The following is a 72089-nucleotide window of genomic DNA, read 5'->3' as shown; positions in this document are numbered from 1 at the left end:
GCCGGTTTTCCTGCTATTAAATTAGAGAGCCTCTAAAGGTGCAGTCGCTGCCTGCCAATCTGGGAAATTCTCACAAATGTCAGCAGGCTATCTGAAATTTATGCCACAGGCAGTTAAGCAGCTGAATGATAAATCCATGTAAGCAGAAAAAGGGGACAGCGACGATCAAGGCTCAGACTGCTAGTGGGTATTGGGAGTATTAATGAATGAATTAATTAATTAAGAGACCACTATTCAGCTATTAATTCTGCACAACGTATTAGAATGACATGTATTTTTGAATTTTGAGTTTTAGGCTAAGTACTGTCCATTTAAGTTAAAAACATATACATTTTATTGGATTTCCGTGAGTTTCAACATATGTTTTGAAATGAGGGACAGTAATAAATTATAGAGGTGAGCACAAATGAACCCTATCCAACCTACAGAACTGATGGAACAGTACACTTTACCTGTGCACTAAGTCACTTAAGAGATGCATGTGTCTTACACATTTATAAGAGGATGTGTTCCTGATTATGCATCTGCCAAGGAATTAACAGCTAAAATATTTGTAATTTATATCTAAATATGGAAATAAGACAAGTCATTGTTTTTAAAGTTTTTATCTTTTCTGTAGGGGTTTTAACTGACTGATACAAATAATGATTTCTTACATTAAAAAAGTCCAGATAAACAAATCTTTACGACCCTTAATTTCTAAAAAAAAACTACTGAACAGATTTAGACCAAATAAAAGAAAAACAATCTGCAGACCAAGATCTAGCTTCCTGCCAAGTTTGGTGTAATTCCATTCAACAGTTTTTGCTGTACCCCTGCCTAAAGAAGTCTATGGAAAAGGCATGTGGATTTTATGTTTTGGGACGCCCCTTTTTTCTCGGTCCCCCCTAACGGCTCAACCTGAAACCATGCTCAAAGTAGGCATAAAAGAGCACTTTTTTGGGACGTTTAATGGAAACTTGTCAAGTGGTGCAAAAGTTTAGCATCACAAAACCGAATTTCCTACAGAAACTCTAACTTTACTAACTACCGAGTGGCAAACCAACTTTTAGATAGGTGAATTTGTCAGTGAAAACCTTAACGTTTTGAACAAAAAAAACAGCAATTCTAAAGTTATAGTTAGCAGAACTAACTTTAACTTGCACCCCCCCCTCCATGCATTGCTTATGACCCCACATCTTACATCTCGCATGACAATTTCTATGACATCATTTATGACATCTCTCATAACATCCACCTGCCTTATTAGTCCCTGGGAACCCCATTCACCAGGGCCTTTTTTAATGAAAGGGGAGGGGGGGTCACTTGGCCCCCCTCACAAATTTGTAATTAGGCCAGGTAGCCCCATATACCAGAGCTTTTTTTCTAATTAAAGGGGGGGCATGCGCCCCCCCAGAGCCTGATTAGGTTCTGTGGACCCCATCCCACATGGCCCTTTTATCATTTAGGAGGCAAGCCGCATGGTAACCCTCCCCGATACCTATTAGACCCTGTAGACCCCATCCTCCTGTTTTATTTTTTTATTGAAGGGGAGAGCGGCCATGCGGGCCCCCGCTCTTTGAGCCTTGTTATGCTCTGGGGACCCCATCCACCAAGGCAACAATGAAAATTAAAGGGGACAGGCCACGCAGCCTCCACCCAAGGATTGTTATACCCTGGGGACCCCATCCCCCAGGGCTAGTACTAAACATTAAGGAGAGGGAGCTGCGTGCCCCCCAGAGCTTTAAAAAGGCCTTGGGAGCCTCATCTCCGAGGGCTGTGTATTTTTTAAAGGCTCGGTGAGGTGGACCACAAGGCCTCCCTCTTCATTTTGTTAAATTTTGGCCCTTGGGTGAGCTCCCCGGGGCCTTTTGAGGCTCAGTGAGGGAGACCGTGTGGCCCCTCTCCCCACATAAACACATTTCAGCACCAGAGGTGGGCTTCCAGAAACTTCAGGAGGCTCGTGGAAAGGGGCCAAGCAGCCCCTCCTCCCCAAATAAACAAATGTTGGCCCTGGGTGGGCTACCCGGGCCTCTTTAGACTCGGGCATGGGGCTACATAGCCCCCCCCATTATGAATACAGCTCCAGCGGTGGGCTCCAGACGCAATTTTGTTTTTTTCGATCCTGAAGGACTCTTGCAGGATTGCTACATTTTTGCCAAATGTTTTACCTTTTTAGACCTACAGGGTTTCCCTGGGTCTCCCCATGGAATCTAGGGGGTCAGAGTATCTCTACCATACCCCCTTATATATTTTTTTACCTTGTTTAGGATAGAGGACTAAGCCCGCGCGTCCTGTAATGCCTTCCAGCAACATTTTACTTGTGGTGCTGGCAGCAATTCAGAACGTTCGTTCCCGCCGAAGTCTGACTCCCGAAGGAGCAAGCTCCCTGGGCCAATCCGAAAACTCTATTCTTAAAATGGTGCGCCCACAAGAGTCTCTCGAGACATTGACAGACCCAACCATCAAGATATACAAATATTTTTCAACCTCAATTTTCTAAAAATTACTGAACCGATTTACACCAAATCACAAAATAGCACAATCTGTGGACCATTATCTAACTTCCTGCCAATTTGGTGTAATTCAGTTCAGCAGTTGGTGCTGGAGACTTGGCTAAAGAAGTCTATGGAAAATGCATGGGGATTTAAGTTTTTGGACCTTCCTTTTTCTTGGCCCCTGCTTGACGGATTACCCCAAAACATTTATGCACAAACTAGGCAAAAGAAGCACCTTTTTTGAAAGTTTTGTAGAGATTCAACAAACGGTGCCAAGTTATTAGCAACACAAAGACACTTTTCTCATGAAATAGCCGGTCTAACTATAACTACCAGGTGTGTAGATATATATATATTTATATATATGTTTCAGTTTTCCTTCGCACCTCCTTCCCACTCCTGGAGCTCGGTGAAGGATCACAGCACCACAACCGGTAGGTAATCCAAGAAAATAGTGCTTTATTTAGACAAAAGTGCAAACATGAACGGTAGAGGATGGTCTAGCGTTTTGTCTCCCAGACTTATACTGGACCATAAAGTCCTAGAGCCCAGAGTGTCTCTTTTAAAGTGCTACATATGAAGTTACATATGAAGACAGACTAGACAAAAATCAATCCTGATTTTAAAAAAAGTTTTGCTAAATACAATAATCCATCTTTCTTAATTTGAGACAACATTGTAAATTAATTTAATTTAAAGTGCGGGGTATTTTCAGAAAAGGTGTATGGGAGAGCCTCATGGGGTCTTAGTGTGCGTTACTCTCAGTATATGCCATAGTGTCTTTCTCATAGAGCATGTGATTTTTTGATTGCACTAGACATATGTTTTCTGTGATTTAAAACGATATGCATTTAGTTGACAGTCTCTGTTTCTATTAACCAGTTTACTGTAAAGTACTTTGTAACTTTTGTTTCAAATACCCGACAATCATTAAATGGTGTTATGTTTCAATAATGTTCTTGCATGTTTAAAGTGACTAGTGCATTCATAATCTTGATCTAATTCAAGAGCTAAGTAACTGTAAAGTACATAGTAAATCATCGAGAATTCAATGAGTCAAATTTCAGTTCATAATTCAGGAGTACATTACATTGTATAAAAGTCAATCCATATGTCTAAAATCATCAGTAAAAGCTGTAATCATTTCATAATGTTCATGCTAAGATGGCAATGTTACATTTGTTTCATCTCCCATTTTTTTCAGTTTTTAAAAGAAAATAGTTCTAGCAGGATACATTGATATCTTGTAGTGTATTCAGGATATCCATGTCATCTTGATTGCTTTGATTTTTGCCATATTTTCACTCATCATTTTTTCTACATTACAGATGGATATGTAGTTCGGCATCCAAATTATGGCCTAACGGATTCTCGGTGCCAATGGCTAAGATTAATCTGGACTCCACTCTGCGTAGTTTGAGGGTTCTGTCTCCACCTCTTTCTTTTTGTTTCATGATCTTGATTCCAGAATATTTCAATTGTTTACAATCACTTGAGTGGAATTTGTGAAAGTGCTTAGCCATAGGATAGGTGAAGTCTTTGGTTTTAATGGCTCTCAAGTGTTGTAGTATTCTTAGCTTGAGTTTATTGATGGTACTTCACACGTATAATGTTCTGCATGGGCATTCTAGTTGATACACAAGAAATTTTGATTCACATGTGATGTGATCATCAATTTTTTCAATTTGGCCATTTTGGAGTAAGTATGTAGTCATATTTTTACCATGATCACATGCTCTACACTTGGAGCATTTCCAGAATCCCGGAGTATTGAGCCAGGATGGTATGACTTCTTTTCTTGATTCAAAGTGGCTCTGTGTGAGTATGTCTCCCAGAGAGGCAGTCTTCCTGTACGTGATGTTGGGTTGGGGTGACAATACCCTTTGAACTGTTTCATCTAGCATTAATATACTCCAGTTCTTTTGAATGGTCTTTTTTAGTTCTTTGCTTTGGTTATTGAAGTCAATTATTAATCTGGTTGTCTTTTCATCTTTTTTACATCTCTCTGGATTTTCTTTGTTTGATTGTAAGAGATCTGCTCTTGTTGTTTGGGTGACTCTAATTCTTGCAGTTGTAATCACTTCATGGGGACATCCTTCTTCTAGGAAGCGCATGCTCATTTCTTTTAATTGCAAATTCAGGTCTGATATCTCAGAGCAATTCCTTTTTGCTCGCAACATTTCACCATAAGGGATGCTCCATTTAAGATTGTGTGGGTGCCCACTATTCGCATGCAGGATGCTCTTGCATGAAGTGGGTTGCCTGTGCATTTTAGTGTATATTTTTTGACCTTGAATAAACACTTCCAAATCCAAGAAAATGATGTTTGTTGAGCTTACTGTGGATGTGAAAGTTAAGTTGTATTTGTTTGTGTTGAGCGAATTTAAGAAGTTCTGGAGGTTTGTATGGTCGCCTTCGCAGATAACGAAAAGGTTGTCAATAAATCTCGACCAGAGGTTGATGTTACCAGATTTTTCATTTTTCAGTACTTTTGTCTACCATACAGCCATCAGTAGATTGGCGTAGGTCGGTGCGAATGGCGTCCCCATAGCAGTTCCCTGCTTTTGCAGAAAGAGATCACCTTTAAAAAGAAAGATGTTATCTGTTAAGCAGTATGTGAGCATTTCTATTAGCATGTCTGAATGTTCAAGATAGCTTATATATCTTGTCTGTAGAAACTGTCTCGCTGCTGCTATCCCATCTGAGTGGAGGATTGAGGTGTAAAGTGATGAGACATCGATTGAGGCCATGATGTAACCCTCTTTCCATGAAATCTCCTTGATTTTATTAAAAAAGTCCATTTCATCTCTCAGATACGATGGAAGTGCTGTTACATAGTTCATGAGGAAGATGTCAATGAAGCAAGACTTTGATTCCAGCAGAGATCTGATGGAACTCACTATTGGTCTTCCTGGTGGATTTTGAGTTGATTTATGTACTTTCGGGAGAAAGTAGATTGTTGCGGTGATCTGATGATCAGTTTTTAGATAGAGGAATTCTTCCAGGTCGATAAGATTCTTATCTTTTCATGTAACTAGTTTTTGATGATATTCTGTCATCCAGGTCTCCATTGGATTTGTTTTCAATTTTTCATAGTGGTCTTTATTGTCTAGTTGTCTTTCAGCTTCTTTTATATAGCTCTCACGATTTTGAATGACGATATTACGCCTTTATCCGAGGCTTTTATTATTATGACATGATCTTCTCTCAGTTCTTTTAATGTTTTATAGTCCCCTGATGTTAAATTCCATGATTTCTTTATAGTTTTGTTTTTCTTTTTGGTGGTGTTGCCAAAGTTGTTGAATTACATTTTATTGATTTCTTCCACCTTGATCTCATGGAATAGGTCAATTGTATTGCCTGGTGGGAGTTGTGGGCAAAAGGGTGATTGTATTGTCATGTGATCAAGGCTCCGCTGAGCCGAAACGTCTGTGACTCTTTCTGCGCAATAAACTTGTAAAGTACCTCGAGGTCCGTGTCCGGTGTCTACTTACTGGCAGAGGAAGCTGCGTGAGCTTGTGAGGAAACGGAGTTAGGATATATATATATATATATATATATATATATATATATATATATATATATATATATATATATATATATATGTCTTTAAAAGCAGTTCTCGTCCACGGACCACCAACGCAGCAGCAAAACAAACAGTCAGCCTCCAAGAATTATTATTCAATCTTCCTTTTTATTGTTCCATTTTCTTTAGTGAATGCCACATATTTATGTGGCACAAATCCAAGCAAAGTAATGATAACTGCTAATTTGAGGGTTTATGGGTGGGTAGGGGTATAAAATGGTGAGGGTATTTTGGGGGTTTAGGTCTGGTTACCGATATAGGGCGGTAAGGGTAATTTTAGGGTTTAGTAGGGATATAGGGTGGTAAGGGAATTTTAAGGGTTTAGTGGTGGGTAAGAATATATGGTGGTACAGGTATTTTTAGGGTTTAGGGGAGGGTCGGAATAAAGGGCATTAAAGGTAATTATAATGTTTGGTGTGTTAAGAGTAATTATAAAGGGGGCATTGTAAAAAGACAAAAGAATAAAACTTACGTAAAAAAGGAGGGGTAATTTATAAATGAATTTACATACATATATATATATATATATATTCCACCAAGGTTTGCCTGCAAGGAGGAGAAGAGCCCACAAGCAAGGTACAGAATTCGGCTTTTAGTCAGTGTTGGGAGCAGCATGCGAAATGGATGCAAATCCAGCAACAGCTTTCAAAAGTCAGCCTGACGCGTTTCGTTTTTAAAACTTCTTCAGAGGCTTTGACTCGGACTCCAAGGCAAACAGTTTGTGGGCATCTACACAGCAATTTATCCTCCGCCTCAATGGGCGTTGCCAAACACATGGTCTCATGGTAATTGTAGTGTCCTTTCCCCTTCAGTGAGTTGCCAGCCTCTGGGCCCAATTATTCTTAAGTTCAATAAAACCACAGTGGGGTGGCTGCTTTGTACCTCAATAGCGCAGTTGTCCATTATCATCCAACAACAGCCCCCCTTCTCCCATTCGGTGGCGTTGTAAATCGTCTCCGTGGTGGGCTAACAAAGCCCCAGGGCTCTCTCCGTGGCTCAGACATGCCGCTCAAATTCCACCAAGTTTTGCCTGCAAGGAGGAGAAGAGCCCACAAGCAAGGTACAGAATTCGGCTTTTATTCAGTGTTGGGAGCAGCTTGCGAAATGGATGCAAATATATATATATGCATGTATGGTATCTATATATCATACAAAACAATACAATTTATAAAGTGCAGGGCTGCCTCTAAAATGGCGTCTGAGTGCTAACAGAGTTTGCACTCAGACACCACAATCTGAAGCATGCTGCCTACTTGTCAAGCAGGTATGTTTTCAAACGTTTTTGAAAAACAGGTTCAAAGGGTGCAAGACGAAAGGTTAAAGGGAGAGAATTCTATAACTTACCGATTAAGTGGGAAAAGAATCAGCTCGCTCTTCTTGCCTTACGGATTCTTGCAATAATTTTCGTCTAGTGGAAGGAAGTGCTCTCACCTGGTTTTTCTTTTTGAAACGTTTTTATTAGGATATCTTTCAGTTTACAAGATTGCTTTCATGTGACTCACACAAAACTCGCAATCATGTTACATAATCACTTGTAATGCAGAGACAATGGTGAAGTGAGTAAGTGGTGAACATGCGTGTGGATTGTACTGCCGTTTCAAAGTGCTCTCACCTGATGATAGTGAAGCAGTCTTTTTCTCAGATAGCTGTGACCTTTATGCTCATAGGCTCTGAAGGAAAGTATTAGAACTTCAAACTTGATGCTGCTAGCAATGGAGAGCCAGTGAAGACTGAACAGGGTGGCCATGACAGAAGCACATGTAGTAACTTTCGGATCAGTTGGGCTGCAGCATTCTGAATATTCTGCAAGAGTATAGATAGGATGGTAATCCTAAATACAGGCTGTTCGCATTACCAGAGCATAGATGACAGATTTACAACTTTCCTCTGGAATCAGGTTGAATCATCTTCCTAACTGATTTCAACATATGAAATCAGCTGACAGACAATGATATGATCCGAGGCTCAAAGGATAGGTGCATCCAAATTTGATCCTAAGGTTTCTTACTATCACTGCGGGGAAGGGGGAGAAGACAAGCTCTGAGGACCACCAATTGAGTACATCAGGATGATGGTTAGTGCCAAACAAAAGAATATTTGTTTAATCAGAGTTTAACTTAAGACAGCTCCCATTCATCCATTCACTTATGGCCCTCAGGCATCTCTGGCACACTGTCAATGCACACACCTCTTTCTCCAAAAATGAGAGAATCACCTACATATAATTTGTGTAAGAGATGTGCCCATGCCTCCACTAGCTTGGCCAAGCGAGCTAAGTAAATATTAAAAAGCACTGGGATCAGGGCAGAGCCCTGAGGTACCCACAATCAAGTGGTTTGGCTGCAGATGTGAAGGGAGGTAAGAAAACCCTTTGTGAGAGATCCTGCAAATAAGACTTCAGGCAAGCCCAAGTTGAATCTTGGATACCCACATCCCATAATCTATCCAAGAGAATAGAGTGGGAGACAGTGTTGAAGGCCGATATATATATCATCTTGACTGAAATCAATTGTTGTCAGCACTTGGGTTAGGCTTCACTTTTGTGATATATTGCACACAAACAGGTTTTGAGACAAGATATTTTCTCTTGGAGGATAAGTAGTGCAGTTTAGTTGCCACATGCGTCATTGAATTTTTGCTCTGCCCTTAAGACCCATTTCTCAACTGTGTGTATCTTGATCTGTACATAAATATGCATCATGGTGATTTGATGCCAGGGTTCGTTTGTGTGATTATGTGCCACTTTTGAGTCATGGGCTGTGAACTACGCATCTGAGCTGTGGTTTTGAAGACAATGTGTCCTTTGAGCCGGATTGAATCTGCATCTGTTCAAGGGTGCGTAAGTCTGAATGTTGCACCCTGGAACGTTTTCCAGGATGCACATATTGAAATTTCATGTAATTTGCCAACTAGATTCTTGCTAGGTTTTACCAGATGTCTAAATGTGAGCAATAGCACAGTGTACAAAATTTGTAATTCTGCAAAAAGTATGTGTGCGATTAGTGCAAGAGCAATTATCGCCCGGATTAAAATCTTGTGTAAGGTACAAACATCAGTTATTTATTTATTGGCAGTTTTATATTGCACAAACTCGATCCAAAGGTATTGGGGCACTTTACATGAGCACCAGTTAGGTTACACAAGGATACATTCATTTTTTGGTAGGTGTAGTAGGAATAAGTAAACATAAGGCTACTCTGCATGCAAGGCCTAGTTACCCCCCTCTGGTAATGGCGGCACACCACAATTTGTACTAGCGTACATGCACTGGCTACAAGTGGCAAGCGCACACTTATTGATCACCTGTGAACTAAGCCCGGCCCACAGGCTGCAGCTGCAACGTTCAACTACTGTGGCCAGATGGCCCACTATATCCCTCATAACCTTTGATTGAAACAAAACCAAGAAAGCAAAACATGGGGATCGGCAAGTGCTCTCAAAGAGCTAATCTCTCAACTGTCTCTCTGGCTGTCTTTCAGACAAGAGGGCATATTTACTAGTAAAGTGGTGAAGTGTGTTGTTAAGCCAAGAAGACTAACAACATGCTTCGCAACTTTAGGAACACTGGGCTGCACCATATTTACTAGAATCTGGTGCAGCCCTGTGTTCCCCCTGCGCTGGCGCTAAATTATAGCTGTATAGCGCCAACGCAGGTACTCTTGCACTATAGTGAAAGGGTGCCTGTGTTGAGGGAAAGATTGTTTACGTGCAGGAAGGTCCCCCTTCCTGTACATAAACAATCTTCAAATGCCATTTTGCAACTTTAGTGTGTGCTGCTTGATGCAGCACACATAACTACAAACCTGCATTTTTTTGTTTTAAATGAGTGTGTATGAGCAGGAAGGGGGACATTCCTGTACGTAAACAATCATTGGTGTTTTGCTGTTTCCATGTGTGCGGCCAAAATCGCTTACCACACAGGTAGATCTGAAAGTGTTTGCACACCCAGTGGATAGCCAGGACCTCCCTCTCAATTTGTGCGTATCTCATCTCCATCATTGAGAGCGCACGTCTGGCATATGCAATGGGTACCCAGTCCCCTGATGCATTCTGTTACAGTATAACTGCCCCACTGGACTGGCATTCACAGTGAGCTCTGTCTTCCTCCCGGGGCTGAGGTAGGGCATCATTGCTCCCTGAAGCAGTGCCTTCTTGACCTCCTTAAATGCATGAGACGTCACACAGGTCCACTCCCTGGGAGTCCTGAGATGATGTTGATATCATTATGTGCTGCTACCATGGGCAATACACGTCACCTTCCTAGGCTAATGCTTTTACATTTCCCCCCCTTGTCCCCCCTTTCCCACAGGTCTACTGAAATCCCCAGGACAAATCTACTAGGGTTTTCCTACTGCCCCTGGTAATCCATGTCAGTGAACTGAATACCAGGGGGTAGTGCACTTAATCACTCTTCTTTTTACCGGTCCTGACGAAGTGCCAATTGACCCATTAGGGGCAAGCCCAGGCACGAAACATGTTGACCATTCACACGTAGATTGCCCCCTAGGATCATTATTTTCCACACAGGGGTATACACTTAATATTTAATTAGGCTAGAGCTACCTAGTTTATTAAAACTTGATTTAAGAGGACTGCTCCATACCTATTTTAATTATTTCACCCCCTTGTGCACTACCCAGCCCCCACACCTGCACGCACCCAATAGCTTCCTCTTAAAAAGATCCCAGGCAAAGAGCCCATCTTTCGGGAGCCCATCAGGCATTTCAGCACCGGCCTCACGAGGGTCAATCACCCGATGATGAAGCATGACACCTTTCGGGGTGTGTTAGGGCATCACGAAGAAAGACCTGTCTTTCCCACATGTTCTTACAGGAACTGCACATTCCCTCTAGATCTCAGCCTTACCCGGGAGCCTGTGTGCAGGACCTCATAACCCGACTCTCTGTCCCTCCCTTTTGAAATATAGTCCTGAGATGATCGCCAGCTGGGGAATGAACCTCCCACAATAGTTGGCCATCCCCACAAAACTGCTTACCTCCATCGGGGTCTGGGAAATGGCCTTTGCTCTGATAGCCTCGACTTTCTGAGGATCTACCTGTAACCCATCCTTGGAGAACCTCTATTCAAAGAATTCTACTTCATTGACATAGAAAGAGCAGTTGTTTTTGTGCCGGGTCAGTTTCTTGGTCTGCTTTCAGTTCTACAGGGTCCTTAGTGTTTTTTGTAGTGTTAGGGCTTGTTACTACTTTTGGGATTTTAGCTCGACTTCCCTTTTGCTTGTTCCTACCACGCTTCCTTTTGGTTACGGGAAGTGGAATCATTGTGTTTGTGGTGGTCTTCTTAATCGTGGGAGTGTTGGGTGTCGCTTCTCTTCGCTCCTCAAGGGTAGTCTCTATTTGAGATCCTGTGCTGATGTCTATAGGATTGGATACCCTCCTCCCAGCCCGAGGTTCTGGTAGATCTACTAACAGTAAGGGAATACCAATGTCGCTTGTAGATTCAGTACTAATGGCATGATGGGATGGGGTTGTAGCCGACTGAATGTGTCCTAAAGAACTACGTTTTTTCTGCACCTCAGATGATAAGTGCTGCTCTGTAAGTATGATTTCGCGTTCTAAAACTGAGGCAGCCCTTATCATGAATTGTTCTAAGGTCCCTTGGACGGACCCACCCCCCAGTGAGGTCCCACTTGTTTTTGGTCTAGTGTTCATAATTTACTTATATTTCAACAACTTAGTTAAACTAAAGAAAGTGAACAATAGAACATAACAATGTAATATAACAAACTTTCTCAGACCTTAAATGTATAGATCAAATACAACAAAGGCAAAAGGGGGGTGGCCCAGCCCAGCCTCGTCCTGCCCCGGACGGCCCCAGACGGCCCGCCCTTTGCCCGGGCTTGGCCCGGCTAGTCCCGCACGTGTCCCACGACGCAGAGGAAGCTACGATGTTTTTAGCGCCTCCGGGCGCGGAAGTGGGCGTGGGTGGGCGTAGAGAAGTCACCAGATATTCTGGGCTTAGTAGTCCCCCCTGCTCTGCGGCCGCTTGGTGGAACTGGCGGCGGCGGGGGGGACAGCAATCAATGTCACCAGGCGCTTACAGCGCGAAGACAGGCTGCTTCTCGGAGGTTTTAGCTGCAGGCAGGGCTCCGATTTCAGTCGCGGCACTTTGATAATGGCTCCCGCTCCACCGAGGGAGCCACGATGTTTTTAGCGCCTCCGGGCGCGGAAGTGGGCGGGGGGTGGGCGTGGAGAAGTCACCAGGGATTCTGGGCTTAGTAGTCTCCCCGCTCAGCGGCCGCTTGGTGGAACTGGCGTCGGCGAGGGGGACAGCAATCAATGTCACCAGGCGCTTACAGCGCGAAGACAGGCTGCTTCTCGGAGATTTTAGCTGCGGGCAGGGCTCCGATTTCAGTCGCGGCACTTTGATAATGGCTCCCCAATGACCCAAAAAATAAATATGGATAAATACAGACGGAAATGTCAAAAAAATAAATACCATAAAACTGGGAGCCCTAAATAAGATCCACTTTGCAGAACCACTTAGTTCCATTTATGTCAGCTCAATAGTTGGAGTGATGTGTCTCCCATCAAATCGCCTTGTTGGGCAGTCTCATAGCTATACATAGTTTTAACAGTCCTCGGATGTTTGGGTTTCAGGGCCATTGCCAAAGATGAAACCTATAGCGTGGGTCCTGATGCTTTCTCTATCACATCTTCTCATTTCAACTTTTGCAGCTCAGCCTCTACCAGTGGGCGAAGTTGAAAAGAGACTTGTTGATGTCGCACAGCTACCAGTTTGACAGTTCGGTGGATATGGAGCTTAACTTGCAAATTTTTCAGACACCCCCAAACGCTCGAAGAGCTCGGGAATCTCCATCATGATATCATCAGCATGCCACTGGTGAACCTATTTTGCGAATAGGACTTAGGCTTAAGTCCTCTGCTTTGTGGCAGCTTAACAGTCTGAATTTTTTCGAATGGCATGGAATCTTGTCTGCATTTTCACCTTCCCATGTGTGACTTCCACTTCCATGACTTCTTGCAGGGAAATGGGAGTGGTGCGCCCACATGTGCATATTTTCACCCTGGTAAGTATTAGCTCTGGTCCGGGTTCTAGCTTTAATAAGTGTTCAGAATCAAGAACATTCATGGACTCTCCTGTGTCAATGAGGTCAGTTATTGGCATTCTTTCGTTATCCACCTACTACAGAGGCGGTGGCCTCAGTTTCTGATTGTTGCTGCCTGTTAATGAGATGGTAAACACCTCCTCTGCATCATCATCTTCTTCTTCCAACTGCCTCATCTGGTGTTGCACTGCCTGTTTTGGGACACCTTTCTCTTCTTCCTCTGACAATTGCTTTGTTCTGCTGAACTTGCTTTTTTCCCCTTCACTCAGTGGTCAATTTGCACTCCGACATACTTTCGCAAAGTGGTTTTGCCGTCAACACTTCAAACAGGATTGCCCTCTTGCCAGGCACCCTCTCGGGGATGGCTGGCTAGTCTGTAATTTCCACTTGTCCTCTCGCTCAGTTTGGCGCTGGCGTCTCGACGACCTCTTCCCAGCCGCTTCCTTATAGCATCGACGTGTTTCTCCTTGATTTTCACGGGGCCTGGTGTCGATGGGATCGCAGCAATATGGGCTAGTGGGGATTTCATTTCACCTGCCCTAGCATCAGCCATATTGTGTGATTGTCCTAGGTTTATCATGTCATCAGGTGAAATTCCAGGTTGCCACAGAATTATCTTTCTGAGGTCGGCAGAGCTGCACATCTTGATGAGCTGTGCTCTTATCGCCACCTGCTTGTCTATGGCACTGTACGTGCTAACCAACTTGCGTAGCCTTGCGAAAAACATGTCTATGGATTCTCTTTCCTGTTGTTGTGCCTGCTGCAGTTTGAAATGTTTGTAGTCTGGATTTAATTGGAGGTCAAAGTAGTTGTTCCACGCCCTTATGGCCACATTGAAATTATCTATTGATTTGACTCAGTGTACACAACATTTATATAAAAAACCTCATTTATTAATATTAATTCATAATAAAAGGGTTTTTATAAGACAGACAAAAAATACTGTACTTAACAACATAACATAGACATATGTACATAATATAAACAAATGAAAAGGCGCCTGGCCACACACATCCTAATATGGCGGACGGGGCCTGCTAGGCACCGCCACCATATTGGTGTCCCGGCTCCGCCCGCCAGGCAATCGGCATGATTGCCGCCGGCAGAGAAGCAGCAGCCGGACTTTGCGTCCGCCGCGATACCCACCGCCATCCTAATATGACGGTTGTTAAATCTCAGTGGGATGGCGGAACGATTGCCACCGTCGGCCCGGTGGTGGCGATCGTTCCGCCATCGTAATGAACCCCCTGGTTCCCCAGGTCCAAAGTCGGCAGCTCTGTCCTGAAACTGAATAACCCTTTAGGCCTTTAGTTGTGATTAGGGTGTAAGTGGACATTCTCAACATCATAAAATTTTTGTCTTTCCTCAGGAAATCAATGAATAGGAGTGTTAGGGGGATATAAAGTAAGGCTGCCCCCCACTCAACCACGTAACAACAATATAACGCCTTACCTATTCAAAAAACACCCATATAAAAGACCTACCTGTGGGATCTGATATACCATAATTTTTCTAACCTCCACAGGTGTGTAAAATAACACTAATCCCTTAGGTCAAGGTGTATATTCTATATAAAAAACAGTCTCCACAGGCCTCTTCTCACTAAGAAAAAGATTTTTGTGAGAGTGACTCACGGTAGCAACACCCGAGGGGGTTCCTGGCTGGCAATTACCAGTATACCCACTTCTCATCATTGGTCACTCTCTCTTTGTGATGTGTTAAGATGTGTAAAGAAAAACCCAAAAATTAGCATGTGCATAAATAATAATGGTGAAGTGCAAAATTAGTGAACAAAGACCAATATGTGCACTATTCAAAACTGTGTGCATATGCACCTAGAGCCCCCAAAGAGAACCAGTGCATTTGGTTCGCAAAATTAAAAATCTGGTAAGGTTTGCTGGCTATCTACTTTTATTCCAACGCTGCAAACCCTCCCAATTAAAAATGGTTAATTATATACCATAGTAATTTACTTAGTGCCGACATGTTTCGTTGCTCCGCATTCCAGCAACTTCATCAGGGCAATCTGGGGTTCTCTATTATCAATCTTCACACTCAATTATTCAAAAGATTTGTGTTGACATTAAAAACAGAACACAGCAGTGACTACACAACACCCCTTCATCCAAAGGTTTTCTTAGAGAGCACGTTAAAACAACACATTGACTGTGTCAGTCGGGATTGTTTACCTTATGATTGCCAAGTCAGTGCATACCAGCAATCACGCAATAGAACGGACCCCATGTCTCGTGATCACGTGTCCACCAGTGGCTCGGTATATCTCAAGCCCCCTATATAAAAACAATGGATAGATAAAATACCAGACGTCAGGCACAAACAGTGATGTCAAGACCGCGACAATTTGCCTGCTTCTTGAGAGGCGGCATGTCTGATCTGAAGTAATCTCTGCCGCCAGTCACAATCCACTCCAATTACTTATCAATGTCAACAACGTTAAGCGTGGGCGTACACAATCCAGTGAAAACGCTCACTTTAAGATGCCAAAATCAATAGCAGCATTGCGAAAATCTGTTGTCAACATTCATTCCGTGTATGCCTCCCAAACGAGCACACTTATCAATTTCAACAGCGTTAAGCGTGAACGCACAACATCAGGTCAGAGGGTTCATTTTAGGATGCCAAATTCAATCCCAGCATTGCGACAATCTCTTGTCATCACTCATTCCATAACTGCCTCCCACACGCGCAAGAAATCTTACTAATTCCCGCGTCCCTCTAGCGCCTCGGACGGTCACTCGAATTTACTCGTGGAAGAATCCGGATATATCTCCAACCGTCGGAGACGCCTGCAACACTGCGTAGCGTGTGACATCATCGCTACATGTGGCGGCCTTATTGGATAGGGATATTATCAATAACAAACCGGGCCCGGTTTAGCACTTATCAGTGTAATTCCAGATCAAACTAAAAAACGGCTATTATTTTCAGTCTCCAAAGTCCTGTTATCGTTTTGTTATGTTGAAATATGGGCATATAAACTGCGTCTTACCACAGGAATATCCACAAAGCACAGCATCATATGTTCATCACACAGCATCGCCCTGCAGTGATTATGACTAACTGCAAGCCTGAATACTACACCGTCCACAAAAGTGCTACCACCAACATCCAGAGGGCAGGTCCATATCGATCATGGTGCGGGAACCAACAAATAGTTCTTTAATAATAATTCCCAGCATGGTAACGCAACTCAGTCTATTAATAATAGACAATTCCCAAAATGATGTTAAAACTCAAACAACACTAGAGGAAAGGGACCAAACTGGCAACCTACTCGACGTTGCGGGGCCCAAATATACAAAGTCTATGCACCATTGAGGGGCACTGCATCATCATATCTATCCCTGCTTGTAAGATGTACAGATGGATACCCATCTCACACTCCACCAGTAAACGGATGAACCCCACAGACAGCACAGGCAGGCGGCGGTGTATGAATTTGACTGCAGCAGTTGTTAATACTCAATCTGTCTCAAAGACATCTTCTCACAGGTTCATCTTTTTCTCACTTTATTCCATTCAATATTCTCATTGAGTCCCTCAGGGTCTGCCTTTTCTGAAAAAATCCATTTAGCCTCTTTCCTCGCTAAGATGGTCTCCAGATTATGTGTTTCACCCACCACCTTCTCTAGAACAATCCATTTTAAATCTCTAAGGTCATGTCCTTTCTCAGTAAAATGTTGCACCAAGCGTGTGGTAAGCTTCTTGGCTTTAATTGTACTGAGGTGTTCCTGTATATGGATCTTAACTTTGCGGGGGGTGAGACCAATATAATATAGCCCGCAACTACACGTACGTCTGTAAATCACGTGTGAGGTGTTGCAATTGCTGAAACGGTTTAAAAACCATGTTCTCCCATCATGTAAAACAACACTTTTAGTTGCCAAGGTGAGACCACACACAGAGCAGCAACCACATGGATAATGTCCAGTGGGGAAAGCGCTTGTCTGTGTCATAGTTGGGCAACGAGTGTGGACCAATTTGTCTCGTAAACTAGACGCCCTTTTGAACGCGAACCTTATGCGACCGGCATCTTACTGGTGGCTGTGTCCAAGATGGACCAATGTTTTCTAATGATATGTCTCATTTTGGTGGACAAGGGGTCAAACGTGGTGACTATGGGGCAGACAAGCTTGCTTTTCCTTAACGTTTCTCTCCAGAAGAGCTTCCCGTGGGGTGTTCAGTGCACGCTTGCGTGCATGCATGATCACCTTCATGGGATATTCTTTTGCCTTGAGTTTAGTCACAAGCTCCTCCGATTGGTCAATAAAAGCCTCAGTGGTGGAGCAATTACGCCGGTATCTCAAAAATTGACCCACCAGGAGATTATCCCTGAGTGCCCTCGGATGAAAAGATCTATAGTGGAGGAGCAAGTTTCTATCAGTATTCTTATGGTGTACACTAGTGGCCAATTTGTGATCCACCGCGAAAATATCAACATGCAAGTATACGGCTGACATTTTACTGATGGTCCAGGTGAACCGCAAGCTGGCATCTGCTTGGTTCAACCACTGCTAAAAAGTCATAAGGAGGTCCTTTGTACCTGTCCAGATACAGAGGACATTGTCTATATATCTCCTCCATAGGGAGATATTTCCCAGGTACGGATTGGAAGGATGGTGGACCACATTCTCCTCAAACTGGCCTACACAAATGCAGGCCAGACTTGGAGCGAATGTGGCCCCCATCGAAGTCCCTGATGTCTGCAAATATTTCCTCAGGATGCTGCTTTCTCGTGGTTTAATTCTGAATGTTTGTGGTTATTGATTTCTGTTTGCAAGTAGTAACTATTTTGTTTTACAGTATGAGGATGCAATTTATATTTAGGTTTGTGCTTTCCTTCATAGATAGTATTTGATGGGGAGTTAAAGTCCCATTAGCACCCCAATATTTGAAGTTCTATATCTTTTATACTTTAGCTTATGGTAACGTGACAGTAACCAAGTTTTTGTCTTTACATTTCTTTCCTTATGCAGGCAACCATTATGCCTTTTTCAATAGGACGCGAGTCTTTCTGGTTGATACTCTGCTGTGATAAGAACACTTCATCAGCAGTCTTCAGGTCAGTTGAGACTTCAGTCATTCAACCATTCAGCCAAGGATTCAGTAAAACTTCATGTTCTCTTATCTCTCTCGGTTATTTGCCAGAAGCATCATAGACTGCTGCAGTCTGCTGGCCGCTGGAGAATTGGCTATTCATCGCTTTCTGTTGGGTCACAAAGATTTCCACCATTGCTGGTCTGACTTCAAGTTTCTCTGTCACTGATCAGTTGCACCAACCCAAGTCGTTCTTGTTTCCATCCTCGACTCCACTGCTGTCAATTTGCATTCCATGCCTTCTACCTTTATGTGAAGACTGTTAAAATGCCATTAATGTTTTCTCCTCCGAGTAAAGCCTGCCAAGGAGCCACCATCATCCATTTCGCGTGGGCATCCAGCTTCTGCGCCCTTCTGATGCTGGGATTTGGCACAGAAATATTCCCCCAGGGGGGCTGCATGCCGAGCCTTCACTTCAGGTGCACTAGTGGGATTGCCCTTATGTACAATCTGGGATTTGCCCATCTCAGTTTCTGCAGCAGTGGCATGTTAGTGAGGGCACTTCGTGATGTGATAAAGGGGGGCTATGCTATAGATTTAGTGCCAACCACATCCACCAAGCTCTTAATGCTCTTGATGATGCAGGCAGTAGTCTTCTATTCTTGCTCGGGGCTCAGGAACTCACCCTCCTTTTTTGGGGCGATGGAGCTGGAAAGGCTAGGCTTCCCCCTCTTGCTCCAGCCTCTCCCTAGGCTCCATCAATGACACCGACTGGGTATGCTGACCACATCGGACAGACAGCTGCAGGTCTCGCCAATCACTGGCACCCCTCCCAGCACTTCTCAAATGTCCAGTTGGAGGGAGCTCTTACATACTCTCTGGTGCATCTCTGTTAATTCCCAAGGCAGAAACGTCCATCTTGTATTCACCTCGAGGGGAGGGGGTGCACTACTGCTAATGTCTCCACTGGAGGTAAATTCCCACCTCAGTGTTCAGTGCCTTGTGGAACCCATCCACACCAGAGGAAAGCAAGAGAGTTGGCCCGAGTGCCCCAGAGCCCGCAAAGGGGCCGCCATCTTGAGACCTGGATGGCCACAACCTGTTCTTATGATTTTTAAATAAGCATTGAACATATTTTCCTAGAAGTGACTGATTAGATTCCTCATGTGTTTTTGTATTGTATTTGTGCAATGGGTACATTTAATATGTTTGGTGGGTTGCAGTAAACGCCAGGCAAACATGCAACCTTTATTTGAAACAAATAGGTATTGGATCCTTACATTTTAAAGTTGGAAGGTAATATTGCATTTCTCTGTAGTCCTTAAACATGTAATATGTGAAGCATGTTTTTTTCAAATGTATTAAAAGTTTATCTTTCAATAAATATATTTTTGCAGAATTACTTTACATTTGATATTTGATATATGATATTCTGGTATATGCCTCAATCATGAAATTCTGATTTGTAAGTAGTTTGATGTAACGAGTACAAATGGATATTTGATAAATGTGAGCCATGCCACCAGCCTTAGAAGTGAAATAATTGTTGTGTTTAGTTTTAAAATAATGCGTTTTCTCTATCTGTCAAGGAAAGTACAGTCCTTATGACGGGAATATCTTGAGACCCGAGGTCTGTGAATGACTTTTTCAAATGTTATTCGAGAAGGTGTATCCGCTGTCATATTTCAAGGAATGCATTAAAGCCATTTGACGCATTTCTATGGCTGGAGACAGCAGGTCTCCAGCCATAGGCTGCTGAAGGATTATTTCCAAGTGCGGAAAGGTTTTGCAGATTAAATGTATGTTTAAAATGTATTATAAACGCTTGTCCATAACAAGTGCAAATATTTAGGTTAGGCTACAGATATGTTATTTGTCACAAAGAAAGGCCATTAGTTCAGTAATTTATTTCAAATAATGTATATTGCTTTGTAGCTGCTAACTCACAGAAACTTTGGTTGATTTGTAGAAGAATATTCTTTTGTGCTCAAAGTACACAAAAAATATAGCAATTTGTTATAGACATGGGGCCAGATTTACTAACATTTTGCTTTCATGACGCAAAATGCTAGTAGATATTTACAAAGTCATGCAAAGGGGCGATTTTCGCCGCCGTACGCCTGAGCCCGAGTACAGTCTTTAAAAAATCTGGTTGATCGTTCGATAGGTGTAATAATATTTGTATTGAATTAAGGTGGGAGTTCTTAGTCTTTTGTCGTCTGTGGAGCTCCACTGTGGAGCTCCACTGAGTCATTACTGACATCCAGGGACCCTCCACTGAGTTATTATTGGAAGCTGAGGACCGCCAGCCTAAGCAGTTTCCATGACTAAAGCCTCAAAATAATACACAAAAATAAGTATACTCCAAAACAATGTTGAAATATTTAAATACTATGTGCAATTCACAATAAAATACAGATTTTATTTTCAATTTTTCAGTTACTTCCTTCTTTGTACATACTTTATTAACTTGAATTAATTGCCATATTATTTAATTTTGTAAACAGTTGCAGACCACCCAGTGATTAGGCCTTGGACCACAGGTTAAGAACCACTGAATGACACATTAAATTATTGTTATGATAAATATTGTTTCACCATATGCTGGAGCAACTTGTTGTGATGAAGTTCACTGGGAGTTGTCTGACAGGACACAAACAAGTATTTCGTCCCCAATTTAATTCTCAGTGAAATCACATTTTTTAATATCTGACCTGCTTTTTATTCTTGATGGCCATTTATTATTGTGTTTATTGCATGCCACGAGTATTTATGACATTTTGCAACTAACCAGAGAAGTTCATATTGGTTCAATGTTTAACAATGTTGACATGAAGAGGTGCACAGTTATCACTCAATGAGACAGAATACTGTAATGTAGGGCACTTTGACCCACTCACTGTTGTTATGGGCTGTTGAAAATGTCGCTGTGAAGTACTTACTAATAATATTTTTACAACAAATCTTTTAAATGGACAATTTTGATTGTTGTGTAGTTCATCAAAATGAGCTGAGTGGTGACTGTAATTGTGGTTTGCTAAGCAGTGACTCATGTTTGTACAGACAGCAGGAGGACAAGAGGAGGGCATTGTTTTCCGATTTAATAATACCCCACATGTAATGCATTTGTAAATAATGTTAATGCTGTGCACCATCGGATCACAGAGAAGACCAGGGAAGAGTGAGCAGTGGTTGCCTCTCTGCTTCCAAGCCGTGCTGTCTGTAATTCCTGCATTAACTCAGAGGAAGTCAAAGTTACAGGATCATCATTAGACTCTGGGGACTCATGAAAGGTGCTCAGCTCCCTGCTGAGCCAGCGCAACTCTTCATGGCACAGGTGCAGATTGTGTCATGTTTTATGTGGATGGCAACCCTCAGGCTCCTAGGGCCTCATTTCACTTTTACACCGCCGGTGCGTCACTTTTTGTGATGCACCAGTGGCGTAAGAAATGCGCCTTGTTGTGCCATATTTACAAAGTGACGCATCTAGGTAGATGTGTCACTTTGTAAACCCCTGCGCCACATTATACCTGCGCCAGGTATAATGTATGCAAGGGGGGGCGTATTGACGCAAGGAAGGGTCGTAGAAGTGACGCAGTGAAATCTATGTGATTTCACTGCGTCACTTTTAGGATGCCGTTGCGTCAAAATCTTGCGCCTGCCTCACAGCAGGCGTAAGACTGACGCAGGCCCTTTCACATGGGGCTTGCCCCATGTGAAAGGATGCATTGCTGGAGTTGCGTCACTTTTGTGACACACTCCAGCAATGCGTCACTTTTGCGCTTACAGATACGTCAGAAATACTGACGTATCTGTAACTCCTTGCGACATGATGCGTCATACATTAAATATGACGCATCAGGAATGTCGCAAGGAGTGCGACTGAGAAGTGACGCATCGCTGCTTTCACGCAGCGATGCGTCATTTCTCATAAATGAGGTCCCTAGGAGGGGCTGGACCTTCCATTTTACGCGAAGGACGAAATTTAGAAAATGTCGTGCTTATTTCTCGAGAGAAACACTTTTTGCAGTTTCAGGGACAGATGTAAATGGTCTTATCTATATGAGAAATCAAATTTGCTTCATATAAATATTCATCTTCTTTTATGCCTAATTATGCTGGCAGTGAGTAAATTGCCTGATTGAAGACCAGACAGTGTGCAGAGGTCAACGAAGTGATGTCATCGATGATGTCAAATGATGCCATTTGTGACATCATGTGAGGTCCTTAGCAGTGCACTCGGCATCATGATGGCTCTAATAGTTTCATTAACATTTAGGTTTTGGAATGTAAATATAACTTTCTTTCAAGTGTAGTTTTGGAACATATTTTTTTAATTGGAGATATTTACTTCTGTAAATCGAGAAAAACAAATTCCCTGGATGAAAGATCTTTCAGTGATAATTTGAGGATTTGATTATGCTATATTCAGGCAAATATCTATAGCTTTCTTGTACCTGTTACATTAGTACCTTTGAGGCACAGCCTCTGCCCCTGCCTTGTGCCCAATTTCCCTGCCCAATAGACAAGAACCTCTACAATACTCGGGGAGCTCTTGCTATGGTCTTCTACTATACATTGAGCTCATTTACCACTCTACACAGAGCCTGCAAGGTATAACCTTCGGTCATGCCCAAATTAAGGAATTGCCTTTGAACACCCCCTGCAACCAGTTAACCTGACCACAGAGTCCTCAGGACTTGGCTAAACGCTGTAGCCAACATAACTCTGTTATAATGTGTGGCTGTTGTCCGTTCCCTGCATACATTCCCTGTGGATCCACAGCCTACTGGGAACAATCTCTGGTCATGTCCAAAGGGATATGAGTATTGTGAGTGGCCTTTGGCATTCCATGCACCCGGATCCTTGCCTCCTCAGCAATCTGGATGGGGCTTCTAGTCATGCACTGGACCGGCTCCTCTTTACCCAGTGTCAGCAGGATATTGCCTTCAGCCATGCAAAGTGGACCCTAGCACAGACCACAGAGCTAGCAGGGTATATCCCTGACCATGTTCATTCAGTTCGGGCCACACACAGTGTTATTTAACAATGACGTGAAGTCAGGGTCCTTTCCCTAAAACTATGCAGGGCATGACTTCTGAGAGCAGAACATGTTTGACATCAACCAGCTCTGCTCAATCCGCCTGTTTCCAGTGTCTGCCCAAATCTAGAGGGCTCTTAGTACAGGTGATGAATGTTGGCCATGTGCTGCACCCATCTCACAGCCCTTGCTGCTTGCTGGGTATGGACTTTTTTCTCATTATTTAATGATTTCACCAACAAGTGGGCTACATTAGCCTCCATATTCCTAATTTCCACACCTTCTTAAAAGGTTGCACACCAATAGTATTGGTGGTTAGGTCTCCTGATACAGTTTAGAATGTAATGTGAACACCACTGTTGACATTTTAATCAGTTTATGTTTTTAAACCTATTACAAACAACTCATTTTCTATTGTTCCAAAATACAGTGGAGTAGCGAGAGGGGTGTTGGGGGGTGAGGGGGGTCCACCCCGGATGGCATGAGTTTTTGGGGGAGGTAGGCTCCATTATCCCCCCTCTTTCCTGCGGCATCGCGCCAGCAACCCCACCCCCCGCTGTTACACACAGCCGTGGGGTGGCCGCCACAGGTATCGACAGCACCCCCCACTTACATTCAGCTGTGGGGTGGCCGTCGCAAGGGCCGCCATGGGCGGCAACTAGTCTAGCTATGCCACTGCCATGATAAGAATTATCTATCTGGCTACCATAGTACAGGCACAGTGGTCCTGAGATCAGAGACATTAGAATGCGCAGAAATTAACATTCTCTGTTTCTTTATATGTTTCCAAATACATTTCTGTCTCCTAAACATTTAAAAACGATGAATGCAGGGGTTGCAGCTGGATTCTCTGACTTTCTTAGAGGCAGATAATTGACAATCTCCCAAGCAGGATTGATCTCTGTGCTTTATACCCTCACAGTGGTTTCTTACAAGCCCAGACTCCTAACCCGAACTTCCACCATCGCTTGGGGGTATGTAACGATTACAACGAAATTTTTACAACGCACTACCATTACAACGCAGGTATTACCGCGCATACCATTACAACGCATTGCGCTGGGGGGGGGGGCGCTCTAGGATAGGGAATACGTTTCATTTTCTATCCAACACCTTCCCTAGTGTCCACAGGGACTGGAGTTGGAATAGAAAATTATACTTACCACCATCCAGCACCTCTAAGCGCTATGCGTTGTAATGGTATGCGTGGTAAAAACCGCGTTGTAAAGGTATGCGTGGTAAAAGTATGCGTTGTAACGTCATACATCCTCGCTTGGGCTCTGTTAATATGACATCTGATAGTCAGGAAACCTTTCTGTATACAAGGAATAATTACCATTTTCTAAATATGTATGATTCCTTTACTGTCTCCAACATCAAGGCTACATTAAAATTGGTGTTGGTGCTTGACATTTGATTGTTTACTATCTGTGTTAATGCCTGTGAATAGGCTCATCATACTAAAATTGAACACGAGGAGGGCTTTTAATGCTTTTGTAATTTACTATGTTGGGTTCTGTGTCAGGGATACTGACTTGAATAAGAAGAAGATGTATGTTCCTGATGTGCCTTAAATGATAGCTAGTGACCCGTTTCCAGCTTAATTGACAACACATCATAAAATACAGTTAAAATATACTTGTGATAAAAAGCTAGATCTATAGTTTTGAAAATTGGGATTCATATGTGATCCCTTCAGATTGAGACACTAATGATTTATTTGTAAGGGTGTGACACAAATTACATCCAAAATATATTGAGAAAAGCATGGCAAGTGTTCAGCTTCTATTATGATGGAATACTCCATTGGCATCAATGTATACTTATTCTTATGAGGTGGGCAGGTTGCCATATCACTTGTTCACGTACATTCTTCCAGAAAAGCCTTATCCACTACAATTCCTCTTTTTGAAATTGTTATAGCTATTTGCCAGGTTGCTCATTTTGCCACTGGATTGAAGCTAGCCTGGCTGATGAGGGGTGTTACCCCGAAACAGGTCCCAGGATGCTTTTTTCCGATCCAGGTAAGACCTGGCTTGGCAGTTCGGGCTGGACTGTTCCCATGAGGCACCGGCTCAAGACTGATTTGCATATAGCAGGATCTGGACTGGGGTGGCGAAGTGAGCTAAAGAACCATGATGGATCCAACCCAGATCTGTGACTGGGGTGAGTGTATGAAAAGTTTCAGCGCTCCGTCCATCATCTCCTTGTGTTTGCTTTGTTTGTCCTAAATTGGCAGGGTATGCCAGGCGTGGGTCCCTTGCTCACTTTGCCACTGGATTCAAGCTGGCCTGGCTGATGAGGGGTGTTACCCCAAAACCGGTCCCAGGATGCTTGTTTTTGGTCCAGGGAAGACCTGGCTTGGCAGTTCGGGCTGGACTGTTCCCATGAGGCACAGGGTCAAGACTAATTTGCATAGAGCTGGATCTGAACTAGGGTAGCGAACTGAGCTAAAGAACGATGATGGATTCAACCCAGATCTGTGGCTGGGGGTGAGTGTCTGAAAAGTTTCAATGCTCCGTCCATCATCTCCTTGTGTTTGCTTTGCTTGCTACAGAAACACCATTCCTGTTTGCTTTAGCAGTGATTGTTTTCCTCCTTGACTGCACATTGTATTTTATATCTTTTAACCATTTTCCAAATTTTCCATCTCTGATAGAACTAGTCTCCTAGTGGATCATTTACAACTAGAATACCCTCTATATAAGTTGGAGAGATGAAGAAGTTATGAAAAAAAAAATCATGGCCTATTGTATCTCTTACATAACCCATTAAACCAATGCATTTGTTCTAAATTCCTAGACTCTTCTTATGGCAACCATTATAAGAGTTACATTCTATTTAATTCTGATGGTCTTTTCTTTGCACAAGGGTGACAGTGAGCTCTTTCAAAGCTTAGTGAAGCACAATACTTACTTGGTTTAAGGAATTCTTGCTGGGCAGGGCTTGCTTAGTGTCACAGAAGAAGTGAGCGTGCCATGTTGACTGCGGCTATCAACCGCGATGTGTCTCAGGGCGTACATCAGAGTTCTTCCATCTTAGGTGTTTTTTAAAATGCACATCAAATTTAATGCTCAGCCCTTCACCCTTGATGTGACAGATGCAATTACAGAAGTCATAAATAATTTTACATATGAGATTATATCATATTACTTTAACAGCAAGGGGCTCATTTGTATAGCAGGCGGATCACCACCGCCCGTATGACGGCGGCGATCCCCGCTAAAAAACACCGCCCGCTCCCAAATTCTATGGTAATCTGGCAGGGGGGACCCCGGCGGACGTAAAGACCGTCCACCAGTTTTCCGCCCGGTTGTAGAGTCTGGGAGACACCGCCATCCATATTAGCATGTGTGCATGGATGTGCCTTTACGTGGCGGCAACACTGCCACGGAAAGGCAGGCAGGTTCTGCCATTGGGGGCCCGTTGTGGGCCCCCAGGGACTCTGGGGGTGGGGGATGCACATGGTGTCCCCAGCAGTTCCATGTACAACATGGCAGGCACAGCGTGGTGCCTGCCATGTTGTGCATGGAAGTGCACAACAGGCCTTCCTGGCATTGTGGCAGGCGGTGCTGAGTGCACCGCCCACCACAATGTCAGGATTGCAGGATGCGAACGCCACTGTTTCAGGCGCATCCTAATGGCCCCCACAGTACCCCTGCCGTAATTGTGGGCAGTCCCATTTCACGACAGGATGGCCCTAAATGCGGCCCTAAGAGAGAGCTGACTATAGCATTATTTATTGGTTTATGTATATGTTGTTATGTAATTACGTTGTGTATTTAAGCATTGTTGCTGGCATAAATACTGTTAGGTCACAAGCTTTGCATTTGGTGTGCAAGTTATGGTCGGGGGTTGTGCAAGGTATGGATTGTGATATTAAATATAAGTTGTGAGTTTCAGTGGTTTTTCGGTTTTAATTTCCAACAGCACCTGCAGTTTACCTGTGTTTTTAAGTACATTTCTAAAGTTGTTACACATACATTAAAGAGTTATACCCAAAGTTAACCATAATTTAACTTTAATTTATATTTAACCTATTTTTCAGTCACCTATTACGTTTTTGATCATATATCACATGAAGGATTTCTGTGCTCCAGATTCGCCGTGGAGGACCAACCTCAACAGGGGCTGGCTGCAGGTCCTCCAGTGCTGCCAGGTCCTGCATCCAACTCACCACAGGCAACCAACCTGTTACAGTTTTCCAATTCTGACTGTGCACAGCCTGCTACCAAGCCTGGTGCCCAACACATCAAGGGTGACCGACCCCCACACAACCGTGATAGACCCTATGTATTTATTTTTACTTTTTGTAAGGTCAGTAGACCTGGGTCCCCCACTTGCATATGATTTAATTACTTTTTTGCCTGTCTCAGCTTTGTGCTCCTGTTCTTTTAGCTTCCCTCCCAATTATCCCACCGATGGGGCATTTCAGTCTCACCATGTTTTGATTGTTGAATTGTATTCTTCCAGTGATTATGTGAGGATTTATTTATTTAACTTTTTTTCTCTACTTTTTGCTTTTCAGTCATCCGCATTGGCATGGCATTATGCACATGCTTTTTTTTTTTTAATTAACCATTGTTCAATGGCCATCAGCTTCTTGAAATTGATTAAAATTAAAATATAAAGATGGCCCCAGTGCATGTTTGCGCATGCATGGTTGCCATCTTTCAATTACTTTTCATTTGCTTTAATGAAAATCATTGACAGATGGCCACCGCAGAGGGATGCATAAATATGACATCCATTTTGTAAGGATTTTACTTTAAGGAAAAGAAAAATCTTGTCAAACTTTGCCACTGACTATTCGTGTGCTTGCTTAGCAACCATCTTTAAATGATTCTACTTTTAATTCATTAAAAAAGAGTCAAAGATGGCTACTATACATATGGGCAAATGCAAGATGGCACCGAAGGCAAAAAAACAAGCTATGACTAATTCAATAGATTTCACAGGTGTGACCTATTCACTTTGCCAATGCGTGCCTCTTAGTTGCATTCTTGAGCTATTGTTGATTAATGCACAAAATTGCACTGTAATTTTTTCGGCTCCACTTGCATCAAAATGTTGAAGATTATGGAACAATATTTATAAAGTTGAATTTGGTATGACAGACCTACTTTTTAAATTATATGCTTTGTTTCCTGTTGTCATAGTTGTTTTTCAAATATGGAAGCTGGTGAACTTAATTCTGAGGTCCTACGGCTATACATAGTAATTATTTGAAAATATTGTATGTTGTGTATGCGTGAAAGGTCCTTTGAATTCAAATAAGTTTGACACTTATAAATAATTGAAGATTTGACTATAAATGTCACCCACACAGATCACACCATGCTTCTCAAGGTTCCTTTGTTGTGTAGGCTAGTGCAGAAATACTTTCATCTGCTATATAAATGACTTTGGTTTAATATGCAATATTTATACAAAGCAATTATGTTTCTGTTTTAAAGGCCAGAAGCAGCAAAATAATCAATTTTAAGCAGATGAATTGTTAATTTGGTTTTCCAGAGCATATTTGCTTTTGCTGCATCAAGGACACGAGAGACATTCTGTAGAAAAGTGAAACACTGTAAACTTCGTTTTCTATTCAGTAATAACACTTTATAAAGCAACACTGAAGAGGCTGTGTGTTGTGTACAGGCAGTTGTTATATCTTGTGTTACTTTTTTATACGATAGATCTTTTGTGTTGTCTTTTGTATCAAGCGTATACTTTGTATGTGGCATCTATGTTGGTTCTAGAATATGGAACCTTGAAGAAGCTCTGCAGGTCAGCTTGTTAGTCTTTGCTAGAGGAGGCACTCTGCTGCATCAATAAATCCTGTTCCTCTTATTCTGCCTGGAGGCTCCTTTACAACAAGTGGCGATGGGTGCAAAAGTACCTGCGACATTTCGCAGCACAGGTGCAGTACTTTCTCCTTGGAACCCACAGGAATATCTCTTCATGGCAGCAGCGCCCGGCATGGCTCGCTGGTGGGGTGGCAGTGCGGGAGTGTGCTGTCTCAGGGGGGTTCACGCAGTGGGGAAATAAAAAACAAAACTTACCTAGAGGCAGGGTCCTCCGTCTCTGCTGCCCTGTCTCCGACTCCAGGAACAGGAAGCAGGCAGCCAGGCTCCCTCCCCAAAGCCAATCACAACACTGCAATGCAACATTGTGGTTGGTCTGAGTGGCGTGACATGGCACTCGGCCATGGGCTGGAGGAATGGGCATGTTCTCCATGCAGGCTGTAATGCAGCTTGCATGGAGAACAAAGAAAGTGCACATGACTGTTTTAGGCGGCCCAAGAGGGCCGACCAAACAGTCAAGGCGCACTTAGGAGTGGGCAAACCACTCCGCCCTTGCTCTGAGAGCAGAGCAGACCCGCCCACTCACCCACAAAGCAGCAGGACACAAAGCATAAAATAATAACTGTAAGTTATTATCATTTTAAGTTTCTACTTGGCACTGCTTAAAAGCAGTGCGGCCACGCTCCTCCGCCATAGCCATAGCGGAGGAGCCATAAATGTTTCCTTACCAAAGGTTTACTCAGATTGTGAGAACCTTTCTACGGATGTTTGGATGAATATATTTACACTGCTGTTTTACCTTACTTTGAATGTATTAATTAAGGTGTCATTATCAGGTCTTACCGCATTTTTCAATTCTTGCTGTACGCGATTCCAAACCCTCAGCGCTGAACACTGTTGATTATGAAGTTCTACTTTGTTGCATAGGGATTGGGTACGATGTGGTGCACATCATCATCCTAGATGATACGTTGTTTGAGTCGACATCAGCTTGATTTTGGATTATGCCTGGATGTGTCCCAAATAGTCAGGCAAGGGAAGTTTACAATGCACATGGCTATATTGCAACTCAAGGAACTGTGATGTACCACCTGCTTCTCTGGTTGAGTACTTTGATTTGGATATGCCAATGTATGGACGCTTCGAATCAAGATAGGCTTGATAGGTTTCAGAAGCATACTTTATTGATACACAGCATTTATTAACATTGCATGATAATGTCTACATTCATAATTTATTTTGGAAACATGCTATTTAAAATTCCAGCAAACTTTTTAAACCATAAAGGTGAACCACTGAACCCACGGACAAGGTGAAAGGAAGAATCTCTTGCTTATATGAAAGCCATCAAAGGTAACAGAAAGTGTCCAGAAATGGAAAATAACATTTTATTAAACTGTCTACGATCAGAAGGACAACTTGTCTTCAGAAATTTGCTGCATGTTATGGTTAAAGAGACACTGGAGTCTTTGAAGACGATGTTCTTAAGAATGGAGTATAGATTCAAACCTGCTTCGAGTATAGCACTCAATAGGTTTAAAGTTTACACAAGAGCCTTGAAGGATGGGGAAGCATTTGATGAATCCCTCACAGGTTTGAGGTCTTTCCATGAATTGTGATTCTGGACAATAGATGACGATATGATAAGAGATCAGATTATTGTTCATGTTAAACAGCTTTGGGTGATGGGTAATCCAAAGTTACAAGAAACCTTAGCTACTGCCAAAGGCTTAGAACAATCTGAGGTGGGTGATGTCTGTACACAATGGTAACAAGACGAGCACAAGAAGAGACAAAGAAGTATGTGCCCTAGGAATTGGTAGCTCATGTAATTTCCAACAGGGAAAGACATCTGAGAAGCCATTTGTATGTTTTAGATGTGAAGGCATTAGTCACATGGCTTATTTTCCATAATGTCCTGCATTAGGTAAGCAGTGTAAGAAATGTGGTCAAGTGAAACACTTTGCCCGCATGTGTAAAGACTTAAATAAAAGTATTGTTTCCCTATGTTAACAAAGGATAGTATTTAAAGTGTAGACAGAATGAGTGTAAACATGGTGTAAAGAATGAGCTTGACAAAGAAGTGTTTTTTTCAGTGAAGGATATTGGAAAGGAAGATGAGATCTGTGAAGTGAGAGTTCCTCCCAAGTGCAATGTTAGAATATATGGGAAAGATTTGGAATTGATGGCATACTCATGGTCACCATGAACCATAATCACACAAAAGCAAATTTGAGGATGTGCGGAAGGTGAATGAGCTGGAAAAATCTAATATTATTGAGGAAGGTTTTGATGGTTGTACGACAGACATTGTAGGCAGGGGCGGCTGGTGACATTTGAAAGTGGTGTGGCGTAAACTAATTTGCATATTGCACCGCAGAGATCGAGCGCAGCGAGCGAGCCCGAACCACCTTGCATCCATACATCATTCATTCATGCATCCACCCATCCATCCATCATGCATCCACCCATCATGCATGCATCATCCATCCATACATCATTCATGCATCCACCCACCCATCCACCCACCCATCCTGCATCCATACATCATTCATTCATGCACCCACCCATTCATCCATCCACCCCTCCATCCATCATGCATCCACCCATCATGCATGCATCCATGCATCCATCCATACATCATTCATGCATCCATCCATCCATCCACCCATCCATCCATCATGCATCCACCCATCATGCATGCATCCATGCATCCATCCATACATCATTCATGCATCCTCCCATCCATCCACCCATCCTGCATCCATACATCATTCATTCATGCATCCACCCATCCACCCACCCATCCATCCTGCATCCATCATTCATGCATCCATCCACCCATCATGCATGCATCCATCCATGCACCCATCCACCGAACAATCATTAATGCACCCACCCTGCATCCATCCATCATTCATGTATTTTTATGACCATATAAAAATAAATTATGGACTCTAACAAGCCTTTAGGATCGATGTTGAAGGATGTGCCAGTTTACATATTACATCACCCCTACCTTTTTATGCTGGAAACCTTCTACCGCCCATGTATTTGCCATCCTGTAAGCCCTAGGTATGTACTATACAAATTCACATACAAACATACACCAACATGCATGCAATAATAAATGCATATATCATGCTATTCCGCCTCTACAGTTTGTTAACATTTTGAAATTTTAAAGAAAAAGAGAGATTGAGACGGAAAGAGTGTCAGGAAGAAGCTGAGGCATAGTCAGAGAGAGAGTAGCAAGCAGGTTCAGAGCGGCGTGGAGCAGTAACGGGGCGGGGTGAGACAGGTGGCAGAGGGGAAGAGCGGCACGGAGCTTTAAAAACAGAATAATAAAGACGAGTGAGAAAAAAGCTAAGAAATAAGGGAGATGTGTTGAACTGAGATGGTAACAAATATGGGACGTGGTAGACGAAGAGACGGGACGACTGGAGTAATGCACTAAAAACACACACTCTTACCTTGCTGCCGGTCCCGGTCCGCGCCACCTCTGGGCTCTGCTCTCCACAAGTCACAGGCTCACACCGCCCCTGGCCAATCCTGGCGCCAGGGGCACAGGTACCCTCTCGCCCGCAGCACGCCCATTAGGGCTTCTGATGCGCATGCGCATCGCCGCAAAAACACAAGTGCGCATGCGTGGGCACGGGTAAAAATCTCACCCTCCGTCCCCACGCATGCGTACTTGTGTTGCCGCCTGTACGATCTCAATGAATCAACATGACGCCCGCCCGGCGGTCTGACGTCATGTTGATTCATTGACATGATTGTCATGAGGGAGCTGCGGGCGGCGTCGGGCAGGGGGGGCTACGCCCCCACGCCCCAATGGACGAACCGCGCCTGATTGTAGGGTATGTTGAAGTGACGATTACTTTCAAAAACAGGATTGCTCAGATTTAACTGTATGTGACTCTCAAGGGTGTGAATGTTTTAGGATGGAAGGATCAAAGGAAATTAGGTATAATTTTGTATCCTAGAAGCTAGGAGTTTTGCTTGTTGAAGATGCTTATGAGAATAATTGGATAAATTCGCAATTCCCCATTTTTTTCACTGAGAAATTGGGTAAATGAGAAGGCTATCTCCCAGAGAATTAAACTCAGTGGAGCAGCGTAATTTTTAATCTACCCGTTCATGTCGCAAATACGCAACAAATATATTTGCACTTAGCACTGCATATTCAGTTTGCCCTAATGTTATTAATGTAAAGTTTTGCACTTGAACTCAACACTTTTTTTATTTTTAAACTTTTTTTATTAACAAAGCTCAAGAGACCATACATTACAAGAACATTTCCATTAGTACATCGTGGAGCAACCACAAAAGATCAATAGCAATATGTTCACGAGGGAGTAAAGAAGAAATGTACATATCCAACAAACGGCTATTCATCCATATCCAGCCCTCTGTACTTTCTCCAGGGTGCCCACACTCTTTCCCATTTTTTAGCATATCTTATATATTTATACACTGTTTCTTCAGCCAGCTGACACAAATTAAGATCACGTTTCCACTCCTCCAACTGCAGAGGTACAGGCACCCACCACCCCCTGTCAATAATACGCTTGACAATAACGCTGCCAGAGCCAACCACATTCCCACATATCTGGACCAGTCAGATTCACCTTTGATCATCAATAAAAGCCACTTTGGATCCAAAGGGACAGTCTCTCCCACCACTCTGGACATAGTATCAGTGATTGCCTGCCAGAATCGAACTATCTCAGGACATTCCCAAAGAATATGCAGGAAGGTACCCTCCCGCTGACATCCCCTGACACACAGCGCTGTCGGGATCCTACCCCATGTATATAGGTGGGTGCGAGGATAATAACCGCTGTGTAAAATCTTAAGCTGCAGTAGTCTAAATATGGAGCGCATTGCGATCTCACCAAGGCTCTGAATTACCTCATGCCACTCTTCGTCGTTGATGCTGCCAAGATCTTTGACCCAGGCCTCTCGGAGGGTAATCAGGGGGTCTGGTACATTATTTATCAATTTGCGGTATATCATGGAGGTCGGTTTCTCAGTGATGGGGTCAAGTAGCAGCCTGTCTTCTAACGGGGAGTAGTCCTGAACCAAGGTATTACTGTGTATGTGGGTGCTCAGAGCATGCAGGAGTCTCATATGGTGGGATTTCTGGGACTGGTGTAGGTTATATTCTCTCTGAAGATCTTCAAACGTGAGGGGGGAATCCCCCAGATATTCAATACCTATCAGTTTCCACCCTTTAAAGCCCGTCAGTGCAGCCACTTCCCGCAACGGATCGCCCATCCACAACGGGGTCCTACCGGTCAGTTTTCCCGCCCATCCTAAAAGTATGTTAGCCTCTCTCCAGCACTGTAGCACTACTTTAGTGTATTCAGGCCACTCCGTACGCGATCTCCTAGAATATAAGAGGGGTTCACAATTCCCTCCTGGCATAACAGCTCTATCTACTCTTTAGGCCGGCTCCTCCACGTCTACATATACCCAATCATTTATAACCTGAAGCTGGGAAGCCCAGTAGTATAGTCTGATGTCTAGAATTGCCTGGCCACCGTCGTAAACTCCCTTCTGTAACTTGCAATTCTCGGGGAGCCACCCTCCCACACAATGTTCTAACTACCTGTGCTATTCATTTATAAACAGTCGGGGGACTGGGTATGGAGTACTCTGGAGAATATAGAGAAGCCTCGGTAATGCCATCATTTTAAAGAGAGCCGCCCTACCCATGAGTGAGAGCGGGAGAGTAATCCATTGACTTACATCTGCACCCAGGCAACTCATTTGGGGTCCAATATTCCTGTCCAGGAACACCTTCTGGTCTCGCGTAACGTAGACACCCAAGTATTTAAAGCCCTCCGACACCACTGGGGCTGAACACCGTGTAGAAACCCTGCGGGGGAGGGGGGGGAGACCAACAGCTTGAAAATATGTAGTACTTGCGCTATTGAGTAGTAAGGTCGTGCAAGATACAAAACAATATCAACGGCATAAAGGGAAATACGCTCCTCCCACCCCTCTGGTGTTGCTATACCCCAAATCATGGGATCCCTCCTGATCCAGTGTGCGAACGGCTCCAGTGCAAGAGCAAACAGGAGCGGGGACAAGGGGCACCTCTGTCTAGTGCCTCCACGCAATCAAAAGGATCTGGATAGTGCCCTGTTAACTCGCACTCGGGCCGTGGGTATCTCATACAAGAGTCTAACCCAACCACAGAAATTGGGACCAAAACCCAGCCTTTGGAGGACCATGTATAGATAGGGCCACTCGATGCTATCAAAGGCCATTGATGCATCCAGTGCCATCAATGCCGTCTGTTGGGTCTCAGTTCCACTAGTCATGTGCAACACCCCGTATAGTCTCTGTAGATTGTGTCAGGTACTTCTACTGGGCATGAACCCCAATTGGTCCACGTGTGCCAACTCCGCAGTGACGGACACCAACCTGTCCACCAAGGCCTTGGCGAGGACACTGGCCTCCACTTTAATGAAGGAGATAGGGCAGTAGGAACTACACTGATCAGGTGGCTTTCCGACTTTATAGATCACTACTATCGTCGCTGCCCTCTGGTCCGACGGGTGTTACCTAAATTCCCACTCCTCTAGCAGCATTTCTCTAAGTGGAGGTATTATGATCGAGGCCTGCCTTTTATAGATCTCTACCGGGAGCCCAATGGGACCCAATGCTTTCCCGGATTTAAGGGAGCCCAGAGCTTTATCCAGCTCTTCCTCCGTAAAGTCCGCTTCGAGTCGTTGGCGTGCCTCTGTGGACAACATCGGTAGGGCAAAATCTCTCAAAAATACAGCACAGTCCTCTTCCAATCTTGTGCAGACTGGTGCATAAACTCGCTCAAGTGTGCGACAAAGGCTTCTGCTATATTGTTGCTTGTAGACTTGAGCGACCCAGAAGCATCAAGCACCTCCATCACCCATGATCTATCCCGGTCGCGGAATTCCAGCCCGTCAGGAGCTTCAGGGCATTGTCGCCTACGTCGTATACACGATGTTGCGTAGGTAGCGTGTAAGCCTGTGTCTCGCCATCTGCCAGGGCCCTGAGGTCTCGCTGTCTCAGTGCCAGCCTATGGTGCAATTCCGCACTCGAGGCTGTTGCACTATCCCCCTCCATCTGGCTAATTTTCTGCTCCAGTTGTCGAATCTGCAAGGATTCCTCTTTTTCTGCGCTCCGATCAGCGCCTGTGCCTGTCCCCACAGTACTGTTTTGTACGCCTCCCTCAAAGTTATATGTGACTCTCCAGACCCCTTGTTTCCCTTAAAGTATCACTCCGAGCCCTCCCAGAGCATGTCTCCAATTGTTGGGTCCTGGAGACGCCAAGGGTCAATCCTCGGGAATGCAACTCGATCAATAATCAGGACTCTGAGAGCAAGACACAAAGGAGAGTGATCCAAAATCCCCCGTGCCATGTGTTTGGAATTAAGGAAATCCCCCAGCTTATAATTGCAGGTATAGAAATGGTCTAACCTGGAAAAGGACCCATGTCATGCTGAGTAAAACGTGTAGTGTCTCAATGAGGGGTTATGTGCCCGGCACAAGTCCACCATGCCCATACCCATAACGAAGTCTGCCAGACTTCTTTCCCCTTGTCTGCCTGCCTGGGAACCAGACAGGTCCATTTCCGGGTCCATGACTGTGTTCGTATCCCCACCAATAAGGAGAACACCTAGGAGATGGTCTGTTAGGAATGAGCTAAACTTTGGAAGGATCACTGAGTGGAGGCCCGGCGGTATATAGCAAGAGCAGAGTACAATCAGGCGCCCCTCCCATTTACCCCCTGCCGTAGCGAAACATCCTGCATCACCCGTCCATGTGCCTGTTATAACTAGGAGTAGATTTGTTACACGTCAGGATCCTCACCCCCGTGCCCCAGACGTGAACCCGGAATGGGCCATCATTTTATAACCAAAACGGCCTGAGGCCTTCCATTTACTGCCCCGCAAGTGTGCTTCTTGGATCAGCACTATGTCTGGGGAGTGCCTCTTAATATGTTGCAAAACTAATGTGTGTTTGATCTTGTTCCTAAGACCATTGACGTTCCAGGTCCATATCTGCATCCTAGCTGGATCTCCCATGGTTACAAGAAGGGCTGATAATAATTAGGTGTTTCCTCGACATTGGAATACCCTCTGTGTCATCCACCAGTGGTTGTTGGATATCAAGGTCTTGAGCGTGTGTCCCCTCCCCCAAACAAGATAAACAATGAACCCAACTCCCCCCTCCCTGTCTTTCAACTCCCTAATGGCCTTCATGATATCCTTTCAGGGTGGGTCCGGGGTATGGTCTTCGGCCTCCTCCTGCGCCCCCCCTGTCGCCCCCTCCTCGCGACCCATGGCCGCTGTGTACTTGTCAATTATGTTGGCCTGTCCAGGCCCCAGAGCTTTATTTCGGCCATTGTGTGTTTCGTGGGCTGCCAGGAGTAATGCCCGGCAATTGAGTGTGTCTCTACAGCCACTGACACCCCCCTTAGCTGTACAGGATTTTGTTCCGCCGTTCGCCTCCGCAACCATAGGGTCAGTGGGTCCACCCCCAACTCAGGGGTCAGCAAGGGATAGGCTCCCTCTTTATACAGGTCACAGTGCCTCGCGTTCTTCAAAAGGCCAGAGCCACTACACCATCGAGTGGCGGAATTCCGGAGGAGTTGCGGGCTGGAATGACAGTCACCACTGCCCGGGACCGGGAGGTACAGCCCACATGTACGCTCGGTGGGGGAAGGGGACGCCACCGCTGATCCACACTCGGGCCGCGGTATCGACTGAAACAATGTCCAGTATCTGGAGAGCAGGTAGGCCACAGTATGTAAATATGCACGCCTGCAAGTGCCGGGCTGACAACATGCTCAGGCGGGGATCGGGGGAACAGCGTGGTCTCCCGGCCGCAGCTTGACTGACCTTCGGTGATTCTTGCAGCCGATCACAGTCAGTGCCTCCCACACGCCAGGGGGAGCGCGCCTTGGCCTCGAAGCTCTCCGATGGCAGCAGCGAAGCCACGGAAGCCTGTCTAAGGTAGCTGATCTCCTCCACAGTGCTGGATCGGTGTGATGGAGTGCCTCCGCTTAAAAGTCCCGGAAGGGTGCCATCTTGTCGTTGCGGTCCGCAGGCAGCGTCTTTCGCTCGCTCATTGTTTCGCTCTTTTCCACGGGGCTTGAAAGCGACGCACGGTCACCACCTCTTCCTCGCCTCAGTAGCTCCTGAAATCAGCCTGCTAGGCCATGGATGATGCCAGATTTATCGGGCTCATGCGCTGTAGGCTAGCGCAGCGCGAGCAACTGGCAGCCATCTTCAGTGGTTGCTAGCCACGCCCCCCTTGAACTCAATACTAAAGTGCATTCACTGTAGAATTAGGAATTCATATATATTGTGTGCCATAGCCTTATAAAATGAAATGTAGTCCATAGGGACTTTATAAAACCATCCTCACACTATTAAAATGTATTTACTTTAGAAACAAGAAAGATTTACGTGTGCACTAACGTTTTCACATTTCACAGGCTCTTCCCTGAGCATTAAATCTGATTATTAACCTTCTGTATTGCTGTAACTGAATTTCTTGTTTGCCGCATGTAGATGCGCCTGAACTTCTTTCGGAGGTCAGGCTGTCATGTTGTTTTTCTGTATCTTTATAACATGGTTTTGAAATTTATATACCTTAATCTGACTGCTAAATTGTAATGCAACCTCTTGACTGATTCCTGGTCCTCATGGCGTAGCCAAATGGGTTACACTGTTAATTAGATTGTTTGATAAATGCTAACTCCCTTCACCTCTCAGTTAACATATAAAAGGTCAGTCGGATAATAAATAGTGAGAGGTTGGCCCAGCACTGGTGTAGTGTGTTTATCTAGGTACCTGAATCGATATTCCTATTCTTTGCCCTTGTGTGGTTATAAATCAATAATATCCCTACAACGGCATAGAAACCCTTTTCATAATTCAGTCATAGCGCATGCTGTCACATTAAGCAAGCCTATTCCTCCAGCCCCCTAGAAAGCACACCGAGTTCTCTAAACAAAACCAAGCCTCCAGCAACCTGGGAAATCCCCCTTGCCGTTGTTTTGATTTCATCCTAGAACTCCTGTAAAGCACTGTAAGAATGACCAGTTCTTAGTGACATCTTTATTGACGTCTTATGTCCAGCCTTACGTCAAACCCGGCACCTTTCAGGTATAAATATACCAACGTTGCCTTAAGCAAACACACGGTGGTAATCCTGGAGCAGAGCAGCTATCTACTTCCGAAGAGCCCAGCTGATCCGAGAGCCCACGGATGCTGCCCCTCCCTTTTGACGCGCTGAGAAAGACGCTGTCTTTTCTCACCAGTCGCTCCGCACCCTGACCAGGTGCCGCAAGCGTGAGGGGTAGGTGTTTCAAGCGTCCCAGCGCCCGGACTGAGGCATAACCGCCCAACAGCGCTGGCCTCACGGGAGCAGACTGCGAGGCCTTTCTAATCGCCCCTAGGGTCGCATAACTAGAGCAGGACTTTAGGCCCTCTTCTCAACCGACCCAGTGAGGTTGTATTTGTGTTTTTTCACTTTGTGTTTGAACCCCCCCCCCCCCACACTTTTTTTCTGTGTAGTACTCTGTTCTGGTCCTGACGAATCGCCGGATGGCGAGAAACATGTTGACCACACCAGGGGGTAGAGTTAGGGTCTGATACCCAATACAGTCTCTAGCTCCCCTCTCACCCCCTTTTAACCAGGGAAGCAGCCACGCCAATAAATCCTATTGTGGACTGGTTACCCTTTTTAACATTCACATACTCCACACTGACTACACGATTTTCCCTCTGACTCACACACACCATCGGCAAGGAATAAAAGACCTCCATCAAAAGGGTGCCCCCAGGCACCCCGTCAGACATTGCAGCGCCGGTCTGACGAGGAGCAGTGAGCCAATGATGACACTTGACACCCTACGGTCAGGGTGTGTTCCACACCTAAACGCCTCTGGTGTTTGAGGCTCTCTAATTCCGACAGAGGAACGTCTTAGTCCCTTGATGGCTTACTCTGCTTGAACTTCTCTCCACTCAAGTAAAAATTCCCCCCCCCCCCATCCCCCGGGGAACTTTGTATCCTTCTGTGCGGTTTGAAATTTATATACCTTAATCTGACTGCTAAATTGTAATGCAACCTCTTGACTGATTCCTGGTCCTCATGGTGTAGCCAAATGGGTTACACTGTTAATTAGATTGTTTGATAAATGCTAACTCCCTTCACCTCTCAGTTAACATATAAAAGGTCAGTCGGATAATAAATAGTGAGAGGTTGGCCCAGCACTGGTGTAGTGTGTTTATCTAGGTACCTGAATCGATATTCCTATAATTTGCCCTTGTGTGGTTATAAATCAATAATATCCCTACAACGGCATAGAAACCCTTTTCATAATTCAGTCATAGCGCATGCTGTCACATTAAGCAAGCCTATTCCTCCAGCCCCCTAGAAAGCACACCGAGTTCTCTAAACAAAACCAAGCCTCCAGCAACCTGGGAAATCCCCCTTGCCGTTGTTTTGATTTCATCCTAGAACTCCTGTAAAGCACTGTAAGAATGACCAGTTCTTAGTGACATCTTTATTGACGTCTTATGTCCAGCCTTACGTCAAACCCGGCACCTTTCAGGTATAAATATACCAACGTTGCCTTAAGCAAACACACGGTGGTAATCCTGGAGCAGAGCAGCTATCTACTTCCGAAGAGCCCAGCTGATCCGAGAGCCCACGGACGCTGCCCCTCCCTTTTGACGCGCTGAGAAAGACGCTGTCTTTTCTCTTGCCGAGAAATCCAGCCTCCGGCGTTTCCAGCTTACCCTTGCGGGTGACTGGAATACCGAGTCCTGAGAGAGAGATACCAGCCCTCCTGCCTTCTAATACCCAGGTACTGAACTGACTAAACCCTTAGAGAGAATTCTTGAGTCAGATTCTTGGCAAAACAAACTTAACTTAAAACGGCTACTTACTTACTCCTTCCCACGTATTAGGCTTAGGTCAGGTACACCGGGGTAGGCGTAGTTAGAAGCACCAGTTGAGTACGATTAGTCAATGTATATATGTATGTATATATTTTATCCATTTTAAAGTATCATATGGCTAAGAAACCATATCAATGCTTTTACAGTATTATTTCATAATCCTGCTTTTACTGTATGCACTTTACTTAACTATAAGTATTGCAATTGTAGCAATTCATTTCTCTTGTATGAGGAAAGAGACTGCTCAATAAATAACACCTTTTATTGAAAACGCCCGTCTCTCTTTTTCTCTGCAATCTGGTGAAACTAAGTACGCACCTTTGACTGAGTGAAATAGCTGTCTTTTGTTTTCACACAACTCTATCATCCATCCATCATGCATCCACCCATCATGCATGCATCCATGCATCCATCCATACATCATTCATGCATCCTCCCATCCATCCACCCATCCTGCATCCATACATCATTCATTCATGCATCCACCCATCCACCCACCCATCCATCCTGCATCCATCATTCATGCATCCATCCACCCATCATGCATGCATCCATCCATGCACCCATCCACCGAACAATCATTAATGCACCCACCCTGCATCCATCCATCATTCATGTATTTTTATGACCATATAAAAATAAATTATGGACTCTAACAAGCCTTTAGGATCGATGTTGAAGGATGTGCCAGTTTACATATTACATCACCCCTACCTTTTTATGCTGGAAACCTTCTACCGCCCATGTATTTGCCATCCTGTAAGCCCTAGGTATGTACTATACAAATTCACATACAAACATACACCAACATGCATGCAATAATAAATGCATATATCATGCTATTCCGCCTCTACAGTTTGTTAACATTTTGAAATTTTAAAGAAAAAGAGAGATTGAGACGGAAAGAGTGTCAGGAAGAAGCTGAGGCATAGTCAGAGAGAGAGTAGCAAGCAGGTTCAGAGCGGCGTGGAGCAGTAACGGGGCGGGGTGAGACAGGTGGCAGAGGGGAAGAGCGGCACGGAGCTTTAAAAACAGAATAATAAAGACGAGTGAGAAAAAAGCTAAGAAATAAGGGAGATGTGTTGAACTGAGATGGTAACAAATATGGGACGTGGTAGACGAAGAGACGAGACGACTGGAGTAATGCACTAAAAACACACACTCTTACCTTGCTGCCGGTCCCGGTCCGCGCCACCTCTGGGCTCTGCTCTCCACAAGTCACAGGCTCACACCGCCCCTGGCCAATCCTGGCGCCAGGGGCACAGGTACCCTCTCGCCCGCAGCACGCCCATTAGGGCTTCTGATGCGCATGCCTTTGGAGGACCATGTATAGATAGGGCCACTCGATGCTATCAAAGGCCATTGATGCATCCAGTGCCATCAATGCCGTCTGTTGGGTCTCAGTTCCACTAGTCATGTGCAACACCCCGTATAGTCTCTGTAGATTGTGTCAGGTACTTCTACTGGGCATGAACCCCAATTGGTCCACGTGTGCCAACTCCGCAGTGACGGACACCAACCTGTCCACCAAGGCCTTGGCGAGGACACTGGCCTCCACTTTAATGAAGGAGATAGGGCAGTAGGAACTACACTGATCAGGTGGCTTTCCGACTTTATAGATCACTACTATCGTCGCTGCCCTCTGGTACGACGGGTGTTACCTAAATTCCCACTCCTCTAGCAGCATTTCTCTAAGTGGAGGTATTATGATCGAGGCCTGCCTTTTATAGATCTCTACCGGGAGCCCAATGGGACCCAATGCTTTCCCGGATTTAAGGGAGCCCAGAGCTTTATCCAGCTCTTCCTCCGTAAAGTCCGCTTCGAGTCGTTGGCGTGCCTCTGTGGACAACATCGGTAGGGCAAAATCTCTCAGAAATACAGCACAGTCCTCTTCCAATCTTGTGCAGACTGGTGCATAAACTCGCTCAAAGTGTGCGACAAAGGCTTCTGCTATATTGTTGCTTGTAGACTTGAGCGACCCAGAAGCATCAAGCACCTCCATCACCCATGATCTATCCCGGTCGCGGAATTCCAGCCCGTCAGGAGCTTCAGGGCATTGTCGCCTACGTCGTATACACGATGTTGCGTAGGTAGCGTGTAAGCCTGTGTCTCGCCATCTGCCAGGGCCCTGAGGTCTCGCTGTCTCAGTGCCAGCCTATGGTGCAATTCCGCACTCGAGGCTGTTGCACTATCCCCCTCCATCTGGCTAATTTCCTGCTCCAGTTGTCGAATCTGCAAGGATTTCTCTTTTTCTGCGCTCCGATCAGCGCCTGTGCCTGTCCCCACAGTACTGTTTTGTACGCCTCCCTCAAAGTTATATGTGACTCTCCAGACCCCTTGTTTCCCTTAAAGTATCACTCCGAGCCCTCCCAGAGCATGTCTCCAATTGTTGGGTCCTGGAGACGCCAAGGGTCAATCCTCGGGAATGCAACTCGATCAATAATCAGGACTCTGAGAGCAAGACACAAAGGAGAGTGATCCAAAATCCCCTGTGCCATGTGTTTGGAATTAAGGAAATCCCCCAGCTTATAATTGCAGGTATAGAAATGGTCTAACCTGGAAAAGGACCCATGTCATGCTGAGTAAAACGTGTAGTGTCTCAATGAGGGTTTATGTGCCCGGCACAAGTCCACCATGCCCATACCCATAACGAAGTCTGGCAGACTTCTTTCCCCTTTTCTGCCTGCCTGGGAACCAGACAGGTCCATTTCCGGGTCCATGACTGTGTTCGTATCCCCACCAATAAGGAGAACACCTAGGAGATGGTCTGTTAGGAATGAGCTAAACTTTGGAAGGATCACTGAGTGGAGGCCCGGCGGTATATAGCAAGAGCAGAGTACAATCAGGCGCCCCTCCCATTTACCCCCTGCCGTAGCGAAACATCCTGCATCACCCGTCCATGTGCCTGTTATAACTAGGAGTAGATTTGTTACACGTCAGGATCCTCACCCCCGTGCCCCAGACGTGAACCCGGAATGGGCCATCATTTTATAACCAAAACGGCCTGAGGCCTTCCATTTACTGCCCCGCAAGTGTGCTTCTTGGATCAGCACTATGTCTGGGGAGTGCCTCTTAATATGTTGCAAAACTAATGTGTGTTTGATCTTGTTCCTAAGACCATTGACGTTCCAGGTCCATATCTGCATCCTAGCTGGATCTCCCATGGTTACAAGAAGGGCTGATAATAATTAGGTGTTTCCTCGACATTGGAATACCCTCTGTGTCAACCACCAGTGGTTGTTGGATATCAAGGTCTTGAGCGTGTGTCCCCTCCCCCAAACAAGATAAACAATGAACCCAACTCCCCCCTCCCTGTCTTTCAACTCCCTAATGGCCTTCATGATATCCTTTCAGGGTGGGTCCGGGGTATGGTCTTCGGCCTCCTCCTGCGCCCCCCCTGTCGCCCCCTCCTCGCGACCCATGGCCGCTGTGTACTTGTCAATTATGTTGGCCTGTCCAGGCCCCAGAGCTTTATTTCGGCCATTGTGTGTTTCGTGGGCTGCCAGGAGTAATGCCCGGCAATTGAGTGTGTCTCTACAGCCACTGACACCCCCCTTAGCTGTACAGGATTTTGTTCCGCCGTTCGCCTCCGCAACCATAGGGCCAGTGGGTCCACCCCCAACTCAGGGGTCAGCAAGGGATAGGCTCCCTCTTTATACAGGTCACAGTGCCTCGCGTTCTTCAAAAGGCCAGAGCCACTACACCATCGAGTGGCGGAATTCCGGAGGAGTTGCGGGCTGGAATGACAGTCACCACTGCCCGGGACCGGGAGGTACAGCCCACATGTACGCTCGGTGGGGGAAGGGGACGCCACCGCTGATCCACACTCGGGCCGCGGTATCGACTGAAACAATGTCCAGTATCTGGGGAGCAGGTAGGCCACAGTATGTAAATATGCACGCCTGCAAGTGCCGGGCTCACAACATGCTCAGGCGGGGATCGGGGGAACAGCGTGGTCTCCCGGCCGCAGCTTGACTGACCTTCGGTGATTCTTGCAGCCGATCACAGTCAGTGCCTCCCACACGCCAGGGGGAGCGCGCCTTGGCCTCGAAGCTCTCCGATGGCAGCAGCGAAGCCACGGAAGCCTGTCTAAGGTAGCTGATCTCCTCCACAGTGCTGGATCGGTGTGATGGAGTGCCTCCGCTTAAAAGTCCCGGCAGGGTGCCATCTTGTCGTTGCGGTCCGCAGGCAGCGTCTTTCGCTCGCTCATTGTTTCGCTCTTTTCCACGGGGCTTGAAAGCGATGCACGGTCACCACCTCTTCCTCGCCTCAGTAGCTCCTGAAATCAGCCTGCTAGGCCATGGATGATGCCAGATTTATCGGGCTCATGCGCTGTCGGCTAGCGCAGCGCGAGCAACTGGCAGCCATCTTCAGTGGTTGCTAGCCACGCCCCCCTTGAACTCAATACTAAAGTGCATTCACTGTAGAATTAGGAATTCATATATATTGTGTGCCATAGCCTTATAAAATGAAATGTAGTCCAAAGGGACTTTATAAAACCATCCTCACACTATTAAAATGTATTTACTTTAGAAACAAGAAAGATTTACGTGTGCACTAACGTTTTCACATTTCACAGGCTCTTCCCTGAGCATTAAATCTGATTATTAACCTTCTGTATTGCTGTAACTGAATTTCTTGTTTGCCGCATGTAGATGCGCCTGAACTTCTTTCGGAGGTCAGGCTGTCATGTTGTTTTTCTGTATCTTTATAACATGGTTTTGAAATTTATATACCTTAATCTGACTGCTAAATTGTAATGCAACCTCTTGACTGATTCCTGGTCCTCATGGTGTAGCCAAATGGGTTACACTGTTAATTAGATTGTTTGATAAATGCTAACTCCCTTCACCTCTCAGTTAACATATAAAAGGTCAGTCGGATAATAAATAGTGAGAGGTTGGCCCAGCACTGGTGTAGTGTGTTTATCTAGGTACCTGAATCGATATTCCTATTCTTTGCCCTTGTGTGGTTATAAATCAATAATATCCCTACAACGGCATAGAATCCCTTTTCATAATTCAGTCATAGCGCATGCTGTCACATTAAGCAAGCCTATTCCTCCAGCCCCCTAGAAAGCACACCGAGTTCTCTAAACAAAACCAAGCCTCCAGCAACCTGGGAAATCCCCCTTGCCGTTGTTTTGATTTCATCCTAGAACTCCTGTAAAGCACTGTAAGAATGACCAGTTCTTAGTGACATCTTTATTGACGTCTTATGTCCAGCCTTACGTCAAACCCGGCACCTTTCAGGTATAAATATACCAACGTTGCCTTAAGCAAACACACGGTGGTAATCCTGGAGCAGAGGAGCTATCTACTTCCGAAGAGCCCAGCTGATCCGAGAGCCCACGGACGCTGCCCCTCCCTTTTGACGCGCTGAGAAAGACGCTGTCTTTTCTCACCAGTCGCTCCGCACCCTGACCAGGTGCCGCAAGCGTGAGGGGTAGGTGTTTCAAGCGTCCCAGCGCCCGGACTGAGGCATAACCGCCCAACAGCGCTGGCCTCACGGGAGCAGACTGCGAGGCCTTTCTAATCGCCCCTAGGGTCGCATAACTAGAGCAGGACTTTAGGCCCTCTTCTCAACCGACCCAGTGAGGTTGTATTTGTGTTTTTTCACTTTGTGTTTGAACCCCCCCCCACACTTTTTTTCTGTGTAGTACTCTGTTCTGGTCCTGACGAATCGCCGGATGGCGAGAAACATGTTGACCACACCAGGGGGTAGAGTTAGGGTCTGATACTCAATACAGTCTCTAGCTCCCCTCTCACCCCCTTTTAACCAGGGAAGCAGCCACGCCAATAAATCCTATTGTGGACTGGTTACCCTTTTTAACATTCACATACTCCACACTGACTACACGATTTTCCCTCTGACTCACACACACCATCGGCAAGGAATAAAAGACCTCCATCAAAAGGGTGCCCCCAGGCACCCCGTCAGACATTGCAGCGCCGGTCTGACGAGGAGCAGTGAGCCAATGATGACACTGGACACCCTACGGTCAGGGTGTGTTCCACACCTAAACGCCTTGGGTGTGTGAGGCTCTCTAATTCCGACAGAGGAACGTCTTAGTTCCTTGATGGCTTACTCTGCTTGAACTTCTCTCCACTCAAGTAAAAATTCCCCCTCCCCCCTCCCCCGGGGAACTTTGTATCCTTCTGTGCGCTTTGAAATTTATATACCTTAATCTGACTGCTAAATTGTAATGCAACCTCTTGACTGATTCCTGGTCCTCATGGTGTAGCCAAATGGGTTACACTGTTAATTAGATTGTTTGATAAATGCTAACTCCCTTCACCTCTCAGTTAACATATAAAAGGTCAGTCGGATAATAAATAGTGAGAGGTTGGCCCAGCACTGGTGTAGTGTGTTTATCTAGGTACCTGAATCGATATTCCTATAATTTGCCCTTGTGTGGTTATAAATCAATAATATCCCTACAACGGCATAGAAACCCTTTTCATAATTCAGTCATAGCGCATGCTGTCACATTAAGCAAGCCTATTCCTCCAGCCCCCTAGAAAGCACACCGAGTTCTCTAAACAAAACCAAGCCTCCAGCAACCTGGGAAATCCCCCTTGCCGTTGTTTTGATTTCATCCTAGAACTCCTGTAAAGCACTGTAAGAATGACCAGTTCTTAGTGACATCTTTATTGACGTCTTATGTCCAGCCTTACGTCAAACCCGGCACCTTTCAGGTATAAATATACCAACGTTGCCTTAAGCAAACACACGGTGGTAATCCTGGAGCAGAGCAGCTATCTACTTCCGAAGAGCCCAGCTGATCCGAGAGCCCACGGACGCTGCCCCTCCCTTTTGACGCGCTGAGAAAGACGCTGTCTTTTCTCTTGCCGAGAAATCCAGCCTCCGGCGTTTCCAGCTTACCCTTGCGGGTGACTGGGATACCGAGTCCTGAGAGAGAGATACCAGCCCTCCTGCCTTCTAATACCCAGGTACTGAACTGACTAAACCCTTAGAGAGAATTCTTGAGTCAGATTCTTGGCAAAACAAACTTAACTTAAAACTGCTACTTACTTACTCCTTCCCACGTATTAGGCTTAGGTCAGGTACACCGGGGTAGGCGTAGTTAGAAGCACCAGTTGAGTACGATTAGTCAATGTATATATGTATGTATATATTTTATCCATTTTAAAGTAGCATATGGCTAAGAAACCATATCAATGCTTTTACAGTATTATTTCATAATCCTGCTTTTACTGTATGCACTTTACTTAACTATAAGTATTGCAATTGTAGCAATTCATTTCTCTTGTATGAGGAAAGAGACTGCTCAATAAATAACACCTTTTATTGAAAACGCCCGTCTCTCTTTTTCTCTGCAATCTGGTGAAACTAAGTACGCACCTTTGACTGAGTGAAATAGCTGTCTTTTGTTTTCACACAACTCTAGAGATATACTCTTAATCAGGGAGAGCAAAGTTGTCATGTTTTATGGTTGTCAGAAACTAAATCCCTTCTTGTCTATCCAGGGAGGTTAAACTCCTCCTCGCTTATTCGAGAAAGTTTCTAGTGAACTCTGACCTAGCTGGCAAAAAACTTAAGTCTAATATAGTCAGTAGAGACCTAGTTAACCTCAGTCCTACGTCTACACTACTGAAGATATTATTCCAATGCGCAGAGCCTATTGGGACTATAGGAACTACACTACATGGCGCCCAACGTTTGGTAAGGCGATAAATCTAACGGAAGACGTTAGAGTAACTCAGTCGTGCTTTTTCACACAGACCCTTTCTCCCGTAAATACTCCAAAGACGTCTGGAGTGGGTCAAAGGTAAAAATCCGCCGGAACTTAGTAGGAAGAGATTTCTATGTATAGTTTTTGGTTTATTCAACGTTGAAGGATACAGTGTTCCAAAATATTGTGCACCTAATCTTTTTTTCCTTGAAAACCTGATCTGCAACAAAAACCTTTCTGCCAGTAAAAATGACAGAAAGTGAAGCAGCTCGACTCCTAGAGGATGACACAAGTCTCCTACAGACCGACCCGGATGCAATACTCATCCCGGTCAACATAAGAAAAACTATAACTCTTAAACTTATAGAAAATGGACTAACATCGAGAGGTGGTACAGTCATATTCGTAATTGAGGCACATGAATATCGGCAGACAGAGGTATTCTATTCATGGATAAACTTTCCAGCAGCAAACGCTGTCACACGTGAGTTCCACTATTACAAAATAGAGGAACCACCGGAAGAGTACACTCCTTTCGAGGAGGTGGAAATCCCATTAAAATACCAAGAGCACCTGCTCTGGTTTAAAGGTGCCCTAAAACATAATAATCACATCACCAGGCTCGGTCCACTAGGTAGACCAGGAGCGACGTGGCCGGTTCTAGCCAGCTACACACCACAACCTGACATTAATAAAATGTCTAGCAAAGAACTCTTAGTTAAAATAAAAGAATTAACAAAGGCATATAAAGAGTTGGTTCAATTGGCAACGGAGGATATAACTTTCCTCCAGAAATTGAAAGAAACAGATATAGCAGAACAGCCATTTGAACTTGCCAGAATCATAGAAAAATCTTATGAAGAGCTAGGAAGAGATAGTTTGGGTGGGAACCCAGTAAAACCCCAACTAACTGAAAATCCTGAAAAGATATTTATTAAAAATAATCTAAACACTCCAAAAAAGAGCTGGGATGGAAATAAACAATCCACTCCCAAAGAAAAAAGATTCCAGTCCAGAGGAAAGTCTCCTCGGCGGAGAGAAAGATCTCCGGACCAAGGACACAAGTCTCCCCAGAGGGAGCCCTCTGAGAAAAGATACAACCTTAGAAATAGGGATAATCTGAAGAAACCCGATAGCTATCAAGATATTGATACACGTCCCTCTCGATCTTTTCAGACTTCCTCGCAGAAATCGGAAAGAAGAGGACGGTCAGAACACAGGGAAGAGCACGTCAAGTCCAAAGACAAAGAACCTGCTCATCAAAGTAAAAAATTACAATTTCCAAAAAAGAAGGTAGCCAGTATTAAAATAATCAAACATGCCGAGGATCCTGAGGACACAACTGAAAAACGGAGAGTGGGCTCAGACAATGCTAGACAGCGCAGCAGAAGTGAGCATAGCTCGCAAGATCCTGATGAATCATCTGGAGACAGTGGACACGAATGAATACATTCAGGTGGAAACTGCAGATACCAGAGTTAGCAAACCTCATAAAATATACGAAATAACATTACGTATAGAGGGAGATAAGACTAGGAAAATAAGGGGTCTATTTTGGGATAACCTCTCCAAAGGCTATGACATCCTTTTAGCTGAAAAAGACTGGCCACCGGATTTTGTCAGAGAGTGCCCTCATGGCGAAGAAATGATTATGCCTGCCTTCTCAAATCACATTCCAATTCATAAAAAATATACATTTGCAAGAAAGTGGGCAGTAGCCCAAGCACCTGCATTGTATAAAAACCATGTTGGATGGGATGAGGACTCTCCTCCTCACAAAATCCAGTTAAAATGTCAGCCAACTGCACAGAGGCAGTACCCAACTAAGCAAGAAGCTAAGAAACAGGTCAGGGAGATCTTAGATCAACTTGAATACCAGGGGGTGATTGAAACTTGCATCTCACAAATGAACAATCCTTTGTTTCCTGTCTCCAAACCAGATGATTCATATTGTCTAGTTTTGGACTACAGACATCTAAACTCATGTTGCAAAACTTTTGCAGTACAAAACTCACATAGTGCAGCACTAATGAATAACATCGTGCGCAAAAAATACAAAACAACATTAGACATCTCTAATGAATTCTTTTGTCAAAACATAGCACCTGAAAGCAGGTATTTGACCGCTTTCTCAATAATGGGCTAGCAGAAAAATTCTGTCGAGTCCCACAGGGGTTCAAGAACAGCCCAGGATTATTCTCAGCAAGAGTAACAGAGTTACTACAACTGTATGATGATGAGGCATTATCTTATGTCGATGACATCTATTTAACAGATGATGACTTGGATACTCACTTGAAAAGAGTGAACACCATAATACTTGGGTTCGCAGCAGAGGGTTACAAATTCAACTTTAAAAAGTCACGAATTGCCCATCTAACTGTCCTGTTTTTAGGATATGAATTATCAAGTGAAGGCAAAAGCCTGGCAGACAATTTCTTAGAGAAATGTGCTGTAATCCAAGCACCAAGAACGCTGAAAAACTTACAATCAATTCTAGGTTTCCTGAATTTCGGAAGAACTTACATTCTAAATTATGCAGAGAGGGTTAAACCTCTCTATGAACTAATAACACCAGATTTTAAAACAATCAATTGGACTCAACAACACACAGAAATTTTGAGATCATTGCAAACAGACATGTTAGCTAAAACAAAATTGCAAACACGCGATAACACACGCAACCTTGTGATCCGGTCATCCCAGGAAGATGCGGATTCACATACCTAACCTCTAATGAGGGAGAAACGGTACCAATAGCATACAAATCACATTTGTACACAAAAGCTGAAATGAAATTTAGGTCAACTGAAAAAATTCTAACCGCGGTTCAGACTGCGGTAGCAAAAGAAAGAGCCCTACCACAAGGTAAACGAATAATCATCGTTACACCAGTACCAGCTCTAGAAGCGGTAACAAAGGCAAGCATTCCAAATGCTAAAGCGCTACATCCTAGATGGAAACAATGGGTTAATTCTCTTGCTGCAACAGACGTGGTCTACGAATTTGATCCTAATTTAAAAACACAAGAATTTCTCCAGTATGAATTTGAATGTCCTCTGCCGACCGAAATCTTGCCTCTTGAACACTACGGCTGTATAATATATACAGACGGATCAGCACAACCCGCAGTTGGGGGTAAACAAGCTTACAGTGCTGCGTGCGCGATTGTTAAAGGTCGTTGGCACGAACGAAAATTTAGACCACTGGTCACTAAAACACAAACTCTAGGAGATTGTACAGCTCAGCGAGCTGAACTACTAGCATTTAAGATGGCGCTTGAAAATACTGATCGCGAATTCCCCACACTCATAGTGTGCGATTCATATTATTGCGTTCAGTCTTATAATGAATACTTGCAGAATTGGGTTCTAAATGGTTTCAAAGATGCAAAGGGTGGCACAATCAAGCATAAAACGCTTTGGGAACAAGTAGTTCTTTTACAGAAAGAACTACCAAAGACTCACGTGATACATTCATTGAGTCATGAACGTGATGGTGTTCACGTTACAGGGAATTCATTAGCTACAAAAAAGCGTTCAGGAAAATACATAGACGGGGAAACGATGCTGGCGGTAAAAACATCATCAAAAGGCGACTGTGCAGCGCTACCCGTCAACTATCCACTCAATTATACATACATAATCGATGCAAAATCCGTTCCTTTTGCTCAAATCCCTGGAGTGGGGGATAGAGTAATTCCAAACACGAACAGGAGAAACCTATTAGTAGCAGACGCACACATGGGTGAAGGTCTAGGGCATCGAGGGATCTTGAAATCCCTGAGAGAATTACAATCAATATACTGGTGGTCAGGAATGAGCCTGCAAAACTACAAATTTGCATTTAACTGTCAGAACTGCAACAGAGATCGCAGTGGCGAACTGCCCGGAGTATTGCCAGGACCCTTCTTTTAGATAGAATAAGAATATCAATACAAAAAACCCAGAAAAAGTGCGTCTCATTAATATTATTAAAAAGACTAGTTTCACTTAAAATGTAGACCCCAGCTCTTGGCTGACGTCTGAACTGTTATAAAAGATTTGCGAGTCTATAGCGGCATAGACGCAATTGGCATGCTACATTCCTACCAGGATCCTGCTTTTAGCTCTCGAGCTTATAAGGAGGCCATGACCAGCATGGGCATTGCATTGCGGTATTCTTGTCACTTCCTTCCTGAGGGAAATGGGATGGTGGAAAGAAAAAACCGAGACATATAGCAATCTATAACGGCAAAGGTATTAGGTTCGGGGGTTGGGTGGGTCAAACATTTAATAAGTGTCCAACATAGTCTTAACAATCTGCCAAGAAATTCTCTAAAAGGTTTCAGTCCGTACGAACTATTGTTCGGGACTAGAATGCATATCCAGGATCTCGATAGTCATTCTTCAGTGGTAGAAGGAAAATGCTTTGATATCAAGGATCGTTTGGCTATTTTACAGGACTTAAATGAAACAAGAAAAGACCTGAGCAACATAAAGTTGAAACAACAGCCAACAGCCACTGAAGAGAAACCACCTGTCCCAGCAAGGCCTGTCTGGATTCCAAAGATTGGGGATCTGGTCAGAGAGAAAATCGCGGTGAAGAAGGAATTTGGGCCTTCTTACAGAAAAGCAGTACCTGTCTTAGCTGTCAACGGAACAAGATCAGTTGTACTACCGCCCCTTGCTGGTAAAAAGGAGAACCGAGTTTTATCCATCGACCTGGTTAAACCACAATCATGTGGCCAATAATAAGTAGTAGGCCAAGTGGACTCCCAAGAAATAGCAGAACACCAAAGTTTGCTACAAATCAAGAGGTTCAAACTGAGAGACTAATCACATTTAATAAACCTACAGTGAATCAACAAGGACTATGCAACAAAGCCATGGAACTTATGCCTCTTAACCGCATGCGTGCGGGCGGAATTCCGCTCGCACGCTGACTTTTGCGGATTCGCATGTTACGTGACGAGCTGGGCTCGTCATCAGCGTGCGAGGAGGCTACCTGATGACGAGCCCAGCTCGTCATCAGCGTGGAAGGGGTTAAAACCCAAATTGCAACAATTCGTCAAGAAACACCTGTCTACAACGATGTAGCCACAGACTATGCTAATGAAACAAAGAAAAATCCAGAAGCAATTCCAACAATTGACAGAACTGCATCAGGCTACTTCATCAATTTCGATGACTTTTCTGAGGATCCGAGCGAACCTGAGGAACAGCCAACAACAACAAAAACTTTTAAAGAAAAAACTAAAGAACTCTTTCATCAACTACAAGAAACCTATCTGATTTCCCCATGGATTGAATTTTGGGTGGTGCTAGGTGTACTTTTCCTCCTGCTTTGGCTCATCATGGTGCTAAGCTTGGGACACTTCATTGAGGGAAAATAAATTACAATGGACACAGCAAGCCAGAATATCAACCTGGTCCTAAAGCCACACAAGTCTTCACACATCGAGAAAAGAGAACTTTCTTCAGTAAACTTCACAGCCAATCCGATACCCGGTGGGGTAGCATGGGACAAAACAGATTACGATATATATGGCCCGGTCGAGCTCTTGAAGTATCCTCATCAATTTAAGGTTTCATTAAGTGACTTTGTAAAACGGAGCACATTCTCTGATGATTGGGACTTTGAAAGTATTAATAATATGATGTCAGACTTAGTTATGTCAGCAAAATTTACAGAACATGATTATTTACAAGGTTCATCAAATTATGAACAGATGTACTGCTACAATCATTATGCTAACCATTATTTGCATAAATCTGCTCAACCTAGAAATGTTTTAAATTATAATCAATGGGAACATTGTGCAACTCCACCAAAAGGTAGTTCAAAAACATTTTATGAGAAATTCCCATACTTCTCAGGGTTTAACACAAGTGAAGCAGAAACGTTTTATTTCAAACTGTTAAATAAGACAGGAATGAAAACCATGCTGACAAATACAAAATGTATCTATTCAGAAACATTTTTTGAAAAAATGAATACATTTGGTTTTGATTTTTGGAAAAATAACATTGAAACTAAAACCATCTGGGGTACCAAAGATTGGCAAGTCCAAGGTATAGAATCATTATTCAGAGCCTGCATGATCCCAGAACAAATTATATTTTTGAATGACAAAATTCAACAAACAACCTGTCTTGGCGTAGCCAAAAATAAAGACTTATACAAACCGTCTATTCCAAAGCCAACACCTGACAGTAATAGCACTACAGATGTTGAGATAGACGTATCCCATATTTTAAACCAAAATAGAACACATCCTGATTGGAAAAAATGGTTGATCTGGCCCACAGACACAAATAACTGTCAAGATAGATTCCCGAACAAAATACAGGGGTTCAAATTGACCAGGCCAGACCCTAGATACTCCCAGAGACAACATCCAGGGATAGTTACAACATACAGTGTAGGAAAACTCTGCCTTGAATGGCTACAGACATCCACACTGGCAGAAATTAAGCAACACTTAAACTTTACTTAAAGAAGGTGCTGACTTGCGTGATTTCATTATGGGACCACGCAAACAGCGTCAAAAACGTTTCATAGCGGCCTCTATATATGCAGCTTATAATGAAGCTTGGAAAGAAACTCAAATTGAAACAGCAGAGAAAATACGGGAAATTGACCGTATAAATTTGGAAAAATCACTTTCTGTTGTAGACAATGGGTTAATGACTCTGTCTTCCAGAATATATTCACTGGACAGTATTGTATCATCTGTGATCGATATAATAGAGCAGGACTTACTAATGTTACAACATGGTCAGTCCCAATTGCGTTCTATTGTACAGCTTGGCTGGACGTTACAAAATCTGCGTTCAGGCTACGTGCCTTGGCGTTTAATCAACACAACGTCACTATTCTCTATCTTTAACCTTACTGATATACAAATCAGCTTGGCACAAAAAGGAGCAGAATATACAATTCTGAGCATTGAAAAACTTGAGAGATTACCATTGACAATGTCAGAAGGACCTGTCATTGAATGGATAATACACGGAATCATAACTATTCCGATAACAACTTTCCAATTTCGATACTGCCAAAAGTATATACAGGCAGGCCAGTATGAAAGGTTGGGTAAAGGATACATTAAGTCATCATGGAAATTACCTTACACACACACATGTTATAGTGAAAAAGGACAGAATGTATTTCTTAGTGGTGATAATTGTGAAAAATCACTAAGTGGTATACTTCTGTGTCAGGGTATAAATCTACATGGGGCCTGTGAGGGGACTTCAAATAACCTTTCATGCCACCAGCATGGCACACCTGCAACTCGAATAGAGCCATTTGTTTAGACAGCTTTCTAACGGGAGCTACATTCTAATAGTGGACCACAGATGTTGTGGCTTGGTGCCAGGAAAAGCTTATCTAGTAAGCGTTTTTTCCATGGTCACTTGTTGTATGCAAGTATTGTATCCAAACGACACTCCAGACAGGGAGGGAAAAATTTGGCCCAGTTTGAAAATCTCTTCTATTCAAATTGATACTTTAAGCAGAAAGAAGTCTGTTCTTCTACAGACGCCTGTGCCCTTGACGTCATCAAAAGAAACGTATGATCTCCAGGTTGCAAGGACGACAACGGAGATACATGCACTATTATCAACAAATTGCCCCTTACATTTCGCAGAAATGCTAAACCAAATCTTAAACATTTCTGATACGAATGGTATCGCGAGTGTATTTAAGACAATTTTTTCGGGACTGTTGACACCTTTCAAAGCAGTCCTGGGCATCTTTCCTAATTTTGTCTATTCGATCTTTGGCGGCCTTGCACTCCTGTTGGGACTCGTAGCAGGCATTTTATTTTTGATACTCCTGCTTCGTTATGGCAAGCCATGTCACAGACAAGACTCCAGCAACAATGGAAGAAACGATCCTAGCTATACGCTATCGGGACCGCATAACTAAAGTCCTTGGATTAGCCCGGCTAAGAGATCTGAATATGACCTGGTTTCTTTCATTCAGACCCATCTGGCAGAATTGTATCTTACCTGTGTTAAGATGTATGCTGTGCGGAGAAGAATGCGTGTTAGACGTCTGTCTCACACTACAATCAGAAGTACCATTGGATACAGATACTTTGCTAAGTCCTGTAACGGCTCATGCATCGTGTTGTCCCCAGCGGTTACCCATCCTGATGACGGCATTCGTTGAGACTTCACCACTACGATTAAAGGGTAGTGAAGCGCAAGATGAGAGCAGCATCAACCAGGTACGACCTTCTGTGAGCACTGCTGATCCTGTCATCGATGATAGCAATCATTCTCACGACTGCACAGTTGCGGCATTCTCCAACTTGGTCGAACTTTCACCTGAAGCGGTAAACTGCTTTTTTGAATGTCTGTCTGAAATGATGTTCTCCTCTGAACAAAAAGAATAACTTTTAAGCAAACAAGCACTCAGCGTTCCCTGAACTCTGAATTTGGCCTTCAGCTTTGAAAAACAAAAGCTTCTGAAAATGTTTGGAACTGTTTTGGCTTCTTCCCCTGAAAAACGAATTTTTTTTCCCCCGATTCCAAAATATTTTATTTTTTGGGCACTCATCCTCTGCTTAAAGTAGAACTATTCTTAGAGAACAGAGCTTCTATTTTTAGGAACTCTAGAGACAATATATTACCTCAGCCTCTAGCATATTTACAAATAACTGTATTTATATGTGATGAGATGGTCTCGCACTTTTCTTTTCTGTATCAAGAGCCATTTCATGTGTAATTTTCGCAAAATCATTCCGCTGATATATATGCATCCTATTTTATGAATGATTACTCTGCTTGAAATACTGTACCTATACTCATTTTTCGCGTATTTCGCATATGCCATTTCAGATGCAAAAAATGTATTTTGGGGTGGATCGGTATACACATGCACAGTTAGATATGTTTACTATTGCTTAGTTTAGTAATTATGGACATGAATTCGTGGAGTGGGTGTAGTGTGTTTATCTAGGTACCTGAATCGATATTCCTATTCTTTGCCCTTGTGTGGTTATAAATCAATAATATCCCTACAACGGCATAGAAACCCTTTTCATAATTCAGTCATAGCGCATGCTGTCACATTAAGCAAGCCTATTCCTCCAGCCCCCTAGAAAGCACACCGAGTTCTCTAAACAAAACCAAGCCTCTAGCAACCTGGGAAATCCCCCTTGCCGTTGTTTTGATTTCATCCTAGAACTCCTGTAAAGCACTGTAAGAACGACCAGTTCTTAGTGACATCTTTATTGACGTCTTATGTCCAGCCTTACGTCAAACCCGGCACCTTTCAGGTATAAATATACCAACGTTGCCTTAAGCAAACACACGGTGGTAATCCTGGAGCAGAGCAGCTATCTACTTCCGAAGAGCCCAGCGGATGCGCCTCCCTTTTGACGCGCTGAGAAAGACGCTGTCTTTTCTCTTGCCGAGAAATCCAGCCTCCGGCGTTTCCAGCTTACCCTTGCGGGTGACTGGGATACCGAGTCCTGAGAGAGAGATACCAGCCCTCCTGCCTTCTAATACCCAGGTACTGAACTGACTAAACCCTTACAGAGAATTCTTGAGTCAGATTCTTGGCAAAACAAACTTAACTTAAAACTGCTACTTACTTACTCCTTCCCACGTATTAGGCTTAGGTCAGGTACACCGGGGTAGGCGTAGTTAGAAGCACCAGTTGAGTACGATTAGTCAATGTATATATGTATGTATATATTTTATCCATTTTAAAGTATCATATGGCTAAGAAACCATATCAATGCTTTTACAGTATTATTTCATAATCCTGCTTTTACTGTATGCACTTTACTTAACCACTTCCATGCTAATGACAAGGTCAGCTCGTCATGCAGTTTACTGTAGCTGTGCTTATGACGAGTTGACCTTGTCATGAACAATGGGAATTGATGATGTTTAGCACCCAGCGGGAATTGCCTTAGCAGGCAAGGTGTTAACTATAAGTATTGCAATTGTAGCAATTAATTTCTCTTGTATGAGGAAAGAGACTGCTCAATAAATAACACCTTTTATTGAAAACGCCTGTCTCTCTTTTTCTCTGCAATCTGGTGAAACTAAGTACGGACCTTTGACTGAGTGAAATAGCTGTCTTTTGTTTTCACACGACTCTAGAGATATACTCTTAATCAGGGAGAGCAAAGTTGTCATGTTTTATGGTTGTCAGAAACTAAATCCCTTCTTGTCTATCCAGGGAGGTTAAACTCCTCCTCGCTTATTCGAGAAAGTTTCTAGTGAACTCTGAGCTAGCTGGCAAAAAACCTAAGTCTAATATAGTCAGTAGAGACCTAGTTAACCTCAGTCCTACATCTACACTACTGAAGATATTATTCCAATGCGCAGAGCCTATTGGGACTATAGGAACTACACTACACTGGAAGGGTGCCCAACCAGTTAAACAAAAACTTGGAGATTTACCAATACATGTGAGACAAGAATTAAACCAAATGTTACTTGGAAAGATGAATGAAGGTATCATTGAAGATGTGGAGTCATCTAAATGGGTGCCATCTATAGTTTTGGTACGTAAGGCTGACAACAGTTGAAGATAATTGTATTGACATTAAAGCATTAAATGGTAAAATAGTGGGGGATTGTCAACCACTACAGAATATAAATTAAGTTGCATGCATGCTGAAGAAATGTATCATTACTGTGGATGCCAGCATGTATGGGATAGGAGGAGTACTTTTGGAAAAATGTGGGAAAGAGGTGTGGAATGTTGCTTTTGCATCTAGTACTCTTACTGATATCAGGTATGCGGTGATAGAGAAGGAGTTGTTGGGTGTGCCTGGGCTATTTAACTTTTCTGGAATTATATCTGGTAGATCTGTATTGCCTGGAAGAGGTTGGAGTGCATCACTATATCACTTTCAAGGCTTCAGGAGTATAGTTTTAAGATTGAGTTTGTACTTTATAGAAGTAATGTGACTGCTGATTGTTTGTTCGTGCTGCCATGTACTTTTAACAAGGAAGTTGAGGAAGGAATTGCAATGAATATGATAGTTGGAATCTCTGATATTTTTTTGGATTAATTCCGTAGCATCAATGAAGAAAAATGGATGGTGTGTACAAGATAGGTGAACTGATACAGGCAGTGAAGAGATTTTTGAGGATAGTATGACCAGAAATTGAGATATTCCAGCAGGTGTACCATGTAGGAAAATGAGGGGGAATTGGAAAGGTAGGAAAACAGGTTATTAAAGAAAGGGAAGTGTATTCCACCCAAAGGTATGAAAGTTAACATTTTGTTGTACGCTCACGAACATCATCCTGGTAAGTTCTCCATGAAGAGACTCATCAGGAAGTACTTTTGTTGTCTGGGTCTGGCTAGGATGGCAGACAAGGTTGTAAGAGAATACGATGTGTGGGCTAACACTGAAAGAATGGTAAAGATTGTGCCTGCTCCTCTTCAACCTGTTTCCTGGCCAGAATTTCAATGGGAAAAGTTGGCTTTTGATACTTCAGGATCTTTTTATACTTGCCACAGGGTGCTCATTTTGCATTAGTCTTGGTGGATTATGATTCGAAGTGGCCAGTAGTGAAGTTTCGTGTACAAATTACTGCTAGTAGTGATAATTAATATGTTAAGGAGATTTTTGCAAGGGAAGGATACCCAGATATATTTTTTACTGATAATGGTGTGCAACTTAAGTTTCATGAGATGAAGAGGTTTCTCAGGAATTGCAAGATTCGTCATGTTACTGCTGCCTTGTATGAACCTGAAGGAAATAATCAAGTGGAGAGGTTCAACAGAGTACTGAAAGAAAGTGTTTCTATGGCACGTGGTTCTGGTGATGAGTGAAGGAATATGTTGAGAGAGAAGTTATGATTGTTCTGCATTACACATCATAACACCACTGAACCCAGCCTGTTTCGGTTGTTGAAAGGAAAAGATCCTATTTCCAAGGTGTGGCCATGGGGTATAGGAAGAGACAAATGAGTAGAGATGATGATCTGGATAAAAAGGTTGCTTTGAGAATAAAGAAAAAACTAGAGAAGGTTAAACAAGCATAAGAAACTAAGTGGAAGGTTAAAGAACCTATGTTCACGTTGGTGATTAGGTGAACGTTTGTAAGTCTGGTATTTTAGCCAAGGAATTGCCCAAGCTTGTCAAGGTCTACAACAAAAGTGTGGTCAACTATGATCATAAAGTGTTGAATGTGAGAAAAGTAGAGAAATGCAAAGATGACAATGTTCAGGACGGAGAAAGTTTTGGGATGAAAATTAGGAACTCACTTGAAGTTATGCAGAATAATCAGCATGAGCATATTATGTTGGATAATGAAGGAGCTGATGCTGTTGAAATGAATTGCGCTCAGATAGTTGAAGGGAGCAATGCAACATATCATTCTGTAGCTTCAAGAATTAGGCAGATATTATGAAATTGTAATGTAGCGCAGCAAGTCACGTCACTGCTCTACAGCAAAAGGGCAGGTATGCACCATATTTATCACAATACGGTGCATTCCTGCCTTTTCCCAGTGCTGGTGCACAATGTGCTTCCTAGCGCCAATGCAGGCACTCTTACTGTAGTGTAGCTCCTATTTTCCCAATAGGCTCTGCGCATTGGAATAGTACCTACAGCAGTAAAGGCCTAGGCCAGACTTAATTTTTGGGTTTGCCAGCTAAGCTCAGAGTTCGCTAGAAACTTTCTCGAATGTTCAAGGAAGGAATTAACTCCCCTGATTAGACAAGAAGGGATTTAGTTTCTGACAACCATAGAACATGACAACTTTGCTCTCCCCTAATCAAGAGTCAATCTCGAGAGTCGTGTGAGCACAAGGCAATTATTTTACTCAGTCAGTACGTGCATTCTTAGTCTCATCAGAATGTAGAGAAAAGGAAGAGACGGGCGTGTTCAATAAAAAGGTGTTATTTATTGATCAGTCTCTTTTCTCATACATGAGAAATGGATCGATATTATTGCAATACTTATAGTTAAGTAAAGTGCATACATTAAAAGCAATAGTATAAAATAATACTGTAAAAACATTGATATGGTTTCTGAGCCATATGATGTTTAAAATGATTAAAATATATTTACATACACATATACATTTGACTAAACGTACTCAACTGGTGTTTCTAAATACGCCTACTCCGTGTACCTGACCTAAGTCTAATGCGTGGGCGGGAATAGAAAGTTACAGTTTAAGTTAAGTTTGTTTTTGCCAAGTGAATAACTAAAGAATTCTCTGTGAGGGGTTATTCAGTTCTGTACCTGGAATTTAGGATGGATGAGGAATAGTATCTCTTTCTCTGCTCTCGATATTCCAGGCTGCCTGCGAGGGCTGCCCGAAAGCGCCGGTGCTGGGTCTCTCGGCTTGAGATAGCAGCGCGTCTCTCAGCGCGTCAGGAAGACGGGGCTGCTGCCAGCGGGGTCTGCTTCTGCTCTCGGCTTCGGCAAGTATGGCTGCTCCGTCTTGTCACCACGCGTGTGTTTGCATAGGGCAAGGTCGGCAATATTTATACCTTAAAGGTGCCGAGATTGACGTAAGGATGGACATAGATACGTCAATAAAGATGTCATATGACTTGCTCGTTAGCACATTCTTTACTAAAGTTCTCTGTGAAATCAAAACAATGGCCGCACGGATTATCCAGGTTGTCATAGGTTTGATTTGTTATGAGAACGTCGTATGCCTTATCAGGGGCTGGAGGAATGTCGCTTGTCTAATTAGATCTCAAGCGTTATGACCTAATCAGATAACACGTTCCTGTGCCGTAGTGTGACTGCGTCAGATAACGGTATCTGCATCATGGGGGTTTTCTTGCCTCATGGGCTGACTGTTAGTTAACTTGATAGTTAGTTTAACCAGAATAGGGTCAGGAATAGGGGGACTGATTCAGAACCTATAGAAATACACGACACCCACTCCACGCTAACTATGGTCATATCTACTAATCTATGCATAGTATAACATAGTACAACATACTATAGAGTATAGTGTATACCTTACCACCCCAAAATACATAAATGCATTTCGAAATTTTCAAATATACCGAAAAATTGCAGTCATATATATTGTATGCACTTAAGCTATGAATTAAATGCAAAAGTAAACACGCATTTTTATGCATTATTGCTTATTGGTATATGAGAAATACACATGAAATGGCTCTTAATATGGCTATACAGAAAGGAAGTTCGAGACCATTTCATCACATAATAAAATATTTGTGAACATCCCAGCGAGCAGCTAAAGTCTATAAAGTATCTAAAAATAGAAATTTTAGTTCTCTAGGAATAGTTTCTTACTTTAAGCAGAAGATCAGTGTCCTGGGGAAAAAATATGTAGAAAAATATTTTAAGGGGCTTGCTGAAAAATATTGCTGTCCGTGAGCTGGAGTGAAATTGTTCATGTGACTTTATTTTTAAAGTTGAATGCCGAATTCAGGGAACGCCGTGTGCGAGTTTACTCAAAAGTCTCTATTTCTGTTCTGGAGAGAACATCATATCATTCAGGCTTTCGAAAAAACTGTCAACAGCTTCATGGGAAAGTTCCACTAAGTCGGAAATAGGGGTAACCATGCATTCGTGCGCATGATTGTCTCCATTGACATTCTGATTCGCATTGCTGACAGAAGGTCGTACCTGTTCGATGCTGCTTTCATCTTGAACTTCACTACTCTTCAATCGCAGTGGTGAAGATTCCAGGAATGCCGTCATCAGGATTGGCAGCCTTTGAGGGCAGCACAAAGCGTGAACCTTGGTAGGAACCAACAGTGTATCTGCATCCACTGGCGCATCCGATTGTAGCGTCAGACAGGTGTCTAACACGCATTCTTCTCCGCATAGCAGACACCTTAGTACAGGTAAAACACACCTTTGCCACATTGGTCGAAATGATAGAAACCAAGTCATGTTCAGGTCTCTAAGCCGGGAGAGTCCCAGGATTTTTGATATCCGGTCCCGGTATCCAATGGCTAGGATCGTATCTTCCATTGTCGCGAGAGTTTGATCTGTGACATGGGCTGCCATAACGAAAAATAAGGACTAGGAATAGGATTCCGGCAATTAGTCCTAGGATCAGGGGAAGTCCGCCAAAAATCGAATGGACGAAATCTGGAAAAATACCCAGTATGGCTTTGAATGGTGTTAATGCCATCGAAAATACTGTCTTAAATACCTTTGAGACCCCAGTGGTATCAGAAATATTTAAGATTTCGCTTAGGATTTCCGCGAAATGTACGGGGGAATTAGTTGATAATAATGTATGTATCTCTGCAGTCGTCCTTGCGACTTGTAGATCATACGTTTCTTTTGATGACGTGAGCCTTGTAGGCGTCTGAAGAAGCACTGTTTTCATTCTGCTTAAAGCATCTATTCGAATAGAAGTAATTTTCAAACTGGGCCATGCCCTTGCCTCCCTGTCTGGAAAGGAGCTGGGGAATAAAGAACGTCCACAGCACTTGACCTTCGCCGTTGTAGTTACTAGATAAGGAGTCCCGGGCATAAGACTGCAACATCTGCGGTCTACAATAAGAATGTAACTCCCATTATAGAGTCTTTGAAAGAATGGTTCTATTTCAGTTGCAGGTGCGCCTTGCTGGTGACATGAAAGGTTGTATGAATTCCCTTCACAGGCTCCATGCAAACTAATTCCGTTACACAGAAGCGTGCCGCTTAGTGACATAGCACAATTGTTGCCACTAAGAAACACTTTCTGTCCTTTATTACTGACACATGCATGTGAATAGGGCAGGTTCCAAGTTGTTTTAAGGTACCCCTTTCCCAATTTCTCGTACATGCCAGCCTGTATATATTTTTGGCAGTATTGAAACCTGAAGGTTGAGATTGGAATATTTATGATTCCGTGGATTATCCATTCACTGACAGGTCGTTCTGACATTGTCATTGGTAATCTTTCTAGTTTTTCAATGCTCAAGATTGTATAATCAGCACCCTTTTGCGCCATACCGATTTGTCTATCAGTAAGGTTAAAGATTTGGAATAGTGACGTTGTGTTGATTAAACGCCAAGGCACATAGCCTGAACGCAGATTTTGTAACGTCCAGCCAAGCTGTACAATGGAACGCAATTGTGACTGACCATGTTGTAATAACAGTAAGTCTTGCGATAATATATCGATTGCTGAAGACACAATGCTGTCCAATGAAAAAATTCTGGAGGACAGAGTCATTAACCCATTGTCCACTACAGAAAGTGATTTTTCCAAATTGATACGGTCAATTTCCCGTATTCTTTCTGCTGTCTCAATTTGAGTAACCTTCCAGGCCTCATTGTATGCTGCATATACAGAGGCTGCTATGAAACGCTTTTGACGCTGTTTGCGTGGTCCCAGTATGAAATCACGCAAGTCAGCACCATCAGTAAGTAAAGTTAGGTGTTGCTTAATTTCAGGCAGTGTGGAAGTCTGTAGCCATTGAAGGCATAATTTGCCCACACTGTAGGTTGTTATTATCCCTGGGTGATGTCTTTGGGGATATCTAGGGTCTGGCCTGGTCATTTTGAAACCCTGTGTTTTATTCAGGAATCTATCTTGACAGTAATTTGTATCTGTGGGCCAGATCAACCATTGTTTCCAATCAGGATGTGTTCTGTTTTGGTTTAATATATGGTTTACGTCTATCTCTTCATCTGTATCAGAGCTATTGCTAAACATTGTTGGCTTCGGAATAGATGGTTTAATTAAATCTTTGATTTTGGCTAAGCCAAGACAGGTGGTTTGTTGAACAGTGTCATTTAAAAATATCATTTGTTCTGGGATCATGCAGGCTCTAAACAAAGCTTCTAAACCCTGTACTTGCCATTCTTTTGTACCCCAAACACTTTTCAAATCAACATTTTTGTCCCAATAATCAAATCCAAATGTATTCATTTTTTCAAAGAATGAATCTGAATATATCAATTTTGTGTTGGTTATCATGGTTTTCATCCCTGTCTTGTTTGACAATTTAAAATAAAATGTTTCAGCATTACTTATGTTAAAACCTGAAAAATATGAATATTTGTCATATACGGTTCTAGAGCTTCCTTTTGGAGGTGTAGCACAATGTTCCCATTGATTATAACTTAAAACATTTCTAGGTTGTGCAGATTTATGTAAAAAATGGTTACCATAATGGTTATAGCAATACATACTATCATAATTTGTAGAACCTTGCAAATAATCATGTTTTGTAAATTTAGCAGACATTACTAAGTCAGACATCATGTTGTTAATACTTTCGAAGTCCCAATCATCAGCAAATGAGTTTGGTTTTGCAAAGTCACTCAAGGAGATCTTGATTTGGTGTGGATATTTCAGGATCTCGACCGGACCATAAATTTCATAGTCAGTGTTGTCCCAGGCTACCCCACCAGGTATAGGATTGGCTGTGAAGTTGGCTGAAGAAAGTTCTGAAGAAAGTTCTCTTTTCTCGACGTGTGAAGATGTGTGTGGTTTGAGGATCAAGTTGATGTTCTGACTTGCTGTGTCCATTTTAGCATATTTTCCCTCAATGAAGCGTCCCAAAGTAAATACCATGATGAGCCAAAGTATGAGGATAAATGCGCCAAAACCCACCCAAAATTCAATCCATGGAGAAACCAGATATGTTTCTCTCAGATGTTTCAAAAGTTCCTTCGCTTTGTCTTTAAAGGATTTTGATGATGGCTGTGTCTTTGATTCACTCAGGCTTTCAGGGGAATCATCGAAGTTGATGAAGTAACCGGATGCAGTTCTGTCAATTGTTCCAATTGGTTCAGGATTTCTGTTTTTTGCATTTTCACTTGGTACTTCAGTATAGATCGGTGTGTCTCTGCTAAATGTCTTTATTTGGGTTTTCAGAGGTCTGAGTTCTATTGCATTGTTGCATAGTCCTTCTTGTTCTTCTGCAGGCGTTTCGAATGTGATGAGCCTTTTTGTTAGGACCTCTGTACTGGTAGCAAACCTTGGTGTTCTGCTACTTATTGGGAGTCCACTTGGCCTACTGTTTGTTATCGGCCACATGTTGTGGTTTTACCAGGTCGATGGATACAACTCGGTTCTCCTTTTTTCCAGCAAGTGGCGGTAGTACAACTGATCTTGTCCCGTTGACAGACAAGACAGGAACTGCTTTTCTGTAAGAAGGCCCAAATTCCTTCTTTACCGCGATCTTCTCCCTGACTAGATCCCCGACTTTTGGAATCCAGACAGGTCTTGCCGGGACAGGTGGTGATTCTTCAGTGGTTGTTGGCTGTTGTTTCAACTGTATGTTGCTCAGGTCTTTTCTTGTTTTGTTTAAGTCCTGCAAAATAGCCAAACGGTCTTTGACATCAAAGGTTTTTTCTATTACCACTGAAGTCTGACTATCAAGGTCAGAGATCAACATCCTAGTTCCGAATAATAATTCGTACGGACTGAATCCCTTCAGAGAATTTCTTGGCAAGTTATTTAGACTACGTTGGACACTTATTAGATGTTTGACCCACCCAGCTCCCGAACCTAATACCTTTGCCGTTATAGATTGCTTTATGTCACGTTTTTTCTTTCAACAATTCCGTTCCCCTCAGGGTGAAATGGACAAGAGTACCGCAATTGCACGCCCATGCTGACCATGGCCTCCTTATAAGCCCGAGAGCTAAAAGCAGGACCATTGTCCGAATGCAGCATGCCAATTGCGTATGTGCCGATAAAGACTCGCAAATCTTTTATAACAGTTCTGGCGTCAGCCGTTCGCTGGGGCCACATCCATATGAATCTCGTGCATGAATCCACTGCGACCAAGATATATTTATAGTTACCATCCCTTTGTAAGGGACCGCAGTGGTCTAGATAAACACAGGCTAATGGTTTATCCGAGATTAGAAGGGGCGTCTGTGCTGGACGTCTCACCGTTGATACTTTCATTTTTTGACATATTTCACATGCTAGAACATAGTTCCTCGTTTGTCTTCTCATTTGTGGCCACCAGTATCTCTGTTTTAATAATGATACTGTGGCTGAGACGCCAGCATGAATAGAAGCAAGCCCTTCGTGTGCCGCTATTATTAGTCCTAACCTATGTTCCATGTTTGGAATTGCCCTATCCCACACTCCAGGGATTCGAGCAAAAGGAACATTGTTTGTATCAGTTATGTATGAGTATTTTACTGGAAAGCCTTTAGGGAGTGGTTCTATCGAATCCTTTTCTGAAGCGCTGACAGCTTGTAAAATTTCGCTGTCTATTTTTGTTTTTGACCGGGTGACGGCAGCTACGGAAGCCGTTTGCACAGCTGCCTTCGCGGCCTCATCAGCCAATGAATTCCCTGCAACGTGAACGCCATCACGTTGATGACTCAGTGTATGTATCACGTGAGTCTTTGGTAGTTCTTTTTGTAAAAGAGCTACTTGTTCCCAGAGCATTTTATGCTTGATTGTGCCACCTTTCGCATCCCTGAATCCGTTCTGAAGCCAGATCTGCAAGTATTCATTATAAGATTGAACGCAATAATACGAATCGCACACTATGAGTGTGGGGAATTCTCGATCGGTATTTTCAAGCGCCATCTTGAATGCTAGTAGTTCAGCTCGCTGAGCTGTACAATCTCCTAGGGATTGTGTTTTAGTGAGGGTTGGTTTAAATTTCCCTTCGTGCCAACGACCTTTAACAATCGCGCACGCAGCACTGTAAGCTTGTTTACCCCCTACTGCGGGTTGTGCTGATCCGTCTGTATATATTATACAGCCGTAGTGATCTAGAGGCAGAATTTCGGTTGGCGGAGGACATTCAAATTCATATTGGAGAAATTCTTGTGTTTTTAAGTAAGGATCAAATTCGTACACCACGTCTGTTGCAGCAAGAGAGTTAGCCCATTGTATCCATCTCGGATGGAGTGCTTTAGCATTTGGAATGCTTGCCTTTGTTACCGCCTCTAAGGCTGGTATTGGTGTCACGATTACTATTCGTTTACCTTGTGCCAGGGCTCGTTCTTTTGCTATAGCTGTCTGTGTTGCTGTAAGAATTTTTTCCGTTGGGCTAAATTTCATTTCAGCCTTAGTGTACAAGTGTGATTTAAATGCAATTGGTACCTTTTCTCCCTCATTAGAGGTCAGGTATGTGAATCCGCATCTCCCTGGGATGACTCGGATCACAAGGTTGCGTGTGTTATCACGTGTTTCTAATTTTGTTTTAATTAGCATGTCTGTTTGTAAGGATCTCAAAATTTCTGTGTGTGTTTGAGTCCAATTGGATCTTTTAAAGTCTGGTTTAATTAGATCATAAAGGGGTTTGACCCTTTCTGCGTAATTTGCAATGTATGTTCTTCCGAAATTCAGGAAGCCTAGAATTGACTGTAGGTTTTTTTAGTGTTTTAGGAGCTTGGATTACGGCACATTTCTCTAGGAAATTGTCTGCCAGGCTTTTACCTTCACTTGATAACTCATATCCTAAGAATAGGACCGTCAGATGGGCAATTCTGGATTTTTTAAAGTTGAATTTGTAACCCTCTGCAGCGAACCCAAGTATTATGGTGTTCACCCTTTTCAAGTGAGTCTCCAAGTCATCATCTGTTAAGTAAATGTCATCGACATAAGATAATGCTTCATCATCATATAGTTGTAGTAATTCTGTTACTCTCGCTGAGAATACCCCCGGGCTGTTCTTGTACCCCTGGGCTAACCGACAGAATTGTTTTTGAGTGCCATTTACTGAGAATGCAGTTAAATATCTGCTCTCTGGTGCTATGTTTTGACAAAAGAATCCATTGGAGATGTCCAGGGTTGTTTTGTATTTTTTGCGCACTATGTTATTCATTAGTGCAGCACTGTGTGAGTTTTGCACTGCAAAGGTTTTGCAACATGTGTTAAGGTGTCGGTAATCCAAAACTAGACGATATGAATTGTCTGGTTTGGAGACCGGAAACAAAGGATTGTTCATTTGTGAGGTGCAAGTTTCAATCACCCCCTGGTATTCTAGCTGATCTAGTATTTCATTTACTTGTTTTTTAGCTTCTTGCTTAATTGGGTGCTGCCTTTGTGCAGTAGGTTGTGATTTTAACTGGATTTTGTGAGGAGGAGAATCCTCATCCCATCCTACATGATTTTTATATAAAGCAGGTGCTAAGGCCACTGCCCACTTTCTAGCAAGTGTGTATTTTTTATGAATCGGTATTTGATTCGAGAAGGCAGGCATAATTACTTCTTCGCCATGAGGGCACTCCCTGACAAACTCTGGTGGCCAGTCTTTTTCAGCTAGAAGGATGTCATAGCCTTTGGAGAGGTTATCCCAAAATAGTCCCCTTATTTTCCTAGTCTTATCTCCCTCTATACGTAATGTTATCTCGTATATCTTGTGGGGCTTGCTAACTCTGGTGTCTGCAGTTTCCACTTGAAGGTATTCATTCGTGTCCACTGTCTCCAGATGATTCATAAGGACTTTGCGAGCTATGCTCACCTCTGCTGCGCTGTCTAGCATTGTCTGAGCCCACTCTCCGTTTTTCAGTTGTGTCCTCAGTATTCTCGGCATTGTTAACTACCTTGATACTGGCTACCTTCTTTTTTGGAAATTGTAATTTCTTTTTTTGTTGAGCAGGTTCCTTGTCTTTGGACTTGGCGTGCTCTTCTGATCGTCCTCTTCTTTCCGATTTCTGCGAGGAATTCTGAAAAGATTGAGAGGGACGTGTATCAATGTCTTGATATCTATCAGGTTTTTTAATATTATCCCTATTTCTAAGGTTATATCTATTCCCCGAGGGGTCACTCTGCGGTGACCTCTGTCTTTGGTTTGGAGATTTCTCTCTTCGCCTAGGAGACCTTCCTCGGGACTGGAATTTCTTTTCTTTAGGATTGGATTGTTTGTTTCCATCCCAGTTCTTTTTTGGTGAATTATTATTATTAAAAATATTTTTTCTGGACTTGTAGTCAGTTGCGGTTTTACTGGTATTCCACCTAGACTATCTCTGCCTAGTTCTTCATAGGATTTTTCTATGATTCTGGCAATTTCAGCTGGTTGGTCTGCTATATCTGTCTCTTTTAACCTCTGGCGGATCGCCACGTTTGCTGCTTCACCTTTTATGTTGGCTAGTAATATAGCCGAGACCTGCTTGAAGTCTTTCAGTAATTTCATACCAAGAGTTAAAGCAGGTTCTGGACCGTATTCATCTTGAATTTGTTTTAGCACATCTGGTATTACCGAAATCGATGGAACACCGTGCGTTTTTGTGTAGATGGAAGCAAAGACTGTACCCCAAGTGTCACAGTCCTCAATGTGTGGTGCGATTCCCATTGGGAGACATATAGTCAGAATGCTGTGTTTTTCTAATGGGGTGGTGTCAGGAAACACCGCCTCTATTTGGGTAATTTTCTGTGCCAACCAGAATGGTATCTGTTCCCGTTTAGCTGGAACTTTACCTAGGCAGGATTGGATGTTCTGTGGTGTAATTTTATTTGTGTTCCCCTGGTGAGGGGTCAGCTGTGGAAGTTTAATCGCTGGCTGAATTGTTGAAGTCCGCATTACATACTGAACTAATTGTCTATGAATTTTTAGTAGTTGTTTTAGCTGTATTAACAGCTCTGCTGCAGGCATTCTTTCGATGTCTGGATGTGGTGTGTATCCGGCTAAGACCGGCCACGTTGCTCCTGGTCTTCCTAAAGGACCGAGCCTTGTAATGTGATTGTTATGTATTAGGGCGCCATCAAATAAGAGCAAATGCTCTTGGAATTTGAGTGGTACTTCCACCTCCTCGAAAGGAGTGTACGTTTCAGGAGGTTCCTCTACTTTGTAATAGTGGAAGTACTTTGTTACAGCATTTGCTGCCGGAAAATGTATCCATGAATAGTATACCTCTGTCTGCCGATATTCGTGTGCCTCAATTACGAATATGACTGTGCCACCTCTAGGTGTCAGTCCATTTTCTATAAGTTTTAAGGTTATAGATCTCCTTTTAATGACCGGAATGAGTGTTATATTCGGGTCTGCTGCTTGCATGGTAGCATCAGCATCTGCGAGTTCAGTTGCTAATCTAACTGCCTCTCTTTCATCATCACTCTCTGCCATTTTACAGACAGGATGGTATTATGTTTGTTTGCAGATCAGGTTTCTTTATGGAACAAAGATTAGATGCACAATATTTTGGAACTGTTTATCCTTCAACGTTGACTTGACCAAGAACCATACATAGGAGTTCCCTCCTGCGAGGTTTTGGAGGATATAACCTTTCACCCACTCCAGACGTCTTTGGAGTATTTGGAAAAAGGGGTCTGAGTGAGAAAGCACGACTGAGTTACTCTAAATGTCTTACGTTAGTTTTATCGCCCTTTCCAAACGCGTTGGGCGCCATGTAGTGTAGCTCCTATTTTCCCAATAGGCTCTGCGCATTGGAATAGTACCTACAGCAGTAAAGGCCTAGGCCAGACGTTAACTAGGTCCACTACTGTCGATACTAGACTTAATTTTTGGGTTTGCCAGCTAAGCTCAGAGTTCGC

The sequence above is a fragment of the Lissotriton helveticus genome, chromosome 3_1, assembly GCF_964261635.1.
Source record: "Lissotriton helveticus chromosome 3_1, aLisHel1.1, whole genome shotgun sequence".
Taxonomy (NCBI): Eukaryota; Metazoa; Chordata; class Amphibia; order Caudata; family Salamandridae; genus Lissotriton; species Lissotriton helveticus.
This window is presented reverse-complemented; position numbering follows the sequence as displayed.